This window comes from Castanea sativa, chromosome 9, assembly GCF_040712315.1.
Source record: "Castanea sativa cultivar Marrone di Chiusa Pesio chromosome 9, ASM4071231v1".
Lineage (NCBI taxonomy): Eukaryota > Viridiplantae > Streptophyta > Magnoliopsida > Fagales > Fagaceae > Castanea > Castanea sativa.
The window spans coordinates 36,373,218-36,444,058 of NC_134021.1; the positions used below are offsets into that span (position 1 = coordinate 36,373,218).

Sequence of the window (70,841 nt, forward strand, 5' to 3'; positions counted from 1 at the left end):
TTGAAGAGTTAGGTTCCTGTTTCACTAAATTATAGGAATTTAGTGTTTAGAGTCGTTGAATTCGAGTTGGAGTGTGTTAGGTTTTTGTTGTTATAGTTTTTTAGGGTTTGGGTTTAATGCTTGTACAAGCTTGTCTTAATTTTTAGACTAGGCAGAATTTTTAATTTTTGTATTTTATTCGAATTGAGCTTTTTGAATTTGAAATGATTTTGTTATATATATATCAGTTTGAAACTTGAAATGAATGTACTTATATTATTTTGTTATATCCTCATGCCCAGGAGGCTTTGTTATATTCTTTTGTCTTTTTTTTTTTCTTGCAAGATTTGGACAATATGTACTAAGCCTTAAGCCACTGATTACAATCATCAAGCCAAGTCTGGGTGGTGAATACTCATTCATAGTCATAAGCTAAGAAAAGGACATCTAGAAACTCATTTATAATATGTATGCTTCACGATCACCCTAGGACACTTCACATGCTTGGCACAGTAGTTACTCATGTTTCCACTCTAACTCAAATTTAAAAAGTTAAATGTACTACCTGTGCAAATGGTAATATATTAATGGATAGTTGTTTCGTGTTATTGTTTTGATAGTTGATCGAGTCTAAGAAACTCGAAATGTTAGTTTGCTAATTACTTTGAAAATGATGTTAACTAACGAATATGTTTGAAAATGGGTGTCTTATGCCAATTTCTCCTTTTGGTTCTGTTTTTGTTTAAGAGAAATCGAGTGTTAAAGAGTCAAGTTCACGTGGAACTCAAGTTTCTGATACTTAAGTTGCAACAGTGAAATCGAGTTTAAGAAACTTGAGATGTTAGTTTCATAATTAGTTTGAAAACGATGTTAGGGAACAAATATGTTTGAAAATTATCTTTATATGTGTGCATAGTGGTATTTGGAGAATTGTGCAATAAATTAGGCTATACATTGAGATTCTTGCCAATTTATCTTGAACATGGGCTTATATTACTCTTGACTCCCTAAAATTTGTGTAGTATGGCTGCCGTTGCTGAGGTGGTTAATGAGTTCGGTCCTGGTCCCAGGGTTCCTTCGGTGTTAAGGTTTCTAACAGAACATCGATCGTCTGCTGTTTGGGAAGGCAAGGTAAAATTAAAATCGATGACCTGCTGAATTTCTATATTATTTTCTTATCCTTTTACATTATGTTGATTTTTTTTTTCATTTCTAAAATCCTTAGTTTGTCAATGGCATCAGTAGCTTTGAATGCATAGTCATGCCCATTAGTTGGATTGAGTTAGATTGCTTATGCTCTTGCAAAATGGTCGCTTAATAATTATCTACCTCTATCATTTTCGTTTTAGGCTATAATCCTGATTTTGTTGATGTAATTCTTCTTGAGCATAACCTTAATCTTGATATATAGCTTTTGTATTTTTGGTTTTTGTATAAAAAAAAAAGGAGACTACAAACGCTTCGTTAAATAAGTTGGCATATTGCATCTCATCACCATGGTTCTATCATGTGCAGGATCCGGGGGTATTGAAATGTCGTGGTCGTAATGAGGAGTTTCGAAAACGAAGCCCGATGGTGGATGATCGCGTCCTCGACATTGTCAAGAGAATTGGATTAGAGGGGCTATATAGGACCCCATTTAGAGAGCTTGACCATAATTTGATAACGGCCTTTGTTGAGCGATGGCGGCCTGAAACCCACACCTTCCACCTTCCACATGGTGAGATGACGATCACATTACAAGACGTGGAGGTTCTGTTGGGGATTCCAATCGATGGTGAGGCAATTGTTGGAACTTGTGCCTTGAAGTGGGCTGTTGAATGTCAAGAAATGCTTGGAATTGTTACTAATTCTGTGGTGCTTAAAGGACAGAGGATCCAAATCAAGAAGCTACTTGAAAAAATTGACCAAGGGTTGCCCGATGGTGCAGAAGAGGTTGTTGTGCATCAGTATGCACGGTGTTATATTCTAGCACTCCTAGGGGACACAATTTTCACTGACAAGTCTGGCGATAGGGTGCATACGATGTGGTTGCAGATGTTGAGGGACCTTCACAATCCACCTCGGTACAGTTGGGGGAGCGCTTGCCTTGCATGGTTGTATAGAGAGTTATGCAGGGCAACCGACAAAAACGCTAGTCAGATTGGTGGGGCCTTAATACTCATTCAATATTGGGCATGGTCCAGATTCCCTTTTTTGTGCCCAAGGATGGACCTCCCACCAGATGGTGCATATGGCCCACCATTACCATCTTCGCCATTGTCTATTAAGTAAGTCTCTTCCTTGACCGATTCTCTCTATTTTTTTTGGATCCATCATTTTAAACGATATGACACATTGAACTTTACACCATACAACATACATATCCTTTTTATTTTTTATTACATTGCATATTTGGTAGATATTGATTTCCTCTTTCTTCATTGTAGGTTGGTTTGGATCGTGAGCACGAAGAATAGCCCCGCCGAAATCTGTTTGGTTCGGTACCGTCAACTTCTAGATTCTATGTATCCCAACCAGGTATCCAAATTGTGTTTCTTGTAATGTTATCTTAGTGTATACTGTTATAACTGTAAAATATGTCAATTCAAAATAATTGAACATTGCATAATGTGTTGCACTTTTTTTTTACTACAACAGGTGGTGTGGCAACCATATGAAGCCGAATTAGGCCACCTGCCTGCGTTCTGTGTAGCGGGACGGGACATGTAAACGGCGAGGGTGCCGCTTGTATATTTCTGGCTAGTAGAGAAACATACACCGGATCGTGTTCTTCGTCAGTTTGGGATGGTGCAAGAAATTCCCGAAGATGTTGATACTGACGATGCCCTTCATAAGATAGACTTGAGGGGGAAGATTGAAGTGGATTGGAGGGTCAGACATTTTAGCCACATCCAAGTATGGAATACGAGAGCACAGAAACTATGTCATGGAGCACGACTAGAGGGTGCTATGTCGAGTGTTCATCCATACTTCGGCTGGTATGGTAAAGTCACATGAAGGTTTGTCGACCACACTAGCGCCTCTCTTCTTATTACGGTAATCGCTTTGACCTTTCTTTCCAAATTTTGTTGCGTATTACCATTTTTGCGTTACGTGTACTAATTGTATTACAACATTTGCAGGTCGTCATGCACAAGCAAATGTTGATGCTTTATGTAGTAAACAGTCCTGAGCACAAGCTGATTACAGCTACGGTAAAGGAAATGGATCGCCTTCACCGTCTAGCTGCCCATCTTCCCTTGGAAGATGCGGATACAGCAAATCCAGAACTGCCAGAACATAATGCACGACCAAGCACGAGCTCAACTCTTGCCAGCCATAGCCATGGCCAGTGTGTTGCACCCCATCAAGGCCAAAATCAACCCCCTCCACCCACACATGCTTATCCTGCCCCAGAGTTCCCTCCACCCCCACATGCATCACCTGCCCCAGAGTTCCCTCCACCCCTACATGCATCTCCTTCCCTAGAGATCCCTCCTCGTACTACTCCCGCATTTCCTGACCTACAAATCCCTGTACCCACTGCACATGCATCTTCTTACCCCGAGATCCCTTCACCCACCCTATGTACATTTTCTGACCCCGCTTATCCATCCCTTACTCCACCATCCTTTGATCTCGGCATTGATTTCAATGACACCCCTCAGGTCATGCACACTCAATCTCCCTCGTACAACATTGGTCATATACACCATGTACCACCCCATAGTGACTCCATGTCATTCATGCCCACTCCTGGACTGCATACAGCTCCTATGACTATGATCCTCAGTCACATTTCGTCCACTACACCATCCTCCCCCGCAGTTGTAGTATCTTCAGTTGTTGGGAGTCAAGCAAATCAACCAGCTGTGCATGTCGAGAATGAGCAAGTTGATGATCTACAGTCTCCCCCACAAGGTCGGCCTAAACGCACAAGAAAAGCACCTCCTTGTGGGACAGGTGGTCACAAAGCAGGACACAAGGCTGGCCCCACGGTATGCATTGGTCATTTACTAGCTTTGAATACTTCTGTGTCTGCTGTTATAGTTGGTATTAAAATTCATTTGATCCATTGTTTCTTTGTAACTTCGTCTTTGCAGCAAGGCAAGGAGCCTGACCAAGGAGATGCGGTACCCCCTCCCCCACATACCAGACATTATACAAGACAGCGTAAGCATCAAGTGCCATAGGGTGAGCACCCCATCTGCCTACAAATGGTGTTCAATTCAGCATGTATAATTTGCCCAACTCAGCACCCTTTGCAAGATTTGTAAGGCTTATCAATATGCTTGAGGGTTTATGTTATCTCTTTTTATATGTTTATGCTACACTAGTCCTGAATATTTTTGATTGAGGTTCTTGAGGACTAACAGACCAAGGGACTTAATGAAAACAAAACCTAGGAAATTATGAAGCTTGGAAAAGTTCTCATTTAGTTAGTGCTATCCCAAGGATTTAGGTAATCACCAATCATGAAATAGTCCGTCGCCTCTTTAACTTTGACCAGTAGTCCGCCACTTGTTAGTTCAATTGGAACTTCTGTTAGGTCATAATTCTCATTATTTCTTGATTTTTGCCATTGGGTTTTATGATTTTTTTATTTATGGAAAACCACGTTTATTGAGGCTGTTATGTCCCTGTAACCTCGCTTTTTTGCTGTCAAACTTTTTATTTGTCCCTGTAATCAGCTGCTTTCCAATATTTGCATGACTAGCTATGGTGCCATGTCATTTAGGTGCTTTCTAGTGGAATATTAATCTCAGAAGGTCTAGTCAGCTCACTGCTCGCCCTCTCTTTTCTTCTCTTTGTGTTTTGTATTTTGACCACATTCTTACAGTTTACCTTAACCCCTTTTACCACTTTAAGGTTTTCTCTTCAAGGATTTTGCCATTTATATTCTCTTCTCTGCCTCTGCTTAGACACCCAAAACCAAAAGAAAAGCCTCTTTCCATTGTCACTGTTCCAAAAGCATATAGTTTCTTATTCTTTCCCAGAGCAAAAGCTACCTCCTTCAAATTATTAAGCATCAAATTCCAAGAACACCCATAAAGGTAAAAATCTCTTTATACCCCACTTATTTATAATTATTACATATATGCATGTGTGAGAGCTTATTCTCTTATTTTAAAACTCTCTTGCATTTTTTTACCCCTGACAGAAAATGAGCACTGCAAGCTTCACTTCGAACTTCTTTGGTACTGGGTGCTTTTGGAAGGTTTGTATTTGTATAGCTTTCTGTATGTTTCTTGAGAAAATGTAGTAAAAGAAACAAATATAAATTTCTGAGTTTTGAACATTGAAGTACAATGAAAACAGCCTGATACAAGTATGTGGCTTAACTGAGTTGATTTTTATTTCCAGAGCCCAGTAAGGAGAAAAAGAAACTGGAATTTTTGTTCTTTTTTTTTTTTGTCAATTTTCTTAGCCACCAAATTGGGAGGGAAAACAAAACGTAGTTTTGTTTTTTACTTTCTGGGTTTTAGCTTTTTTTGCATGGTATTTGGGAAGTTCATATATGTGACCAAGTGTGGAGTTTGAAAGTTGGGAATTAGTGGGGGTTTTGACTCTGCTTGAATTTGTGGTATTTGAAAGTTATGTAACTAAAATGCAGGACGAGTCAAGGATTTCAACGGTTAAGAAGCAAAATGAAGGCAAGGTGTTTGTTAAATGTGTTGTGAATACCAAAACCCAGAAGACAGAAAAGGCAGTTAGGATTGGTGTTCTTGGAGCTAGTGGTTACACTGGTTCTGAGGTATAGTTCCTCACTTACAACTTCTTTCTAAACAAATATAGGCTGTTTATTTTGGTCTGTTTCGGGTGTATGTATGTGTGTGGGTTGGCAGGTAGAAGCTATTTGAAGCTAAAACAGTCAGCTTTGAAATTTTGCTATGGAGTAGGAGAGAAAATCACCTGAGAATGTTTTTTACTAATGTATGCTAAGCAAGTAGCTCTAGGAAGAAGACGTTCATTTATGTCGAAATAAATTAATAAACCACAATCTTTTGTGCTAACTCAAAAAGTTGCCATGAATGCACTTTTGAGTTTTTTAATAAAGATCTTACATAAGTTTGAGAGGATTTTTTTTTTCCCCCGAAGTTCTCAACTTCATCCAATCATTTGGATGTCTTTAATACTGTAAATTTAGCCAACTCCTTTATTTTGTTTTCTGATAAGTTACTGTAAATTTATCCATATTCAAGTTTTATTTATTTATTTATTTTTATTATTATTATTTTTTCACTTGACAAAAGTATTGGATGATCTTTTTTGGCAGATTGTTCGGTTACTGGCATGCCATCCCCACTTTGGCATTACTCTAATGACTGCTGATAGAAAAGCTGGCCAATCAATTGGATCAGTGTTTCCTCATTTGGTCACTCAAGTATGATAAATTTCACTTAAATATCTCCTATGGTATCATTGCACTTGGTAGTTTTGAAGGTCTCGATTTAATAATAGAGGTTCAACATAATTTGATGATAGTGTGTGCTTTTATAGCATGGTTTTCAATACTTTGTTACGAAAGTATAATGCTTGACTTCCTCTATATATGCAGGATTTGCCAGATATGGTTGCAATCAAGGATGCAAACTTTTCTGATGTGGATGTTGTATTTTGTTGTTTGCCACATGGAACCACTCAGGTTTTTATTATTCCCTTCTCCATAGGTTGATCTGTGACCTGCATTTTCAAGGCCTAGTGAATGTTTTTTGTATTGAAATGCAATTTTAGTTCCTCTCTCTTTTTACTAATAACTTGTAGGATTATCTGTTAAATCACAGGAAATCATCAAAGCCCTTCCCAGAAGTTTGAAGATTGTTGATCTTTTTTAGTAAGCTTTTGCATAAGCACTATTTTGTTCAGTGTTTGTTTGTTATGGTTGTGTTTAGATGCATCTTGTGGTAATTTCAAAACTTTCTATTTTGCTTATGTCAAAGTTTTATGTTATGTTGCCACAGGATTTCCGGCTGCGAGATATATCTGAATATGAAGAATGGTATGGTCAGGCACACAGAGCGCCAGATTTGCAGGTAGGTAACAGTGGTCTTCTGGGTACTTAAACCTGTCTCTCACATCAAGTGTTGAGATTTTTCGTATCCCAAGATATATTTCCTTCTCATTGAATGGGGTGCATATGAAGCTATTTGGTAATGGGATAATGTGAATTTGTTCTGTCTTTATCTCTGTCTCTGTCTCTCTCAGTTCTCTCACTATCTATCTTCAATTGTACATGGAAGCCCAAATCTTAGGTGTCAAAATTAAACTCGTGACCATATGAAAGTTTTTTTCTTAAATTCAGAGGTACTTGCCTGTGAGTTTCTTGTTTTTATTTTTGATATTGAATTTTGGTCAAAAAGTTTGGCAGGTGGTTCAGATCCTCAAGCTTTATATAAATTGCATTACAGCCACTAGGGTTTCAATCTCTGTTTTTGCGTATGGAGTTAATTCTAAGGTAATCCCCACTTTCAAAAAGGACATATTCATGGAAAGAATTTTTTGATTACCCTCAATTGGAACTGCTTTCTTGAGACGAAGTTTGCACTTCCTTGTCCTCAATCGACGCAAAATCTGGTGTGAGTGGTGCAGGTTAGGATTTTCTCACCTCCTTTTAAAAATATATATATATATATTCTTTGCTCAATATTCTTGGTGCATTGTTTCATGGCTTTTGCTTCCTGGTTCACCATGCAGGGCGTGGTGCCAAAGAGGCAAATTTGTATACTGAAATAGTTGAAGGAATTTATTCTTATGGAATTACCAGGCATCGCCATGGTAAGATTTTATTCTTTATAAAACTTGAAACATGTGTTGATGCTTCATGGAAGGACTAGCCACGGATTGTAAATAATAATGTTATTAATAAGCGCAGTGAAATATGTTAAACACATGTAGCTAAAAAATAATTATTGAAAGAAATGTTACCTAGGCAATGACAAAAGACATCCCTGATGGAGAAAATGGCCAGCCTTTTGACCATTATGCTCAAGTATGAGCTGACGATTAGGGGCAGTATGTTAAATGACTAGGAAAATGCCCCTCATGGATCTATGCAGTCTGCAGTGTGAAAGAACTATCCACTGGTAATTTGCACTGATTTATGTTTCGGTCATGAATACCAGCTCTTTTGCAGAGTTGAATACTGCATGATCTTCCCTTATTGCAGGGGAGTCTTAATTTGAGGTTAACTTTTGTATCATGTCTTCTTGTTTCTGGAGCAAGTTTATGTTGCTTGAATAAAACAAATCCTCATGTATGACTGGGTTTAGGTGGCCAAACATAATAGGTGGAATTTGCTGATCAATTTCAGTCTTCAGTTGGGTGCTTTATGGTTTTGAATTGGCTGTCTTGGTCTTCCCTTTTTATTTCTTTTGTCTAATTTAGAACTATTTAATTGTTCAATAGTTTTTGTGCTTATTTGAGGAGGTAATTTGTGACTTTGAGCACTATATTTGTATTCATTAGATGACATGAAACACTAAACTTGGTTATGTGTTAAATGCAGTTCCAGAAATTGAGCAGGGACTCTCTGATGCTGCAAATTCAAAAATAACTGTCAGTTTTACTCCACACCTAATGCCAATGGTAATGATTAATATCCTGTTAAATTTTTATGTTTCTCTATCTTCACTAACTCTTTCAAAGTACTAAAGTATTTTATTCCTTTTCTGTCTTCTAAATCCGTGGTATGCAATCAACGATATATTTGGAAATGGCTCCAGGTGTAACAATTGAGGACTTATATCAACAATTGAAGATCTCTTATGAGGTATACCATTTCATTGTAGTTCAGTGGGTGAGCTACTTGTCAGGTCCATCATTGATCATCATAAGGAGTTAAAGTGATTGAATTGAGCATAAAATAGAATGATTGTGGTGTATGCACACAACAGGCACACATAAATTTTAAGACATCAATTATAGATAACTTGCATCTCCTTGGGCATACTTTTGGTCTCAGTTTCAACCGTCACCTGATAATAGGCTTCGTGTAATTGCTTATATAACTTGGATTGACCTAGTACACGCAATCCATTACCAATTTTCTGGGTATCAAGAGTTTCTTGTCAGCTTAGTTTTTCATATTTTTAGTTTGGTGTACATTCTCATCTGCTGAAGGCCCGAATGCATTCTTGAGTTCTTAGCATGGATTTATTGATTTCTACCTTTTGGGATCTTTTAAACACAAGCATTTGACTGTTTGTGTTGTGTATTTATTTGTATCTTGTGATAAATTGTTTGCTATCATTTTTATTTTGTTATATATGTGGGAACAGCACTAGGTAATGACTATGCACACAGCTGAAGAGAGCATTTTATAATTTTGAGTATTTTTCTTATTTTGGATTTTGTTGCTCTTTTTTTTTTTTTTTTTTTTTAAATCTAGGGAAATCAGGAATCCATGGATTTGGCATCTTTGCAAAGCATCCACATAGAGCAGGAGATATGGTATAGTAATTTGCTTAGATTATAATGATGATCCATTTTAAAAGCAAGAAGCATTTGAAGTAAAGGATACAATTTACTGTCTGTAGGTGATTGAATACTCTGGTGAACTTGTTAGACCTCCTATAGCTGACAGGAGAGAACGCTTTATATACAACTCCTTGGTGGTAAGTGTTTTTTTGATATAATAATTGGTCTGATTATTGATATGTGTGCATTATTGTTTCCCTACTGAGTTAATTGAGTATGAGAGGATTAAGCCCTTACTATTTTAATCCTAGAAGTCCCCTTACAATTTTACACCTTAGTTTTAGATACCATATTGTTATCTTAGCTTGCCAGTATTATGAAGGTTTGCTGAATTGGAAACTGGATAATTCTTTAATTTTGATTATGCTACTATAGTTTAATTACTTCTAGTAGTGGTATAGTATTGGTTTTCCAGTAGTATATGCTTTTATTAATATAATATATTTTTTACTTTGAATAAGTTGTCCTTTCTGTTATACATGAAGAAAGCATCAAGTTCCTTTTCGAGATAATTGACTAATTAATGTTGCAAGTAACATTAATCGTAGTGTTCAATTGCATTGTCTAAAGTGGATGGGAAATGTCATGTTGCACTTACTCTTTAAAGAAAATCATTGAAATCAATCCTTACATGCTTGGCACTATGGCTGGAGGAGCTGCTGACTGTCAGTTTTGGCACAGAAATCTGGGCATTAAGGTAATGTATTAAAATGATTATGCTGTTTTCCCCAGATTCAGAACATATTTTTTCAGGCATGTTGGCTCCAAATCATTTGAGTAAGTGAGTGTATAACGATTATTATAACTTAGTATCGTTAGCTTTATGCTGTCTGCTTTGTAGTGTTGATGTTATCAGGAAAAGTCCAATTTGTTAAGCCAACCTTTTTAGTATAGTGAAGTCTTATTGCTTTGTATATACATTAGGCAGCTAGAAATTGGTGTAGTGGTGAGGGTTTCTACATACTGGATTATCTTGACTAACAAAAAAAGAACATTTATTTTCATCATAACACTGATTCCTTAGTTCTTTTCGAAGATGGATAATGGAAATGGTAGAAATAATAATAATAATCCCTCCCAAAAAGGAAATATAATTTGATTTGTTAAATAGTCACTTCTAATTTTAGAGCTTATGCAAAGTCAGTTAGGCATTTTGCTTGAATATTTAAGTGGTGGCTGATCCAATGCCCACTGAAGAGACCATAGCCTAGCCATAGAAAATAGCCTGGCATGCCCTGGTGTGAATATGTCATCACAAGCAGTGCCCATTTTTTAAGTAGCTTTAAAACCCAATATTATGTGTTTTTCTTCTTTTGTCACTTCCTAATTGACACTTTTCTTGGCATTATTTAGTGTCGATTGCACGAATTGGCAAACAAGCGGGATCATTTCAGTTACAGGAGCATCAAAGCTGTTGGCAAACATTCTGTACTCTTACCGTGGAATGGGTCTGTCTGTTGGGACCATGATTGCTGGATGGGATGAGACGGTAAAGACATATGACTGTATCATGTTATGTTTTCACAGTATCTTTTAATCAGACTCTTGATATTTGTATTTTCTATATGGTTGTAGGGTCCTGGACTATATTATGTGGACAGTGAAGGAGGAAGGCTCACCCTATGCTTATGGTGTCCTGGACAATGGGTGTGTGCTCTTTCCCCAGTATTTTACATTGCCTAATGTCTTCTTGAAATTTGTTGAAGGAAACAATGATTTTTGCATTTTTGACCTTATTTCGCATGAGATTGATTGGAAGTAGGCAGTATTACTTCCTTGAAATACCAGATATTAGAGCAAAAAATTAAAACATATATTATTAAGGAAAGAAAATATAAAATAAAAGGACTGGGAAAATCCTTTCCTTTTGGACTTGAATTTTCCACCCATACGTGCTCGCTTCCTCCCAACTCCTCCCTGCTTTTTGCTTAGGTTTATGGATGTATGGGAGGACTGAATTGTGGGCTAAGTATTGAAATTTGAAAGAGTCCCTAGAATTTTGTAATTGCGGGCAAGAATGTAGGCACTTTGTTTTTACATATTCTGCACTTGATCAATTTATATAGCATACGATGTACAGGATGCTTGAGAATTGTGGTGTAAATGGGGGATGCCACTATTTAGGAACTTGGCTGAACAGGCCAGCTTCACTCATTTTGTTTATGCAAGTTTGGCAATTTGTACTTGTATGACTTCCATAATCATAGGTGTATGCTGCCTTATCCTATTTTTCCATATTCTGTGTGCTTTTCCATAAAAAATTGAGCCCTGCCTTTTTCTTTCCCCCCTCTCCCCGCTCCCCTTCTTTTTCCATTAGCTTGCAGTTTATGGCAGATTTATTTCTGAGTCAAATGTATACTTGAAATTTCTGTTTTCTATGGCACTACTTACACCAGTTACCGGTATGATATGTCAATTGAAGAAGCTGCAGAGTTGGCTAGAAGGTCTATTTATCATGCAACATTCCGTGATGGTGCCAGTGGTGGAGTTGCTAGCGGTACTCTCTTTGTGGTCTCTCTCTCTCTCTCTCTCTCTCTCTCTCTCTCTCTCTCTCTCTCTCTCTCTCTCTCTCTCTAAACACCACACATCCATGATCACAGTATAATTTGAACTTGTTCTTTTTATCAGTTTATTATGTGGGACCTGATGGATGGAAAAAGCTCTCTGGTGATGATGTTGGAGAGCTTCATTACCACTACTATCCAGTTATGCCGAGCACAGTGGAACAGGAAATGGTTGAAGTAACTGGGGCATAAAGCTCTTGCTGAACTTGGACTCTGTTATAGATGTTTTCTCCGTAGGAGATGGGGGCCTAAAATCCTTTAAGCACATGCATTTCCAGTTGGTCTTTCAAACAATTTATAGATAGACTTGTCTCTAAGGTTATATCACTTATCAGAGCCCTATGATTAATGGCTGTGTAGTGTTGTTGGACAGACTATTGTTGCTGATTGTTCAAAAGTTTTAATTAAATTCTATTTGGTTTTACCATTTTTTAGTCTCTATGTGTGTGCGTGCTTTCATGGCAAATACCTAAGCAAAATCTTGCTTTAGCTGCTGCTCTTGTGGGCAATGGAAGACCTCATTTGGTTTGAGAGGTTCTAGTAACAAGAGACTTTATTTGGTTCAGTAACAGTGATATTGTAGGGTTTTACCCAATGTTTATGCTAGTATCTTTTTGGGAAGGAAGGATTGAGTATATAGGAAAGGTATTTGAAATGACTCGGTTGTTATTCTTGATATTTTCGTAGTATAAACATTATCATTCAAATTATAATAAAAAAAACATTATTATGTAATGAGTAATGACCAAAGAGTGGGATGCTAAATTATTTTTTAGTTATTATATTTATTTTATGAGGCATATTTAGTTACTATTGTAGTTATTTTAGTTTTATTCACACAATTTTATTTAAAACTTTGACATTTTTACAACACTTTTTAAATAGTATGCCAATTGCCAAATGCTATAAATATATTCAAAATTTTTGGCATAATATTTTTTTTTTTTATTTAAACATGCTCATAATATTAACTAGTCATAAACTCACAATAACTCTATTACAAAATAGTTAGACTCTTATCAAAAAATAAAAATTATTTTCACTTACAACTTTTTAGGAGAAAAACTCCCCATCTAAAACTTTACACCATACAAACTCCCCAAATTCGACTTTCCAGGCAGAGAGCTCAGCCAGAGAGTTGGGACAAACTCGATCCCTATGAAGTCGATTTTTATTAGTTTTTTTCTGAATTTTTTTTCCTTACTTTTTTTCGTGTGCTTTTTTTTTCTTACTTTTTTTTCCTTAACTTTTATTTTTTTCCTTTCTTTTGCTTACTTTTTTTTATTGGTAGAATTTTTTTTCCCATTTTCTTTCTTACCTTTTTTTTTCCTACTTTTTTCCATTTTTTTTCTTACTTTTTTTTTTTCCTTTCTTTTGCTTACTTTTTATTCTTACATTTTTTTTCTTACCTTTTTTTTTCCATTTTTTTTCTTACTTTTTTTTTCCGGTTTTTTGCTTACTTTTTTTTTCCGGTTTTTTTTCTTATTTTTTTTCCTTATTTTTCTTATAGTCTCAACAAGAAGCACCAACATAGATGAGTATAACAGCTAATAGAAATAATTAACAACTAATTAAAAGATAAAATTAACCATTCATAATATCACAATATAGAAACAGGTACATTGGATACAGAATACTTCGATTACAAGTGCATTCAGTGATAAAAGAAAATAATAATTGTGCCGATACAACCCAGTAGTAAGTTCAAATACACAATAAGGAGAATCACAATTTACATCTAGAATGGCATTCCAAAATCGAGTATCTGCATACCTAAGAAAAATTGAAATATTGTCGTTAGGTACCAACAGCCAAAACAACGGTACTAATCTATGTAACTTGGATAATTGATACAATCATGAATAATTATATAAAAGCATCACTTACCTAGGTTGGGTCAGTATTGCTTGTCGAAGCCCCACGGGAAAGCGGACATTTTCTACGGTTATGCCCATGTTGATGACACAGTCCACAGCTCTGCTTTTGTTGAATCTCCCTCAAGTCAGAATCTGGCCTTCGGCTTCCCGGTTTTCGCCGGACCCCATCCATCTCATTCCGTATCCTAGACTTCACAGGTCGGCCTTTGGCCCGCAACAGGTCTGGGTCAGGCACCCACTTTGGACCTTCCACATCCCTCCACAATGATTCTGACTTTGGCACCACAAATTGGTATGAGTACGTGCGAATGGCGTTCTCCAAACTATAGCATGAGTCAATATATGCACTAGCATCTTGCCCCAAGTACTAAAGAACTGTAATCGCATGTGAACAAGGGATCTTTCGATTTTGCCACTTTCCACAACCACATGTTCTGGCCAATATGTTTATTTCATGACTATGTTGTGCCCCTCCAGAGCTATGGATGTTGTACGCAATCATTACTTGATATATACCATGGACATTATTAAATGGCCTTACTTGGTGTGTTTTAGATTTTTTCAAATTTGCATCAAAGATTTCTAAGGCATATTTACTCCACACCTTGCCCTCCAAGAGATCATGAGTAATTTTTTTGTGTCGATCATGGAAATACGCGACAAGTTTGCTCCAAGTGAATTCAACCAGTGCAGCAATAGGCAGGCCACGGGCACCTTTGAGTACTCCATTGAAGCACTCCGAGACATTGGTTGTCATAGCCCCATAACGGTATCCACCATCACGTAGCTGGGTCCACTTCTCTATATCCTCTTTCATTAGATATGTGTATGGCATGATGGATGGGTCAGGTTCACTTACCTCTTGTTCAGTGGCTGATTTCTTCCTAAGGGCCTCGATCTCGGCTTCCTTGATAGGTTGCATGTACAACTCAAATTTAGCTTCCTGAGTAGCATACCCCGCTTTCAAGGCCAATGACTTTAAAGTGGCGTCCTAAAAATGCGTGTTGAAGTTGCTAGCAACATGTCGAAGGCAATATCTGTGGTATACTCGTACTCGTCCATGATCATCTCTAGGCCAGTTTGCAATTGCGCTTCGAATACCCTTATGTCGGTCAGAAATTATGCATATGTCCTTATTTGCTATCACATCCCCCAGTGCAAACCTGACGCAATCAAAAAACCACCTCCAACTAGGCCCTGACTCTTTGTCCACAACAAAGAAAGGCGAGAGGCAAAACCTTGTTGTTGGCATCGGTGGCCATTGCAATCATCAACACCCCTCGATATTTACCATACAAATGGGTCCCATCAATACCGATTACCGGCTTACAATGTCCGAATCCTTCAATGCAAGGAGCGAAAGCCCAAAATACATATCGCAATATTGTAACACCTTCCTCCCTCGGTTCGGTGAGATACCGCACGGTGCCGCCTTCTTGATCCAAATATGCCAACAACAACTTTTTCAGCCTTTCGTAAGACTCTTCCCAATCGCCGAATATCTTTGCAATAGCCCTTTGTTTCGCATCCCATATCTTATAGTAAGAAAGCTTATGTTCATAATACTTCCCTTTGATGTAATCTCTAAGGTGTTGAATTGTTGCCGTGTGATTTTCTCGCAACGTTGGAACAAATTCTGCTGCAAGAAAATTACAATCCATCATTCTACCATCAAGAGCCATGCCAAGGGTCATACAACTGTGAGGACCCCCATAAGATGTGACCATCCATGTTCCCTGTTTAGGCTTCATGACTACTCCAACGTACCACTTGCATGACCCATCCATGCATTTCACATACAGTCTACTTTTGGTCGACCTACTAGTCAGAAAGTTTCTGTTATGCTTTGCGGCATAAATTGTTAATGCACGTTTCACCGCTTCTTTATTCGCGAAAATCAACCCCGTACAAAAGTTCATGTCCGCATTCCAAGAAGAAGCAAATGCTTGCTCACCAACTTCAGGATCAACCATATTTTCCTAAGTATTTTCATAAAATGATAAAGCGGGAGGTTCATAAACGGGGGTTGCATTTGTAACATGCTGAACTCTAACAGTAGGGTTTGCATCATCTTCATCACATTCCTCCATATCATCAACATTAGGATTGAGAGTAATTTCATGGTCATCAACACCCCTATCAAAGTCACCTCGCTCAATCCTCTCTTCGTACTCATCTCTATCGTCAAGATCTTCCCCAACACAGTGTTCGTCTTCATCTTCAACTACTGGAATTGTAGAGGATTCACCTCGATGTGTACAAAATTGATCTTCATATCTATTGCCAGGTTCGCTCTCAACTGTTCTTGGTGTCTCTTGAAAAGGGGGTGTATAGCCTCCCAACGTGGTGCATTGATCATCTAGGACTGCAAACTGTAGAGATGTAGTTGTTTGTACAATATCCTCTATACCGACTTCTGCACGCGGCTCCAAAGTGACGTACAACTCAAAATTTGCTACTTGTTCCCATTGACGCATCTTGTGAAACATGAACTTCACATGTTTGTCTTCTGTTATCGCCATATATCTGTAATTAATGCATTGATTGAGGATTTCATGTGGAGAACGGAAAGTAATATGTATGTCATGCAAAGCAGGGTTCAGTTGCATCTCTTCCATAATTTTTATCTTCAAATCACTCAAGGTCTTTAACTTATGGCGTATCATTATATAACAGTACTGGATACCCGGACCTTGAAATGGAAATCCGTCATAAGGGTTGGCATTGCTAAGGGATCCACCGTAGTATAGAGTTATATAGATCATTATCAACCTATAGATCATCAAGTGCAATTGTGTTAGTGACAAATTTATAACTCTCAATCAACATCAATCACAAAACTTTGGGTATGACATGCCAACAATACTAACCTCAACCAAATTTGCATATACTCACATCCAAATCATTCTAGAGGCATGACTTTCAAAACCCATTCAAATAAGATATGATGAACAAAAATATTATAGCAACTAGTTACCCATTGAAATTTTTGTTACAAATTTTTGTTACAAATTTTTAGTATTTCCCCAATACTAAATATTCCCAATAATTAATCACAATATTAATTTTTTTTAAAAACCTAGAAAATAATTTAATCACAATATTTACACTAACAAAAAATAAGCAAATATTCCCAATATGTTGTAATAACATATAATTAATCACAATATTTGGTACTAAAAATTCCCAATTTACAATCACAATATTAATTTCCTAAAAAAAACTTAGCAAATAATTTAATCACAATATTTACACTAACAAAAAAAAAAAATTCCCAAATATGTTGTAATAACATTAATCACAATATTTCCAATAATTAAAAAAAAACTAACAAATAATCACAATATACTAACAAACTACCCACAAACAAACAAACAAACTAATCACAATATTTACACTAACAAACAAAAAAACAAAAATTTTCCTAATATGTTCTAATTGTTTCTTAAAAAAAATAACCATTATACTAACAAAAAATATCATCAATATTGTAAAAAACATTACCTGAGAGTTGATGAAAGTTGAGTGTAATTGTTGTGTGAGTGATGAGGGTTGTGTGAGTGATGTTGCTGTGAAAGCAGAACAGAAATGAGAGCATAAGAGATGTGAGCCGGGTAAGGGGGAAAAAGGTCCCAGTTGGGACCCACATGACACGTGGATGGGTTGAGGACCATTCACAGAAATCGAGTTCAGGAGACTCGATTTTTAGAAGCAAATAAATCGAGCCTCCTTTACTCGAGTTACGTCCACGTGCCCAAAAATTATGGTGACCAAAAATCGATTTACTTTAAGTTATCACGTGCTGTGTGCAAAATAGAAATCGAGTTCATTGAACTCGATTTTTATGGCCAAAAATCGAGTTCAATGAACTTGATTTTTGTGCCTACTTGGACTGCTAGTCCAGCTCAGCTAGGGGCATGATGGAGAAAAATAAGCCAAAAATCGAGTCCAATAAACTCGATTTGTTAGAAACCAAATTTGTTTCAAACCTTCGCTTACTAATGATATAGTTTGAGTTTTGTAGTTAAATCTGAAAAAACGCCATGAATCAGATAAACATAAAAATATGGACACATTCTGCAGAAAATAACATAAGCAAAAAAAATTGAACAGGACTATTCGATTAGGATATGAAAGCTCAGGAATATGGACAGATTTTCATCTAGCGTTGAGATGGGGCAGAAAACAGTTCATTCAAACTATTCGTTATTCACAATTTAAATCGGGGTGAAGAATCTGATGGCTTTAAAACTTGGATTTTTTAGATCAGTGGGGACCATAGAGGAACAATTACAATGAATAAACTCTAGAAACTTGAAAGTCATAAAACGAATGAAATCTTTCTTGGGACCTCTTTACAATATCCAAGAATCCAATACAATTTTGCAAGCTGAATGGTGAGACATCTCACATAAAGCAATGTGATTGATGAAACAATGTTCTGTTTACAGCAAAAGAGCAGCAGGTGGAAGCAACGAAACAGCTCCTCTTTCCGGATTTGAGTACTTCCTATACACAGCCTGAAGCTTGCTTTTCACAGCCATTGCATGGAAGCTCACTAGTTGTTTAGCACAATCCCTGGTTTTTAGAAACAAAATGGAAAACCATGAGCACACAAACTAGAAGGAAAAAGGCAAAAATAAATAAGGCAAAGGCAAATTTAACTTACATCAATTGTGGTTCAGAGAAGCCAGTGTAACGTTTAAGGGTCTCGTTCCAAGTAGGAGTCTTCTTTAGAGTGCAACGAGCCGCATAGACTGCTGAGGCAGCAATCATTGAGGGGCAATACTTTATGGTATAATGCATGATACCCAACTCAGCAAGAAAATAGACCATGCTTTCCAACTATACAGACAATTGAAACATTTTTTAGCAAAATATAAGAAAACAAAGAAACAAACTTTTTAGGTTCACACAAAATTCAGAAGTATATACTAGAATTGGAAAAGAGTACTAACTTCTTTATCAGGAATAGATGCCTTGATGAAACGGGCAAGGAAAACATATGGTGTAGGCACAGTCAAGGTCCATTCTAGCTTGCCAAGAATAGTTTTCTCCATAGTCAGTACCTGTTCATGAGTGTAAGCTCTATCTGAAAGGTGTACAAAGTCATTGACCTGCACAAAACATTAGTCTTAGTATCAATCTACAGCCAAGCTTGACAATTTATATGCACATCTTATGAGTAATGAAACATTATTACCTCAGGGGGCCAGATTTCTTCATACTTAGAGGCCATGAGCATGGCACTGATGCCCACCAACTGCAATTCCCTCCTTGACACAATCTTAATTGCGAGGAACCGATCAACTATATTGATGGTCAGATAAAGAGTTTCTGGCGAAAGTTCAAACTTTCTATGCACATCTATCAGCCAATCCACCAATATTGCTCTCATACTTTCATTAATCTCAGGCTGCGAGTCGATATAGTCATGAGGGCGACTCTCATTCTGCATTACATACATTACCAGAGGCTTAAGTACAATCAAACCAAATTGAGAGACATAGAATGAATTTAATTAAATGGGAAAATATGTATATAATTTTTATATACCTCAACTAGTTTATAGAACTTGTAAATGTCCTCAATGTATTCCACAGCAGCTAAGTCATTACCAACATCTGCTGCATCAATATCAATAATCTGCTCCTTCGGTTTGTTAGTCAGACCACAAGCAGCCTAACAAAATAGGATCAGATTTTTTAGTGCCCCAAATTTGAAGAACAATCAAACAACAAAATAGAAGGAGGAATTGAAATTTCACCTTACTGCGGGCAGTAAGGACTGAAGAAAAAGCATGCGCTTTCTTTCCAGATCTTGCTTCTCCATCCTTTTTCTTGATGATAGGAATATTCTCTTGCTTAGGCTTGGCATCATCCTCCTGTGTATCCGGGCTTATATCAATCACTTCCACGGGCTTTGGTTTAACGGTGGCTTTCTTTTGAGGCGGCTTAGGTGCCCCACCGGCTTTTTTACCCGCATCCACATTCACACAAACTTGTTTCTGCAAATTCAGACAAACACAGTATTCAAAATCAGATATTCTCTCAATTTCCAAAAAAGAAAACGAAGAAAGAAACGATGAATGGGAATGGGACCTTGTTGTTTTCAGCAGCTGCTGCAGCTTGTGCATTTGCCAGTAATTGAGCACAGAAACTCCTGAAAAGGGCAACAGAAAAATTCAACAAGAAGAAAAGAAAAACAACAGCAATCTTAAATTAAGAGAGATGAAGAGCGAGAGAAACCTTGTGATTGGACGATTAGGCTTGCCTTCAATTCCTCTAACTGTTGCCACATTCCCAATATCTCCAAGTGCTCTGCGGTTTCTTGCATCGCCTGCAACATTCTTCTTCGGTTGTTGCTTAGCCCCTCCAACTCCTGCCTCTCCTATAAAAATTGAAAGGAAATTTCAATAAGAAAGAACATAACTTTCAACCTGAAAAGCAATCGATTGGCTATATCAGATAGCAAAAGATTGGTGATAGGAGTAGAGGAAGGAGACCCCATCAGTCTGTTAATTTGTTTCTAAGTTTTTTTTTTTGGTCAGTTTTCTCAGCAGCCAAACAAAAATTTTAACAAAAAAACCATTAACAAAGGAAAAACGTTCCCTTTGGATCAAGATCAACAATTGGGAATAAAAATTCAGTGAACCCAGATAGATAAATCTGAATAAAAAGGCGAAAGAAAAACAAAGAAAGATGAATAAATATGTAAAAATCAAATCAAAGATTAGCCAACTCCCCCCCCCCCCCCCCAAAAAAAACGGATATATAAAGAAAATAATTTTAGATAGAAAGAAACCCACCGAGAATAATCAAATCCGTACTATTTTCCCCATAAGAGTTCGGATTAACAAATGGGTATCAAACAAAAATGAACCATACTAATCAAATTAAAGATAAACCTTTTATCGAAAACCCAAAAAGGGTCTCATATTCACATAAGAAATAAAAATCATTACTAATCTTCAAGAAAAAGAGAAAGAGAGCAAAGGAATACCTCTGGGTTGTGGTGGAACAATGGGTCTTGAAGCCATTTCAAAGTGCTTGAGAAAAAATGTCTCTCTATCTCTCCGATCTTCTTTCACTTTTCTCTCTCTGACGAGCACAGAATGAGAAGAACCTCGAATGAATGAAACGGTTGCCTTTTTGTATTGTAAAGTGGGGGAGAGCTATGCACAACGGTCGAATTTATTTTTGAATTATGACCGTTCGATCTGTTTTTAATCCAACGGGCTGTAGATGGGGGTATGGAATTTCTAGCCGTTGGAGGCTCTTCACTTTTCTTTATTTTACCGTTGGCGTGTTAGGGTTAAAATATGGCGTGCGCCTTTGGGAGACGGGGTGGTATCAAAACTTCTGTGCAATTAGTGTCAGATGGAGACACGTGGATTGGTGGAGCGCTATTTAATCTTGTAGGGTTATGTGGCAGGTTTGGAAAAGGTTAGCATAGTGTTGTTATAACATTTTGACAGGGTTGGTGGGGTGAGCTTCGCTGTCATTGCCAATTCAATGTGAATATTTTTGCTATTAATAGAAACTAGGCATGTGAAATTGGTCTATTCATGCTTAGCCAAATAGGCAAAATACTATTTTATTCAAGAGGATTGGTGAGTCAAAACTTAGGATGGGTTTGAAAAGGGATTGAGTCATTAAAAGGGTTGTTTGGTATGTCATTTTAAGTAACAATTTTTAATATTTAAACAATATTACACATATTTTCACACACTTTTTCAACCACCCGTATTTTTAAAAAATACAAATAATATTACTAGAACAACGTTACCAAACAGTATTTTAATAAAAAACCAGACCATTTAATTAGTAGAAAAATTGTTGGCCAATGGTATAAATAAGTTTAGTGCATTTAAAAAAAATTAGTGCATTGTCATTATGGTCTATTGATAAGTTTATTTATTTTTCCAACTTATTTATATACAACTTTTAGAAAAGAAAAAAAAATCTCAAAAAAAAAAACTTTCTAAAAAAAAAACTTATAGAAAAAAAAGAAGAAGAAGAAGTATAATGTTCAAAACCCCAATTATTAAAATAAATTGAACTTTAAAAAAGAAGATACTTCATAAGCATTTACAAATGAGCATATAATAAAATTTATTATCATCACGTAAAAAATTTAAGATCAAATCTTACTTATACTAAAAATGTGAGAGTTTAAGAGAATAAACATCAACTCCCCTTCTCCCAATTGTTCTAATAATTAAATTATTATAAAATAAAATAAAAAACATATTTGACATCAAAACAACCCTAACAAAAATTATAACAATGTTATATATACACAACAATTTTCACAACTTGTGAAGGTGACAAATTTTGATTAATGTACCACTTTCATATAAGAACATTATCGACATCACTTTTATTGTCGAACAATAACAAAATGGGCCTATCAAAAAAAAATAACAAAATGGGAAAAATAGTATAAAAAATTATGTATCTAAACTTATTTAAAAGATTAATAATAACAACAACAAAATTTCATTCAAGTTTTAGGATGACTTCTTATTCATTATAGCACAAGAAGAATGTAAGCAAGCTTTAACCTACCAGGTATTTTTGTGAGTCCTCAAAAATGGGATGATATTGGAAAGAATTTTTATACAAACAATATTAAACACATCAGAAGATTAGATCTTCTAGAGTTTTTAGAGTAACTCCACTATGAAATCTCTAAACTCTTATCCATCCCTTTCTAAATAAGTGGATTAGATTAAATAAATACCAAAATGGTGATCGTCGATATTTGTGTAAATATTGATAAAGTGTCAAAATCAAATCCACTTATTTTGATATGAATGAATAAAATTATAAAAACTCCACGATAAAATTATTCTAAAAAAATTTTAAAAATTTAATCTCATAAGAGAAATCCCAGGGCCCACAAGGCTATCAATTGGGTGTCTAATATATATATACTCTAATTAGGTGTCTAATAATTTAATTTGTGTTCCTTATATGTTTTTCTAGAAAAAGCATCTAGGTGTTGGAAATTTAGACAATTGGCAGCTAGATATTACTGCATGTGCTAGATGGACTTTGCAGTGAACACATACCAATTTCAACTTTGTATTATGCAAATTTTAGCAATAAAACTTCAACCCTTAGTGCTACCAAAGTGATCCAATGATATTCCACTTGATTCGGTAATTATGTTAAAATCAACCGCATGCAAAAGGCTATAAATAAGAAGATTGTTGTAAAGGAGAGATATAACCTTCAAGAGAACAACTACTCATTGTAGTTTCAACAATAAAAAAGGAAAGTGGATGACTACTTAAATACAAAAATCCTGTTACTCCTTAGTTTTATTTCTTGCAACTACTACCTCCCTTTTATTTTATAACACTAGGTTCCATTTCTCTTTTTGAGACTTCCCTTACGATTTAGAATACCCTCCAAAAACCCAATATTTTCCGGCCAATTACAAGGGTTGAAAATCATCTGAATGGGAGCATATCATATGCAATCTCTTGATGTGAAAATCCTAAAATTATGTATAAGTTGGTTCACAAGGATATGTCAATTAAAATGCCAACTAAATAATTAAAAGTCGATTCAACAATGATTTTAATTTATTTTTTATTTTAGTAGAAAGAGGGAGTTTTATTTATGTAAAGAGATTTGTACATCAATTTTGTCCAAAGACCACCCTAATCACCGCAGTTAACAACAATAATGACCATTCCCTTAGCGCCACAGCCGTTCAATGCTTTAGGACCCCCTCTTAAGAAGGGAACTAAGATTTGAACTTGAAAGTATGAACCGAAAAAATTGAGACTAATGTCTTGACACCTCCTAAACTTTCAACTACTAATCAAGACACCCCTCCTGAACTTTATATTGGCCAATTTACTCCATAAACTATTCACAGTTACCAAATCAATACATTAGTTAGTCTCCCATTAGAATACTAATAGAATAATCAGTGAGACTCACGTTCACTTCAAAAAACCAAATCTAATCTATGAATCCAATGGTTGAGGAGAGAGAAACCTTGGGGTCAAGTTTAGAGAGAGAGAGACCAGTCATTTGTTGTCTCACTAGAGTCGGAGCCCATTGAACCAAACTAAATTTTAGTACGCTCAACTCAAATCACCTCAAATACCAACCTTGTCTAGTTGTTTTTATGAAAGACGAGTTCAATTAAAGAAGGGTTTGATAATATAAGTCATCCAAAAAAGATCTAATTATTTTCCTAATAATGGGTTGGATGGACAGTAGGGAAGAAGGGTTTGATAATACACGGGTGGGCACCATAGTTGTTGATACTGAGTCATCCATCAACAGGTGGATTTTTATCTCATTGTGGTTTGAACTTTACTGTAGAGGCAATTGTGTGTCGGTCCCACACTTGGCATGGCCCATTAGGGGTGACCAATGATGCCATGTTGGTGGTGAATCATCTAAAGGTGGGGGGCCATGGTCTTAGAGAAGTACCCAGTTGATATGGTAAACAAGGATGAGATCAGAAGGCAATCTGTGATACTTGGTGCCAAGTTTGTGCAGGGCTTTCCAGCATTGTCCCCCTTCGATGCTTTTAGTGATTCTAGCATTTTCAATTGAGCTTCTTTTTTTTCTTTTTTTTTTGGTGGCAAGACTTGGGTTTAATTGGTTGTAAGCTCTAAAGGAGACATTCATGTAGATGAGGTATTTGATGAGATTTGGTGTTTAAATTTGTATTTTATTTGGAATTTCAAGTATTACGTTAGATCTATGTTTGCTTCAATCATAAGCTCGATTATGGCTCTCTTTCCTTTTAATTTTTTTTCACCTTTTATTAGGTTTCTACTATTTAGTTAATGTTGATTTGATTATGCATATGGGTGTGTTTTGTGTTGATATTGATTTGATTTTGCATTTTGCGTTGTGTGAGTTTTCTACTCTAGCCTAGCTGACTTGCATAGGAGTTGGACGGCAGTGGGACACAAACTCCGGTAAGACAAATGGCTAGTCCGGTTTGATGGGCTCTCTCTCTCTCTCTCTCTCATCGGGTTCATAGATTAGATTTGGTTTTTTGAAGTCTACGTGTCTGTTCTATTAGTTTTTAACGGGAGACTAACATATTGATTTGGCAATTGTGAATAGTTTATAGAGTAAATTGGCCAATATAAAAGTTCAAGAGGTGTCTTGACAAGTAGTTGAAAGTTCAGGGAGTATGAAAACATTTTTTCTGAAAAAATTCATTGATTTATCACATTGATTAATATGGTAATCCCATATTTGTGGATGGGATTCTGGATCACACTTCACGTACTAATATCAAGTTCATTAATTTTAATTAAAAAATAATTTGTTTTGAGAATTTTTCAAATTTGGGATATCAACATCAGGAGTTCGCAATGCAGCAACATCAGCATTGGCTTCTGAATTATTTGCATTTTTTTTTTTGAAAAATCAAATAATGTAGTTGACTTTCTATAATCTACAAATCAAATAAAGTCATTTTAATTATCTCAATATATGTCCAATATTCGTCTAATTAAAAAATTAATTACTGTTGCCAAATAAAAACAAGAAGGTAAAAAATAAAAAATAAATAAATAAACGAATTGATTAGGTGCTGTCAGACACCTAAACAGTTATTCTTCAAAAGAAATTGCCATCTCATGGTGCAAATGTGCCAAGATATACACAACTGCCAATATATGCAAATCAGCCACAAAGCAAAATGAAACCATTAATATTGAAATGGTAAATTTGTTACAACAAATGATTAGGCAAACAAAAAACCATGCCTAAAATGATTCAACCCTATTAGTGCAAGCCCAATTACTATAACAAAGATGGATCTTCTGACAAGACAAATTCACACATCTTACTCTCACACAGTGAAAAACTGATTGTACTTGCATATTAAAAAAACTCAGTCAGTAATGTTAACTTCTATACTTGATCATCCGGTCCAGCAAGCATGACCTGTCATCATTTAAAGGTTTTCCCATTTCAAACTCCATATGAAGTGAAAAATTAAAGAAGAAAAAAACATAGCAGGACACTGGCAAATAATTTCCACAAAAACAGCCCACTGATCCCTTTTTTGAATTTGGTGATGCATACAGAAACGAAAAATATATAGAGGGCTAAGCACTTGATTGATCATGATGATTGAAATCTGTAAAAAATCACAAGATATGATAACCTAAGCTAGAAGCACATCTTTTGGGTAGAACTTTTGGGGTGAAAGGGGATGGGGCATAAACTTTAGCCAATCTTTCTGTGGGCTCTCAGTGGGGGCTTAAATTTCCCATGTCCTACTAAGTTTCACTTTCACATGTAAGAAATAGTTGACAACACCAATAATGAAAGTAGACATTAGTAAAACACAAAAAGGAAAAAGATACATACATTGCAATCAAAAGCATATTTCCTGGCAAGCATAACAGCTGCATTTCTGTCTCGCTCTGATTCAAATGTTAATACATACGAGAGGCCCTTCCTTGCTTGCCAAAACAATGCCTTGGCTGAATTATTAATATCACCTCTACCTCCACATAGCTAGAGGTCAGGAAAGAATTAGTTTAAGATATTCCTCTATGTGAGAATACTTCATACAAATTACAATGGAAAGAAATAATGGTAAAAGGTTTCAATTATAATGGAAAGAAATAATGGTAAAAAGTTTCAATGAAAAATCTCAGTCTCAAAAGAAAGGCCGTTAATAGTAGATCATTTCTCCAGCCAGCTAAAAAGACTAGAAAATCCAGTGAACACAAAAATAATTACCAGCTATAAATATTACCTGCATTGACGAGGAATAATTTTCTCTAGCCTTTGTAATCCATCCTCTACTGAGCTTTATTCTCATCTTTCCCACATGAAATACATGAACAGAGTGTGATGCATGATCTTGTCCATTCATCTGGGAAATAACTACCTATAAAACAACAAATGTCAAAACTTGATAAGAACTAGATTGCGCAGACCAGTCCTAGTTGCGATACCATGGTTCTCTTTGTCCACATTTTCATGAATCAATTAGAACTAAAACAATGTACTCTGAAGAATTCATGGACAAATTTCTGTACAGTTTATGTTCAAGTTTTGATCATCCAAAAGGTGTTACAGAACCGCATAATTCCAAGCAAATAACAATATAGACGTCACATTATATATGGGACAGTCTTTAAGCCTAGATCTACTTTGCATCAGTTTGGTCCTGGAGCAGAACTCAGCATTCTAAATGACTTAACTACACAGAGAATAATTTCCCCTTGCCAATTAATATCACAAATGGGAATAGAGTATCCCTAATCAAATATGATTTTGTATATCAATGTGGAGATAACCCTCCAAATAAGGGAGTGAAAACCACCTGTTGGGACCATGATTGGCCCCAAAATATGTAGTGCTGTCAAAGAAACTCCCCTTTCTTTTGGAGCAATTTCTGATGGGGAAAAAGAGAGAGAGAGAGAGAAAGAGAGAGAGTCTTCAATTCTCCATCTTAAAAAACTGTCTTTAAAGAAATGAACACACATGCAAGACATGAAACATAGAGATCAGAATATTACCATTGGCTCAATCACTAGCATACAAATCATAAGCATAAAAGGATTAAAGGTGTGTGGTGGACAAATCAATTAGAAAGTAATTGAACAAGACACCATTGTTTAGATTTTTTGTCATATTTTGTTTTTGTAGTTTACAGTAAATACTCATTATTAGCTCAATAAGAATCATCACATATAAGGCACTGGAAGTAACTAAAAAGAGTAGGACAACATACATTAAATTCAGTATTAGATTTTCGTAAAAGCGTCTCCACATAGCTTCCAAGTCCTGCAGCTGTTAAAGGAAATTTCAGTTAGCCTCATTTTTCTCAACATCTCCAAGCATCAAATAGGATGTACCAAGCCAAATCCTATAAGAGCCCCTAATCAGGCAATTTGATCCAGGTTACAAAATTAATACCAGAAATAAGTAAAAAATTTGCAGAAATTACATGAAGATTTATGATCAAAACCAACCTGGATCAATGGGACCAGAAGTTGTGACTGTCAATTTTTGGCCATTTGAAACAATTTCGGCTTGTAAGATTCGTCCAACATCAAAGGGTTCTGGAGCATAAATGGATTTGTTGGCACCTGATGAAGTGGAAAGATGAACCACTTAAGACAAAGTAATATGTAAACCAACAAATATATGATCTATAGAACAAATCAAATTTGTGGAACCCAATTAACTGAAAATAAACTTTATCAGTTAGAAGTTGCAACTAGCATGCTGTGTCATTTGGTTTTTGCACTTTATTTTGTTAGTTTCTTTACCTCATGATCAATTAAGTGAATTTTAACTTTTACCCCTATTACTGGTAATTTCTTTAATTCTACATTTGCATGGCCCATTAAATAGTTCAGGGTTATTTGGTGGGTTTGCACATGAGAAGCAGTGTTAGTGTATGCTTGTTATACATTTTTGGCTCACTTATTAATAATCTATGTATTTGGGGAAAATGTTCCACCAATGGAGACATTTGATAAACATTTTATCATAAAATTCACCTTTAACTCATATAATTGGCCCATTATGCCATGGTATCATATTGAGATTGATTATTTCACAAGATTTGGTTCACTAGAAAAAGTTCCACTATTTCATTTAAATGGTTACAGGTAATTAAGGGGGATGAGCTCATATCTTAAAATATTGTGTTCTTTTATGGCAAACAGTCAATTTTATGAGTTATGAATAAACATTAGAATCACATCTATGAAATAATAAATGGTGGTATGATCTCCAATAGATATTTAGAAAATTAGTAGCATAACTTACTAGCTGGATGCTAGAAACATTGGTGTGATATTATAATACGATACATATATAGCCTAGTTTGAGTTTTCAAATGAGAAGAATTGGATAAGACATTCCATAATAGATGGCTTTTGATTATAGGATCGTATTAGCAGCAGTGCAAATGAAATCTTCCACCTTAAAGGGACAAGGAAATCCTAGATCTGTTAACACTTTGGATTTTTTTTTTTAATGCTGAAAATGGTACTGGGGTACTACCAGTGAAAGATTTTTTTTTCTTTCTTTCATTCATTTTATAACAAGGGTGAGAAGGTCCAAACCCACAATTTTAGACAAAATCGTTTTTTTCATTAAACCTTAACTCAAGTCACTATAAAGTGAATGTCAAAAGGAACAACATGCAGTACATTATAATCATACAGATAACTAAAGCAGGAATAATATACAGACAGGTAAGGATATACCACAATGCTAAATATGTCAAATTTTTAATAATATGAACTGATTCTACAGAGAAAGATTCACATTGAGCACACAAGGTCAATCACAAGTTGGAGAAAAATTATTGCATAAATACCTGAAATGACTTCCTTCCAGCTGCCTTCAGATGACAGGCGGTACCACTGAATTGAACAATTTGGAAGTTGTGGAGCCTTCTCTGAGCAAGGCTTTAGTTGTAGATATGAACCTAAATTTTCAGAACCTTCTAAGATATATAAACGGAATTTGTTCTCCTCATCCCTCTTGCGTATTGCCAGCTGGAAATGGAAAGGATATGAGGTCTTTCATAAAACTATCTTGAACAAATTTTCTTGCATTCCTAATTATTAAATAATATATTATGATTAAAAAATTGAAAAAAGAGATCAGATGTCAAATTTATTCATAATTGCACTCAGATTGACAAAATTAATCAGATGTTAGAACATAGTCTGACACTACACGGCTAGAAAAATATACAGATAGCATAATTTTCCTTCCCAATAATTAAGAAAAGAAAGTTTTATATACATAATGACAGAGGTCTCGCTCATATACTCCAACTCAATAATACCAAAAATATATAATTGGCCAACATGTAATTAAACTTAGGGTGAGAAAAGCTGGTATGGAGGACCTGAACCCATTAGTTATATGTCAGTATTTGATGTATGTAATGTTAGCACTAAGCTAGGTAACACTCTTTTGTAAATTTTATTATCATTTTCTCCTTTGGTGTACAGTTTCCCAAAACAAAAAATTTTTAGTCATTATCAGACCAAGTTCAATGTAACCAGCTGAAGTTGGGTCCATTAATCTTGTTGATAATAAGTTTGTTAGAACAATTAGACAAGACATTAGCAAAGCAGTACAGAAACATGTCCTGAACTGAAGGTTTAGGAATTTACTTTTGAAAAACAAATTCAGATAAATCTGAAAATAACTCAATTTGAACAAATACTATTCACCTTCATTTCAGCTTCAAGAAGCAAAAGAGGTGTTTGGATATATTAACCAAGTCAGTGATATAGCCAAACATAAACTCTCTTAGTTAAGGCTAGGAAAAATATCAAAAAAAATTTGTGAAAAGTAAAAACAAGATAGTTAACAAACCTCTTTTTTAAGCTTAACTGAAAATACAGATTTCTCCCAAATTTGAGCCCTTAGTGCACGAAGCTCATATTCCATGTCAATCACCTGCAAACATAATGCATCTCTTCATAATTTGAAAAGGAAAATCTATCTCAAACTACGTAAGTGAACCACAGATGAGTAACTAAAAAATTTCAGAAATTATGCAGAGCAAGGCATGTCCTTATTATGTCAACAATAATGAAATATGAATAGAATGAAATTGTTGCTAAAGAATGTGTAAAAAAAATTCAGTTAACAGCATACATTGTTATTACCTATTTGGCGTAAAATCGTAATAAATGGTAGATATTGAGGGAAGCAAAATGCAGAAAATAAAATTTTAAAAATAAATAAATAAGCATTTGCACAAGCACTGACATTAGCCTGGACGTAGCCACAATTTTTTGAAGCAAACCTACAAACTCTTTTGATAAGTCAAACCTACAAACTCTGGAAGGAAAAGAGTAGGTTTTCTTGATAGGGAAGAAAAAAAGTAGGTTTATACTATTAATATAAAGTAACTAAGTTATAATACAATTATGATAGTGAAATATATAACCTATCAAATACGCATAACTTTTATCAAATATATTAATGAATGAAAAATTCACTAATTTCAGTGTTTGTGCAAATGTTTTCATCCAATTGTGCGTTACTATGACAAATTCTGATTGTGAGCATCAGCTAAAACCAAATCCAGTGTCTCTTAATTATTAGGAGAGAGAGAGAGAGAGAGAGAGAGGGGTCTGTAGACTAGTACATAATTGAGAAGAGCGTGCAAGAGTTTTACTTCATAACAAAACCATATCTTGTGAAGAACATTGCACATACTCTTGAAAAGTTTATCGTTTCACTCCTTAATTAGACTAGCTATCAACTAAATGTATAAATTAAGAAGTTGAACCATGATATTTGACTATATGTGTGTGTGTGCAGAAAAACATAGCTTAGTAGAAAAAGTATTGCACCTTGCTTGGCTGATGCAACAATTTTATTCTCCTTGCCTCTTGAACCTCCTCTATTAGTTCCTCCACATCCTAATGGTATGGAAAATCAAATACAAAACAAAATTATCCTCATCAAATCTAAACAACACGTTGTTGATTTGTCACTAATGTCCCTTTCATTATTAGAAATTTGGAATACATAAAAGGTAAGCAAAATTGAAGATACATATAAGTTTAAAACAACCCATTCAAACCTGCTTTTTAGAAGCCTGGGAATTTTGCTCTTGTTCTTCAAGGGCCTCTCCAATTCTCTGCACTACAGCCCTAGCACTCTCAATTTCAGCACAAGCAAAAGATTTCTCTTGATTAACTAACTTTTTCGCATCTTCAGAAGCCTGTAGACAAAGGAATGAACTGAATTCAAGGATAAATATAAAATATCATATACATAAAAGAAAATAAAAAAGAATAAGAAAAGCTATATTAGAAGTGTGCATCTGTGAAAAACTGTTCCATGAATAACAGTTATAATAACTTAGTAAAGTAAAAGGATGATGAATATAAGACAAGTCTGAGTGTAATATCAAATGAATATAAGACACTAACCAATGAGTAATTATTATCCCTATAGGCTCTAAAATCAATAAGATGAATCGCAGTAGAAACATAGGTTATGAAAAAGGATGGAGCTGTAATAACTATTGTTTTATATGCATATATGGAACATCATTAAAGAACCTGTTTGAGGTAGCTAGCTAGCTTTTTCACTTCAAACTTCTCTTGAATCAATTCTCCTTCTTTCTGAGTCAACTTAACTGCTAAAGCTTCCACCTGCACAATGAGACTACAGTTGAAGACAATAACAGATTGTAATTATAGCATACACAATAATCAAGGATTACGTCCTCATGTGGAGCATGTCATTAGAAGAGGGGGGGGGGGGGGGAGAGAGAGAAGAAAAGAGTTTTTTTTTTGGGTTGGGAGGTGTGACATAGGACAGATACAGGGAATCTACATACGCTTGTGGTGGCTTTAAGATAGGAAAAGTTATGATTATGAGGTTTGTCATGGTGAGGAAAAGACTAATAGACTGTAGGGTTTGTAAATTAAATTAGTATTGCAAAAGGACACAATTTTGCGACTGTTTAGGGGTTGTGTGAACAATTACAAAACAGTACCAGGGGCAACAAAGCAGAAAAGAAAAAGAAATGGAGAGAAAACATTATAGGCATCAAAGCCTTTAAAAACACAAAACACCAAAGCCATTATCAACATTCCTATTATATGAGTACGTTGATCACACACACACACACACATATATAAGAACTATGTTTCTTTTACAAGGATTAGAAATTCTAATTTGACTGCTAAGCCAAAATTAATAAAATCCAGATGAAAACAAACTTGCACTTGAAGAAAATAAACCCAAGACACTTAGAAACTCCTACAATGTTCTAGGCTCAACTCAATTACCAAAATAACATTTTCCTCACATGACTCATTTCAATAGAAGTATTTAAAAAGGTTTGTATTTCAATTCTTATTTTAAATGACATGAATAAAGTACAAAAAAATAATTTTTTTACTTTTGATGAAATTTATATAAGGATTTGAGCTTTCTTAATATGAGAATTTGAAATGATTAGATGTGAAATATCATGTCAAATTCATAACATCACTAGTTTTTATTATTAAAGTCAAATTACCAAAGCTCAAATAATCTTTTGTTGTTAAATTTATATCACGCAATATATACTAGCAATAGTTCTTTAATTCCCTTGGTTTTAAATCCTTATATTATGCAGTCATATTGAAAATTGTTTGAATCCTAGACTCCTAATGTCTTACTTTCAATAAGAATCGACCTAATATGATGTAGCATGTGAGCCACAAAATAAATCTTGGAATCTATAAGGTGCAAAGTAATAGCAAATGAATTTTCCATGGCTGCATCAAGGAGTCTGGCTATTTGAGCACCACACTGACCCTCAAATAAACACAATATTGTCATTTCACACTCATTAGTTAAAGCGACCAAATAAGTACTTGTTCCACTTGAACTGTCATGTGTCAGTAAGAATGACTGAAAAAGCACGAATATAATGTATAATTTAGAAATTAAGAAACACACACTTTTAGTCTACTTAAACAACGTTTTTGTGAATATGCATAGAGCAAGCACAAGTGCATACTATATGGTTGAGATTTGAAGAATTCTATGACAAATTTACTCTAGGAACTCTAGGGGATCTCAATCCCATAGGTTTGAGCCTTTAGAGAAGTCCCTTTACATTAAAATGTCAAAGGTCCAAAAAGTATCTAGCTCAACCCTTCCAAATGGAACCACCACTATGTATTGCTTACTAGAATTTCAATAATGAAGAGACAATTATTATATCAATCAAACAAAATGGAAGGGCAAGTCCCATATATATCTACCATATGCATCATAAAAAACACAAAAACAGGTTGAACCAGAAAAATTTATCAATTAAATTCAAGTTGAACCTCCAGGACAAATCACACAAAGCACCAATCTGAATAATAAAAAGTTCTTTTTTTTAATAAGTAAAACAAACAGATAAGGAAAAAGTATGAACTAACCATAGAGATAGCTTTCTCCACATCCTCCTTGTTTCGTCCTGCCAAACGGCCTCTTAGAGACTCTAATGCATCTCTAAGCTTCTTCAAAAGAACATGTCCCTCCAAAGAAGCCACCTCCCTAAGCTTTGCCTGAATTTCATTAAAACCCATTGCAATTCATTTAGTATTATCAGAAGTTCATACTCTTCCACACCAGGGGAAAAGAGAACAAAATGGACAAAGATATAAACTAGGCTTGAGTTGTGAGACTGAGGAAAAAAAACAACACGCACGCACAAAGCAAAACAAAATACAGCTCAAGAATATAATTTCAATTGATTATTCATCTTGCATTATCAGAAGTTGATATTCCACACAAGAAATAGAAAGCTAAATGAACAAATACACAAATTAGAACGGAGGTGTGATAGTTTAACACACTGACAAAAAAAAAATGGGAAGAAAGAAAGAAAGCCGGCCTTTGCCTTAACTCAGGAAAGGTCCAAGATGGAGCTGAATGGGGCAAATTGAGTAGTTAATCACAAGAAGTTGGAAACAAGCTATGTTGAATGTCGACTGATTATTATCTAATGTGCATATGTGTGTGGAAAGAAGCTTAAGATTACAATTAAACCCATAGTCAAGTGGCAAAGTTTGGGAACCTCATCAGACAACTTAGCAGCAGCAGACAAGTTTTTGTCAAATTTACTCGCAAGGTCACGAACTGAGAGACGCTTATGCTGCTCTGACAGAGTGACAGTTTCCTGTTCAACAACCTCCTTCAAGGATGGACCATGGTTGTCCTCTTTTGGCTCTTCCAAAATTTGATTGTCAGCTCCTAATTTATACTTGGGAAAATGATTAGAAGCAAAGCTCACATCAACTGAAACCTGAAGGACTTCTTCTGTCGGCATCTCCACTTCAAACTCAGGACTGATCTTCGTCATTGTTTCAGTTTAGAATCTCTGTTCATCAGAAGCAAAATAAACAACAATATCATATGTCAGACTGTCAATTAAATATGGAAACATCAAATGCTCTTAATCTAAAGTAAGAGCTCATTCACACACATACATGTTAAATTGTGAATGACAACATTACATTCTCTGCACCAAAATTTAACCACAAAAGTTATGCAAATTGCCCATTTTTTCTAAACATGAAAATTTGAATCAGTCATTAATTCATCACACATGGTCTTCTTTTTTTCTTTTTTCTTTTTTTGAATGAGTCATGATTGGTTGATTTTGAATGACCAATGCTTACATACTAGTAACAGACCAATGCATGCATAATTCAAGAGATTTGGTCTTACTACAAAGGAATGATTCAAATGGCAGCAATACTTTCCGTCCAAGTGAAAGTCAGAATCATGATTTAAGGGATTTAACTTCACAAATAAGGAATGACTCTAGCAATAATACTTTCCATTCAAGTGAAGGTCAAATTCAAGATTTAAGCCCTTTCCATTCTTATAATTATTATAACTTTCCTTTTCTACCCTTTATGTGTTGCATCAGCAGTTTGTATAAGACCCATTATTGTAATTATGTACATCATAGCGAGAATGGCAGACCAAACCGTACGGTTACTGGTGCTGGTGCATCTATTTCGTTTGCATACAAAACAAGAAAGAATATCACATCATACTGATATGGAAAAGAACAAAGGCTATAAGAAACCAAGGGATTGAACAGAAAGAGTACTAGATAACTAAGAAGGACATTTTGATAATTGAAAAAGGAAGCTCACTCAACTTGGAGATAAATTGGTGAAACAGAACATCGTGATGCAGTGAACTAACTGGAATTCATGATGGGGGTTGGAACCAAATGGAATTTCAATTAAACTGTTGCCAATTTTTTTTTTTTTTTTTGGAAATTACAAAACTTTAAATCACTATATATATATATATATATATATATATATATATATATATATACATATATATATATATATATATTACTTTTAAAACTAGAGTGTTCGTTAGTTTAGAAAATTCATCAGAAAAATCACCCGTTCAAAACTTCAAAATCACTAATAATCTTAAAATTTATTTAAAAAAGTGTTTTTTTTTTTTTAAGAAGAAAATGAAAAGAAAAACACTGATCTTGGAGCTTCTTGGTAACAAGAAAATCCTAGAGCTCAAAATCACATCCTAACATAAACAAAGGAACCCCAAATATACACCAAAAAAAAAAAAGGTTATAATTACTCCCCAATTAAAATTTATAAGAAATTAAATTAAAACCATTAGATGTACACCCAATAAAAAGAAATAACAAAACAATAGTAAAAGCATTAATTGAAGTGATATCAGTATGAATGTGAAATACTAACAAGAAAGAGAATTTGGTTCCCCCCAACAAATTCTTACTTCTTACTCATACATGCAACTATCAAATTTCATTTTCTCAACTACATTTAACCAAAATTACAAGTTTCTCCACACAACAAATTTTTAATCCATCTACAAAAATTTCATTAGTAGGAAAAAAAAAAAAGGAGGAGGAGCAGGAGAAACCAGAATTGTCATCCTGATTCTTTGATAAAGCATAACATAAATTTATTCAAAAGAACAACAACCCAGCACTAAAAAGTGGAAAAAAAAAAAAAAAAAAAAAAAAAAAAAAAAAAAAAAACTACAACAACAACCACAACAAACAAGAATAAACAGAGAAACATAAAAAGAAGTTAACCACAGTTTCAAAAACCCCACTTTGACACCCCAAATGTTTCAAAGTTTTATGTACTAAACAAATGCTGAAAACCCATATGAACAAAGGAAAACATAAACACAATGCAATCAAAGAAAAAGAAAAAACGCTTACCAAGATTACAAATAAAACAATGTGTCACCAGAACATAGAAATATACGTTAATGCTGGTCCATTGCTAACAAAGATTCTCAAAGCAGTCTGATAAGTAAGTATATATGAGAGAGGGAGAGAGAGTAAAGAGATAATAAGGTTGTTGTAGGAGTAGTAGTAGGACAAGTTGAAGAAGCAGCAGAAGAATCTAAAAGGGTTGTTTCTTAACTTTGCTTTTTCAAAAGGAAAAGCAAAGCAAAGCAAAGGCCTTCTCTTCTCTGTTTCTGACCTCTCTGTCTCCTCCTCCAACAACTTGAGTACAATGTCTCTCTTTTTTTTCTTGCTTTTTTTCTTTTATGGGTTTTACCTCATCATGCTCACTCTGTAAAAAGTTACTGGTAAACAGTAAAAAGCAAAAGCCTGTCATGTCCACGCGCTGTCCCCACCTCCCTCGTTTGATTTTTTTTTTTATCTTTTTTCTTTTTTAATGGGAATTCTATGGTTTAATTGGTTTATAGTAATACCCAATATTTTTTGGTAACAAATTTTGTAAGGATGGGATGATAGGTTGAAATTGAAGTTCAGATCTTTTATTTAATTATTAAAATTTTACTAATTAAGTTAATTGAAATCTACTAATTCTTATCTAAACTCACGGAATAACATGACTTTATTATTAACAATTATTAACTTGCCACCTTAACTCTTATGAAAAAATTATGGCAAATAATTCTTTTCTAAACCTACCATCAGTAAAAGTCATTTGACTTTTGATTAATCTTATAATATTTTGAGGCCTCCTAGATATTAGATTTTCTAATGTTGAATTTAAATTTTATTCTATATTAAACCTCTATTAGAATCTTAAATTCTTAATGCATCATATTTTCTAGAAATAATAGACTATATAGTTCCATATACTAGCAAGTCCAAGTCCAACACAATTATAATAAATGTATAATAATAAAATATAAACTTCTTTTTTCTTAGAGAGTTTCAACTTATGGCGTCCGTTCCTGATAATAACTCTTTATCATTAGACCAAGACACTAACTGTTTTTTAGTGTAAGCGAAGATTAAACCTCAGATCTCTTATTCAACTATTAAAAACTTTACAAGTTGAACTAACTAGTAATTATAAAAAAAAAATTCTATAAAAATAGTAATTATCAATTTTTTTTATTTAGAAAAAAGTTTTAAAAAATCATATTATGCTGAACTTTTCCTACTTTGTATGGATTTCTGACTAAATAGCACAATCATAATAAATACTTAATACAAAAGAATTTAACTCCATATATAAGTATAATCATAATAAATTTTTATTAACAATCATCATAATTATTGATTTCATATTAAAAAAATAAATATTATATAATATTTAATTTTCATGTGCATGCATGGGGTATCAATTAGTTATAAATAAATATATATATATATATAGTCTCCTTGACAAGCACTTAAGGCATTTTTTAATGGATTATTTTGAAAAAAAATTGATACCACTTTTATGATAATATAAAAAGTGAGTCTTTTGGCTGAATATTGTAAAAAAAATGAAGTTTATTTGTGGCAATAATATTGTCGAAAATTTTAAAAAAAAAATTGAATTGTGGCAATTGAATTGCCGAAATTGGAGGATTAAAAAAAAAATTGAACTGTGGCAAGAGTAATGTTACGACCACGCGCTATTTTACCATATTTTTTACAAACTGTTGTTATGACCAATTTTTTACTGGTTCTCATTAGTGCCTACCAACAACATCATTTTTTATTTACTAATAATCACTCACAATATCAACCGTTTATGAAAGTTTTTGTAAAAAAATTTGTAACTCTAGCATTTCGCCAAAAGTGGATGATTTAAAAAAAAAAAAAAAAAAACCTTGATTGTGGTAAGATACAGCCACACTTTTGGGTGACTAAAAGTGTGTGTCTCTATAATTTTACTCCAAAAAGTGTGGCTATAGCATTAATCAAGGGTTTTTTTGTTTTACTCCTTCAATTTCGGCAATTCAATTGCCACAATTGAGTTTTTTTTTTTTTAAGTCATCCACTTTTGGCAAAATGCTAGAGATACAAATTTTTTTACAAAAATTTTCGTAAACTGTTGATGTAGTGAGTAATTACTGATAAATAAAAAAGTGATGTTATTGGTAGGCACTAATGAGAATCAGTAAAAAATTGGCCATAACAACAGTTTATAAAAAAATATGGTAAAATAGCGTGTGGGTGTAGCATTACTCTTGCCACAATTCAATTTTTTTTTTTTTAAATCTTCCAATTTCGTCAATTCAATTGCCACAATTCAAAATTTTTTTTTTTTGGCAATGTCATTGCCGAAATTCCTTTTTCTCTCTCCCATCCGTCACATTATTTTTCTCTCCTCTCTCCTACTTTTTCTCAGAATTTCAGCATTGGTATTGCCGAAATTCACTTCTCTCCTCATTTCTCCAAATAAGTTTGAACAATACTCATATCACAAATAAACTTTATTTTTTATAATATTCAGCTAAAAGACTCTATAAAAAGTTGTAAAAAAATTATTTTTTTTTTATGAAAAGTATTTAAAAATATTTTTTAAAGTAATATATTGGTTAACTTTTTCAAATAAAAATAAAAAATGAGTTACTATAGTATGGTATATATTGGTTGTCTTTGAGAGTGGGCGCGTGCGGTAGTGCGCGTGGGTCTAGTAATTGGAAGGGTTTGGCGGGGCGTGCTCATGGTTAAAGTGCGCTGTTTTATGTTACAACCCATAGTTACGTGGGAATTTACGAAAACAACATTTTGCATTGAATTGGATAGTCATAGAGTGGTATCATATTGTTTGTTGTGTAGTCAGGTTATAAAAGAGATTTGGTTGGACCGGAAAGAAAGAAAGAGAAACATAGGAATTTTACATGTTACCTAACACTAACAGCTATTAAACTATACGATGGGTCCAAGGTAACATGCTCATAAGGTTCAGAAATTGCATGGAAATTTGTGGCATGTGCATATAGAGTATATAAGAGAGTATTAAGTATTAACACAGCCTGTCTCTCTCAATCGGTGTGATTGGTCAATTCTTACAAAGTTTATTCTTTTTACTTTCTTGGAGAACATTAAAATGAGCTGTAATAGTTATACATTGTATATACAAAATATCTACTTGAAATTATGTTTTGAAAACACGATTATTAGTAAAAACTGTGAAATTGTGTTTAGTGTATATAGCTGTGTATAACTTATCACGTGCAACAAATATTAATGTATTAGAATTGATTGTGACATCACCAAGATTTATTGTTGTTTGAGATTATACATATGATGACAAATGACATACTCTGCTAAGGAATTGAAGGAAAAAAAATATGGTTATAGATTGAATAATGTGACAAAATAATTAGTTTACATGTCGGAGCTAGAGCATTAGTATTGGTGGAGGCAAATTGTTAAAATACTAAATTTACCAACCAAATATAACAAAATGCTCTTGCATCAATGGAGAAAAAGTCCAAAATTTTTTTTTTTATTGAGCTAGAGTGCATAGCCATCTTTGCATGTGCATTGTAGCTCAAATGCTAAACAAAAAAACAATATTATATTAGGTTCTTCACTGTGCACAATCATCTTTGTGTTGTTTATATTATTTTATTGTATTGTTTATATAATTTTATTAAGTTGAATACTAAAATAAAACCACTGATATTAGGTGTTTTGTAAAATAAAGTGCTAAAATAGATAAAGTAACATTTTGTAATGCTAAATTTTTGCCACCAGCAATGCCGATTCTCTAAGTGGTTGTTGGATTTTGGTGCTTCCTAACCTATTTCCTATCCAATAAAATGCTTTTGGCAAATATGAAAGGATGAAATATGCTTTCTTTGCCAACTTGCATCTACATATAGTCGTATACCTTATATTATGAGGAACCAATATGGTTTCCATGACTTTATTAGGAAAACGTTCCTGTCGGTGTGGAAAATGTTGAGTAGAGAAACTTTGTAAATGTGAAGCACCATGCATGAGGACAGTGGTAAGAACACCAACTTTGGAAATTAGAAAGTTTTCCAATTCTCAAATCAAGCAACCCTATACTTTAGAAAAGATAAAAGGATGGCTACCTAAAAAATCTTCGAGGTGAATGAACTTAGAACTTTCATATAAAATTATATATGTTTACATTCATCAAGATTTGTTTTGACGTTAACATTTTTTTAAAAATAAATTATTTTTCAAAAAGTATTTTTTAGAAAATTATGTCATTTTCTTATGTTTAGTAATGACCTTAAAATAAGTTGAAAAAAACTGTCTCTTATCTTCTATTATTTAACTTTATGTGAAATATAGTTTTCTTTATTTAAAAATTTTAGTTCAAAACAATTCTATCTTCTACCAAGCTAAATAAGAGAAGTTAAAAAATAGTTTTCTTTTAACTTTTTTTTTTATACTTCCAAACGCAGAAAAATGTGAAAAATTATCTATACATAAAGTTTTTCATTGAAACAAACACATCGCAAGTCATATTGTTAATGAATAGGCACTAGTCAAAGTTGATACCCTCTTTAAAGCCTTCATACACCTTACAAGAGTTACCGGCTTTTGTAAGGGGTAAATTGTGTGATATTATGCCTTTGTCTTCATTTCCTATATGTGTGTGTTGTTCTGTTTACTTTCCTTCTCAAAAAAAAAAAAATAAAGGTAAGCGAAGCAAAGCGTTTTTTCTTATACATAACCTCTTCTAGAATCCAAATCTGACCAAATAAATACGTGTGACCTTACCATATCATGATTAAAAAAAAAAAAGATACATCGAAAGGATTAGCAAAGATCAAAGAATATTAGAAGAACAAAAAAAAAAAAAAAAAATATATATATATATATATATATATATATATATATATATATATATATATAAAGGAGCTTTTGAAACAAGTTAACATAATATAATAATACAAGAGGGCTGTAAAGTTTTTTTTTTTTTCTTTGATACTTCCATATACGTAGTTGATCATAAAATACGAAGAGAATTTGCATGAAGCAGCAATTGGCTAGATTCCATTTTGCCAATTATGATTTTTACAATTGGTTCTTTGTCCTTTTTTTTTTTTTTTTTATAGCTATTCTTGTTACTAATAAGAAACTTGTAACTGAACTGAAACTTTTTAATATTTCAACAGAGATGTCCAAATTTAAAACTATCCAATTATGGAAAAAATAATTAAAAAAAATATACACACGTTGTGATATTTTGACTAGTAAGTCAAGTCAAAATTGGAAATGAAAAAAAAAAAAAAGTAATCATATTGAGGATAGATTCCTCAATAAAACTTGGACATTTTTCTTGCAAAAGTAAGAAAAAATTAGGTACATAATCACCAATTATTAGAATAAGCAACTTAAGCCATAAACTTCCATAAATCAAAAAAAGTTGGCTTCAAGATTAAAAGATGATCATCAATGTTTGTAGAAAAAATTAGGTACATAATCATCAAGAAAACTTGGCATCTTCTTGTCAATTTCTTAGCTTAATTAACTTGGGTCCGAAATTTAATAAATAAATAAAAGCACGAAAAGGACTTTTCATAGATTCCAGCTGTTCCATTTTCTTTCTTCTTTTTTCTTTCTAATACCTTTTTGCAGGCTCCGGAATACATGAAGACACAGCCAATAATACACTATAAACTGGGTTCAAAAGGCAGTGTGTTTTTGTAATTATGCGAATCAAGTAATCTTCATAGTACATATATATTAATTGGAGAACAACCACCTAATTACATTCAATTGAGTATATACCCACTAATACGAAAAAACATGGTGGTGGTAATGAAAATTCTAATACTTTGTGACCGCGTGATATATACCCTCCAATCATATGATAACAGGTGACTCAGCTTTGTTATTTTGGGATAACAAGTCGGCTTATGGTAAAACCTTTTTCTTGTGCATTCTATAGTCCAATATATGACTGGCTCCACGATTAAAGGTATTTACCTGTTTAATTAGTGCATAAAGTCCTTTTCCTTAATTTTTATTTATTTTTGGGTACAATCCAAGTTATTCTCCAACTTAATCAATAGAATGGGTCTCTCCTTAAGATTACTTTTTCAAATCATTCTTAACACCATCAATTATGGGATAACAAAAATGTCTCATCCGCCTAACCTGCTTCGTTCTATGCGAGTTTTTCCTTGCTTTAAAGATATGTTGCCATGAGAACCAATTTTACTTGTTTTATTTTGTCTAGTCACACACCATCCCAAGTGTGTGTATATATTTTTAATTAATAAGTTTAGTTCTTTTATATAATTTTTTTTCTAACTTATTCCTCTCTCTTTCACAGTTGTTCATCTCTTTTCTCTCACATCTCAATCTCATTAATACTAGAGCCACCTTCTAAGAGATAGCAAAACATCTCCAACCCACCCCCCCCCCCTAATGACCTATATCACTCTCACTCCAAAAAGGTGACAGGCCCATGATGATGCATCCATGATCCAATTCCATCTTACTGCTTCACTCCATTGCCATCACTATCAATACCTTATAATATATTTTTTCTGCATACAATAAGTGGGATATGAAGTTTGAATTTATGTTATTTTCATTAAAAGAATTAAATAATATCCACAACAAGATTCTTAGCCATAATCTTTTGTTTGAAAAAATATGGAAGCTGTCAATTAATTCGTAGGCCATGCATACATAAATGTAGATGAAAGTATAATACTCTATTTTTTAAAAACCTTATCATCATATGTATTATATTTATTATGGATTATGGACAATCTCAACCATTCATAATATCCCATCCCCTCTCCTATGTGTGCTTATTTTTCAACAAAATTATTTTTAAAAAAGCTATTAATATATCTCAAGCCCACGTTGATAATTTTAGAGGGCGCGTGACCTTAAGGAAGTAAGGTATCTAATTGAAATGATTGTTGTAATAGATAAAATGATGGCAAAAGTGACATAGATAGATAGATGCTTTAGGGTTAAGGATAAAAGATTGTTTAATTAAAAGTCCTCAATATTTATTATAATGAGAGTTGTGGTGGGGGGAACATTTGGTAGGTGATAAATATAGAAATAAATTAACTTATTGTTCCTAATCATTAGTATCTAACAGTAGGGGGTTTGCATCCATAATTAGCGCTAACAATAGTGGGTCCCATCAGGAATCCCAGGTTCATACCCAAATGCCCCTAAACCCGCCAAAATTTGTTGCGGCGGGCCACCCTGCTTCTCACGTTTTATCAACCCCGTGTGCCCTCTATTGTTTTGTATCTATGCTGCTACCTTTTTGTTAATCTTGGATTTTTAGGCCTGCATATTTTTCACTGATTTTTTGTCTTTGTCCTAAATAAGTTGATCCAAATCATGGGGTTTATATAATAGTTGTTAAGGCCTCATGAGATCTATGAGTTCTCATGTTTGAAATCTCTTAGTCTGTATTTTGAGGTTATTTCTAAGAAATTATTTCCTATAATTAGTTGGTGTATGTAATATAAGAGACAACAAATATACATACCCAGAAAAATAATAAGATACTTGAAGAGTTTTGGAAACTATTTTTAGAAAAAAAAAAAGTTGTTTTATGGATTTTTTTTATGAATATTATTATTATTATTTAATAGTTAGAGAATGAGAATTTATATCAATCGGTTTCCATTAAAAACATTATGAAATATTAGTTGAATTATAAGTCTCTCGACGTATGAAACCATATATTAAGTCAATGTCAATTTGAATTTCAAATTCTTAACCAAATTTCAATTTTGTTCATTTTTTTCAAACGAGTGTTTATGGTTATTGACTTATGATAAGTTGATAACATATTGATTACCCTAACTTCTAAAAAATATGACTTTTCATTGAAATTTTCCATTGTTTTAAACAGATTTAAGTTGATGCTCCAATTTTTCTTCGTGTACTCTTTGTTCCCACTTTTTTGGATCCTCAAAGCATTTGTACTTTTGTAAGATAATTTTGACGAGTCTTGGGAATAATTATAGTATGGTACAATTACCTAATAGTATAGACTATAGACCATAGAATTGACAAATTGGATATGGCCTACGGACCTATAGATTAGGATTAAGGAATTCGGATTTAGAACTGACCAAAAATCCTCAAGCATGACCAAATGCCAGCTCAAAGTCTCTGGTAATCTAAAAGTCCCTATCTTGTTTCTTTTTTCTTGATATAACGTCCTAAAAGCAATTATGGGGTTTAGAGGTCAGTTGGGTCTATACACCTTTTTCTCCATAACGGGAATGCTTTATCTTATGGTAAAACGCATTAGGTGTTGGCAATGTTCAACACAAGCACATGGTAGGGTCCAATGACTCCAACCCCAGGCTGCAATCTTTTAGGTCCCAACCCATGAAAATGCAGGTCCCATCCCTATGGTGGTACCAAGTTGCCGGTCCATGATGTACGTCTGAAACCCGAGTTCAAGTGAAGTCTCTCGCAGTGTAGACACACAGGGACGAAGCGAGAACTTTGAGTTAAGGGGCGGTTTTACTGTTGGCTGTGTACAACAATCTCAACCTCTAATTCTGCTACTTAGCTGCTAAGATTTTTTTTTTTTTTCTTTTAAGAACAAAATTATTTTTGTTTAGAATTTTTTAAAGGGCAAGGTTATTTATTTTAGATAAAATTAATTTATTGAACTTAATTTTGTTTTTAGTTTTATTGGTTTTTTTTTTGGCTTGTATATTTTTTTTTAGATTTTAAATCTATCAATTTTTTTATGGTCACTAAAATGAGGAAAATGATAGAGCTACAAGCTTTTTTACTTATGGGATAAGTGGTTATTGGTAAGTAAAAATATGATGTGATTGGTGTGTCCATATGCAAACCAACAAGAATTTACTACTAAAACGATTTGTAAAAATGTTATAAAAAAATTTTGTGAGTATAGAATTACTTTTAAAATAATCAATGATATTATTAAAGGGAAATAAAATGTAATTTGATAGAACAAAATTCCTAAAATTGATACACATACAAAATATATATATATATATTTTTTTTTTTAAATTTAGGGGGGCCATTGCCTCCCTAATCCAAGGGTAGTTCCGCCCCTGTAGACACGTGATAAATTTAGACACGTATTTACATAGTATAATACTCAGTGCACTAGAGCACTGAACCTAATCAATTTCTTTTCATCATGTAATCGAGCAACCTAGTTCAAGGGAACAAGTCAAGTAATGTCACACTCGGCTAAAAAAGTCTGATAATGTCACATGCACATCTAAGCCTCTAAATACTTCCAATTGAAATATGTACGCAAAAGAAAATATGTATGTACCAATTAATATGTGGCCCCTGGCCGAATTTTTAGCCCACAATGCATTAAAAGAGAGAAATTGACAATTGTAGCTAATTTTACTTGTGTGTATAGCTTCGAGAAAATGGGCCCTGAAAGCTATGTTTGCTGGAAAAGGAAAGCAAATCACTCTCTTTCCCTCAAGGCGGTTAAATGCTTCGAAGGAGGACTATCTCCTTGAACCTTGTTTTATACTTTGATTTACTTTATACTCTTTGTTGTTTACTATTATTCAAGGTGCTTTAGCTTTGAGAAACTATAATGGGGTAACGCCAAATCAAAAGTAATGGGTTCAGAACTGTTGGTGCATCTTAATATTAATTTTTTTTTTTTTTTGACAGTGCATCTTAATATTAATTGATTACTAATTTGCTAAATTCCTTGTAATTATACTATTCATTTTGGATCAAAGTGGGTTAGTAAATGAAAAAGATGTGGGAGTTTTAATTTTTTATGTTAATGAAGAGTTTCCAATATTTAATTCTAGAAACTCTCACCATCATAGTCTTTATATAAATAAATGTGATATTATATAATATCTATTAATTTTGAGTAAGACCTATGAAGCCCGAACTCAAAAATAAGCCCAAATCATGTGGGCTCTTAAGAGGGACAAGGTCGAAACTAAGACATTTGCCAACAAGGCCTAAGTATCAAAAGGCGAACTATAAGCAGATACCCATGGTAGCCTAAGACTAAGAATCCAAAGCCGCAGGTCCAATAAAACTTGGGGACGCCCATCCTGGTCATGCCACCCAAAAAAAAAAAACTCATTGGGAGGTCTAATTTGCAGCCCAAGTTTGCAAAGGGACCTAAACATTGAATCACAGTTTGGCAGTGAAGGGAGGAGAAATTTGAAGAAGTGGTATTCTGCCACACCTTTCGAGTGTTGTGTTTGCATGCACACCAAAAGTACTATGCATTCAATGGTGAAGTGTTTCACTTTGAAATAATCGCAAAGTAACTCGCATTCAACGGTGAAGTGATTGTGAAATAACCTATATTCAGCTTTTAAAACAATTGCAAATTCGAAAGTAGTGAACAAATAACTTATCATGAATCTAGTATTAAATGATATGGTTAGGGATTTTTTTTATTATGTGATTGATTATATGTTTATAACATATTTTAGGGTAAAACCATAAAATTTGAAAAATTAATGACAAAAAATAATTGACTTTATCTAAGGACTGAGATTTGTAATAACTGTGATGATAACTTGCAACCATTCAACTAGGGTTTGGTAATTAGTTAGTATTAGCTTCTATGTGATTTCTTAACCTGGTCTCTTAACAAATTCAAATATTTTTCAGAAAAAAATTCATACTCTATTTAAAAAAATTCATATAAGTAATGTTATTTTCATTTAGGCCTTTAATTTCTAGTATTAGGTTCTTGACATTGGGTAACGTAAGATAATGGCAAAAGTGAAATAAAAATCGATTCTCATGCATTATAAATATGTCATATATACGATGTAGAATACGATCATGTATTCATCTCACATAAAATGATGAAAGTCAGTAATCATGAAACAAAATCAGTACATGTGCAACATGGGTGACATGAAATAATTGTTTTAAAAGGTTTTAACATGTTTTTTCTATTTTATATATAATAATTTATATTTAAAACCGCCATGTACCATATAGAATTAACATTTAGGCTTGCATTTTGGTGTTTTTACATAATCAGCATTATGACTATGCTCGTACCCTTTATGTTTAGATAGTTTGTTTACTAAAATTATGGTTAGCTTACTATTTGTTTCTACAATGGTTGTGAATTTCGCTATATTTTACTTTAGGATTATAATAATAATTATTATTTTTAATTATAATTTTACACCATATTTTGAGTGGCAAATGTTAATATAGCCTATTCATTTATGTTTTCTCCTCTATGGGTGCATGTAAATTAATTGAATAAAATTGTTTGGATTGACCGTTGTAGCCTTTGAAAGATATAGATTAGGTGACATATCCATGTAACCATTCCTTTGTAATTTTATTTAGTTAGATTGTAACTAGGATCATAGCAATTTAATTTATATTTCTTTCGATATAATGCCACATGTTTTCATTTTTGGACCAATATAGTTTATTTTTAATTTAATTAATCTCATATTTTCTTATGAAAAATTAAGTGATACCTTCTTGCAAGTCCCTTAATTGATATTCCATGAGATTTGTTACCAAGAAGAAGAAACCCGAATAATTTTGGTTTGCTTAGGATGCAATTCTCACAGGAGTAGGTCTTGAAGTCTAAAAATCCCTAATCATCAATCAAATATCAAATTTCCAATAAATTCAAGCACATCTTGCCTATCACCATCCCTCCTAAACCTCATCATCACCCCTCACCTCACCATTCAGTGGCATTCTTCTCAATATCTCTATTAGATTTAGTGGAGATCTGATTTTCTTGTGAAAAATTAAAAGACAAGTTTGGAATAGGTAGAAATTGTGAATTGCATTTATGTGTTCCGCCTGGTGCCAAGGAACTTAACATATCACTTGTCCAATTTTGTTAATAAAAATTTGTTTCAACTTCCAAGGATTTTCATGAGCCAATGATTTCCATCTCAATTGACCAATGAAATTGTGCCAACCTGATTTTTTTTTTTTTTTTTGGTGGGGGGCCAGATCTAGGTTGTGTTTGGAAGGGGATGGTATCTCTCGCTCCTGGCATATGGAGGAAAAGAAAACCAGAAATGGTAGAGCAGTGAAGGAAGAGAAGCAAAATTCACAAAGCAATGAAGTTGATCAGCTTCAAAGCAAGTGAATACAAGATCCATACTTAGGGGAAAAAACAATAAACGCAATAAGCAAAAACCACACAAAATAAAACTCCTCGACTGCCCTGCAAAAGGGAGAGTATAACTAGTTCTCAAGACAATTAAAAACACAATGAAATTGACAACCTAGAGCTAGATTGATACCCTAAAGGAGCCGCAATATGGTACATGACGCAGTTTTATGGCACCGTACTAATTCAAGCTTGCTGCACACTCTATATGGCATCGATAATATGTCCTCTCCACTACTCATCAGTCACACATCCCATTGAAGCCGGCTGTACATTCTTGATGTACTGGAAAGAAACAATATGTCATTTCTTTAAATATGCACCAACAAGTCACAAAAATATGGACGTCAATGCAGAAATCTCTTATACCTTGTAGAGAACTCCACTCTTAGCCTTGTAAGCAGGTGGAGTCCATTGCTTTCTTCGCGTCTCCATCTCCTCATCTGTTATCTGAACATCTATTCTCCTATTCTGAACATCAACGTTGATGATGTCTCCATTTTCAATTAAACCAATTGGACCACCTTCCTGTAAACAATTCGCAATGAATTCTAGTATTGTGGGTCATCTTTTTTTTTTTTTTTTTAAGAAGAAAAATTGTTGGCTTTTATTTCATCAAAAAGGAAAAAAATAATAATAATTTGAACACTGTTATTTATTTTCTATTGTTATCTTTCTAGTATGAATAAAAAGATAGTGCACCTGTGCTTCAGGGCATATGTGGCCAACAACAAATCCATGTGAACCTCCTGAAAACCTACCATCCGTCAACAAAGCAACATCCTGTAGCATTCAACAGCAGAATCCAAAGAAACATCATTCTCTGGAAACAATACTTATCTCAAGGTGCATTATTTATAAAAAGATCATAACAACAGATGAGAGAGAAGGTTATAGTTATATCTAAAAGTAACCAATTCATAGGGATTGAATCAGATTCAGGACCTTGAAGTCACTTTATTGATTAAGATCACTATAATTCAAACATAACAAAATAATGTTTATTTTAAAAAGTCTCATGATCTGGAAAACTTTAGGCTAACGATTTGACACAATTTATGACAAGAACTGAAGAACAGAATAAGCCAGGGACAGTTTTCCCCCAAATGATGATCATCCAAGTGCATTTTTATCGCATGGCCTATTAAGTCATTCGAACAAGGCACATGACTATTAAGTAAGTGATATGATTAAAAAAGCATACACGAATTGTTAATTGAGTTGCTATGTATTAGTTTGGAGGAATGCTCCTCCTAACTGAGTGGAGGAAAATTATGTCCATAAGGCAAAACTGAGATTTAATAAAACCATACCTTCCCAAGACCTGCTCCCATTATTGCACTAGTTGGTGTTAGCATTTCAAGCATGCCCGGTCCCCCCTTAGGTCCCTCTCCTCTAATAACAATTACCTTTCCCTGGAATATGAAAAACATAAACAATAAATTAGGTATCCCATCATGACATCTGAGTTCCAACTTCCATGGTAACATCTTGTTACTGCACAAATGAAAAACCAGAAAAGATAATCCTAGAGTCCATGAAGAATGCGGCTAACTTACATTTGGATGTAATGGAGAATCGCCAATAAGTTAATTGCAGGATAAATAATAGTATCACAGGAAAAGGTATCACACATGGTGCAATTAAATAATTTTCAAAATTTGCTGAATGTAGATGAGCAAAACCTAGGACTCAAAAAAATGCAGACAATATGAATTTTTTATAGTGGGTCTTGAACCCATGACCTCACCCTTCATCCCATTATTATGGGAGGAGGAACTAGGAAGCGCCAGTTGAGCTATAGCTCATTGGCAGCAATATGATATTTATTAATGTAAGAAATCAAGAATTTATATGTGGAAGCTCCTTAAACAAGACCACCGAAACTACAGATCACAAGTTTTTTGCAGAGAAAGGATATTATACTGGTCTGCATGTAACATATAAGCATAACTGAGGCACGTAGATTTTAGAGAAGACCTAAAGGTAAACACTCAGCACCTCGAAACAGAGTTGGGAAATTTGTTTTCTGTTACAAAATCCATATACTTTTTTTCAACTGAGTGAACAAAATAATACAAGAAAAAAATCAGTGCAGTATGTAAATGAACAAGCAGAAAGAAGATCACATAGAAGAGATCATCTGGTAAGTTTCAGAGATCTCTTTGGGGGAAAAAAAAAAGAATAATAAAATTCAATTATAAAAAATGATTAAATGAATAATAATTAGTCCTTTGGGCCTAATAAGCCTTAGCAGATGTCTAAAATTCAGAAAATTCAAGAATAATATACTTATCACTTTAATGGATCTCCTTATGCAAAAGATCAGTTGGGAGAATCATATTTCTGGGAGAACAGTGCTCAGCTATGATGCTTTTTTTTTCACTAAGAAACAAGCCTAATAATCTAAGTCTTTCCTTTGTATTTTTAATTAAGTCATGTCATTGAAAAAATACAATAGGGGGTGCAACTCATGTATACAAGAAGGGTTTTTTCCCCCCTCTTTCCTTTCACTTTTGATAAAAGGGGCAAAAATTTTCGTAACCAAGTTAACTATGAAGCACATGAGCTGCATTTTGGGCAACAGTCCTTTCTGCGAGTATAAGCAACAAAGCATTAGGTATAACAGAGACCCAGTTTTCTCCAAACCTTTGCAATCAATCGAGCAACTATGGGTTCTGACCTTTTTTATTGGCAAATTATGTGTACCCCGTGGACCTTAAAGCCACGATCTTACCCTCCACCTTGCTCTTGCAAGGGACTCAGGTGCCATTTGAGCATTATACAACAATATTGACTAGAACACATACCTTAAAACTCAAAGGATCCTTTGAGATAGCTGCGATCATAGATTCCTCTCCTTCAAAGATAAGCGCAGGGCCTGGAGAGCATTTTTGTGATAAATATTTTTGCACCAAACATTAAATTTGAATTATATAACATACAACTTCAAGAATAACAGACCAAAAGTAGAACATAAAATAATACCAGAGAAATATAGCCCCTCTTTTCCTGTGATTTTTGCTACGGAACCATTTGGTGCAAGATTTCCATATAATATTTGGATATGGCCTGTTTTCTTTATGGGGTTTTCCACAGGTCTTATTATATCCTGCATAAAAATAAAAATAAAAAATAAAAAAAGAAAAGCAAAGGAATAACTGCATAAAATGTTTTTCTCCAAAATTCAAATACATTTCATTTATCAATAGTAAAAGCAACAAGACATTGCAATCATTAGCTCTCATAAATAAATAAAATATCAAAGCCATCAAACCTGTCCTGTGGCCAAGGGAGGGAAACTTGCTGCATTTTCAGCCAGAGTCTTCCCGGTAACTAGAAAAAGAAAATAACTATATGTTAATAATAAGATCACTACAACGAAGTACATATTCTCATGACTGCAAAAACCCAAATATCTGTACCAGTCAGACAATCCCCATCTAAAAATCCAAGCTCCAAAAGGTAGCGAATGACTCCAGGTGTTCCTCCAATCTATCAATACAATCATTAAACCAAACATAGATGAACTAATTAAACTAAACCGTACATTAAAAAAAATCATCCACACAAAAAACCAAAAAAGAAGAAGTGTCTTCTGCCATCTTAATAGAAGCAGTGAATTAAGAGCACAAGACAAGATATTTTTTGAAAAGCCGACCTTGTGTACATCCTCCATGACATATTTTCCACTAGGCTTAAGATCTGCAAGAAATGGAACCTCATCGCTGACCTTCTGAAAATCATCAAGAGTTAAGTCCAGACCAACAGACCTGCCAAGAATATTTCCATGAGAAACTTCAATGTCATGCAATAATAGTATGCACTGGAAAGTTGGTACCAAAGACTCTCCTCACCTTGCAATAGCAATCAAGTGTAAAACAGCATTTGTAGAGCCACCTAGTGCCATGACAATAACCATTGCATTACGTAAGGATTTTGGAGTGATAATATCTCGTGGTTTCAAGTCCATTTTTAGTAATTCCAAAAGGTATTTTCCAGCTAAACGGCACTCATCCAACTTCAATGGATCTTCAGCAGGTGTCGAAGAGCTTTCAGGGAAAAATAAATAAATAAGAAGATAAGAACAACTATGCTAACTGATGCCAGTTCAAGTGATCAGGCAGAGACAAATTTCCACCTGTAAGGAATAGACATCCCCATAGCTTCAATAGCAGAGGCCATGGTATTGGCTGTATACATACCACCGCAAGCACCTGCCCCAGGGCAGGAGTTACGGATTACATTCTTCCTCTGCTCTTCGGTTATGGATCCACTTACATATTCTCCATAGGACTACAGAAATTAAGATGAGAAATGAACAAGTTGCATTATTTGGATAACAGAAGAACGAGTTACAGCCTTTACATATCACATGTTATTTTTATTTTTCATAAGCAATGGCTATACATATCCGCACAATCACAGAGTACAAATTAATTAAATAACCTCAAAACATGATCAAATAATGCATAAAGCTACTTAAGCCATCAATATTTAATTATTAAGTTGTAGATTTCCAAAGAAGCTTTTGATAATGGAACAGCATATGTAATGCATTACAAAGGCACCTTTCTAAGCATGGACATGTATATCACACACATACACCCAGTCAACCACAGCAACATGAGTTATGGTCCCTCCCTCCTAATGCAATAACAGTCAGTGATTTGTATCTCTTATAAGATTTTGCATCGAGTTTAGAACTGAAGGTACAAAAAATATGATTCCAAGTTCCCAGCATACCACATTCACATTGCTAAAGTCAAACATTATATCTCCTTTCAACTATTTCACAACCCATATGTTGTCATACCATAACCTATGAAGTGTAAATGCAAAAGCAAGCAGTTTCCATAAACTGCATTATTTTTATTTATTCTAATTATTCATTTTTTTTAAAAAAATTAGACTAAGTTTCCATATAACCTATCATGCAAGAAGCCACTCCTATATCTAATGTAATGAAACATAAAAAGTAAAATGGGAAAGACACATCAAGCTAAATGCCCAGCCCTATTTTCCATGTCTATTTCTTTCTATTATACATCTGCATAGCCTGAATATACGCAATCTTAATATATTATCTTTAGATGTTGAAGACGTGCTTACAACACAATTCAGTACTAGTTTTAACAGGTGCAATGCCTTTTTCACAAAACAAAACGAAAAAGGACTATTACACTTCGGTGCATTTCTCCGACTCACTTTAACTAGTAGTGGAGACAGGATTGTGACTCACAGAATCCTACAGAATGAAGCATAAAAGTAGCATTTCCTCTACTGAAGTTTTGCGAACTTAATTGCCCTAAGCTGGGTTGACAAACCTGTCCCTTCATATGGCTAAAGTTATAAAACCCAGATTAATCAACACAAAAAAATAAATTACATTCATGTTTCAAAATACTGTGCAGGCAAAATAATAAAACATTCCGGTTATCTATTGGACCTAAAGAGAAAATTTTAACATTCTTAGTTGCTTCTACTCGAGACAAAAAAGGCTTCACAAGAGGCAGAATAAGAAGAATAAATAACAGTAAAAAAAAAATTGATGTCTGTGTTATACACGTCATTGAACCATTTATAACCTGAACCCAGAAATTATCAACCTGAAAATTAGCGTGCTTACCTGAAATGCAGACACTATATCATAAGTATTGCCTTGAAAATGACCAGGCTGCAATAGAAACAATCAAAGGAAGATACTTTATTAGCACCTTAAAATCCATCTACTCTCCAACCAGCTACAATTTGAATAAGGAAAAATGAACAAAAAGGTAAAACATTTCTAGTAAATAGTTAACAATATCAGAAACTACGAGATCAAGTATACAGTATATGATCATCATATCTCATTCATTAAAACACTATACAGAAACAGACGAATCTTAAACATTTCCCATCAAGTGTATTCTTTTCTATGTTTTATTAGTAGAATTCCCATTTATGTTCAAAAATAATTGATACTTCTACTTGATTATTAAGTAGTCAAAAGTGAACCCCAAGGGGTTGGTCTAATGGTTCCCAAGGCCTCATGACATCTATGAGGTCTTGCTTTCAAAATTCCTAACCAGCATATTGGGGCCACCCCCAATCAATTCTTCCCTGTAATTAACTGGTACAAATTCGGGAGAATAGTCATTTGCTCCCAAAAAAAAAAACTGCACACCAATGTTAGCAAAATCCAAAAAAATTGTGAAAAGTGAAGTCCCAAACCTTGATAGTTCCACCATAAATCATGATACTTGGTCGATTAAGCCGACCCATTGCCATAATTGTACCAGGCATCTGCAAAAAAAAAAAATATATATATATATATTACATTAAAAATGTAAAATGGGACAAGAAACAACTAATCCAGTCCATGCCCAACAAGCCTTCAATTTAATCCCTTGACAATTTAGTTTCTCACTTCATCAAATCAAGTCAATTTGATCATTTTGTCCAAATATATTAGCAAATGAATCCAGTTAAATCTTTTTTCTTTCAGAATAATAATCATCAAACAAAAAGATATATTAAATGACACGTCTCATGAACGTTTCAGTCAAAATATTAATTTATAAAAAAAAAATGTATAAACCGCATTATTTGCTAACAGACAGAAAAAAAACTGAACTAAATTTGACAATTGAAATAAAAGTTAAAGGACAAAATTGAATTTTAACTTAATAATGCAATAATGTTAGAAGACATGTGATTACTGAAGTGTGAAACTCACATTTTTGTCACAACCAGGAATGGAGATATTGGCATCGTACCACTGTGCACTCATCACAGTCTCAATACTATCAGCAATGAGGTCTCTGGATTGAAGGCTAAACGACATGCCTCTGGTCCCCATGGAGATACCATCACTAACACCAATGGTGTTGAACCTGAAAGGAACCAACCCAGCTTGTCGTACACCTTCTTTGACAGCTTCGGAGAGTTTAAGGAGATGCATGTTACAGGTGTTACCCTCGTACCACACGGAGGAGATACCCACTTGAGGTTTGGACAGGTCGTCTTCGGAGAGACCCACACCTAGGAGCATGGCTTGGGAGCCACCTTGGGACTTGGGCTCTGTGATGCGACCACTGTACTTGTTGAGCTTGATAGTCTTCTTCAACTCCTGATCCAGCTGCTGCTGCTGCTGCTGCTGCTGCTGCTGTTGGGTTAACGTGGCTCGGACGGTGAAGAGTCTTCTATGGTGGTGGTTGTGAGGGACATTTTTGGTGGTGGGTCTGGGGATGAGGAAGGTGGCGCGTGGGGTTTGGGGTTTGAGTGTGGCCTGCATTGTGGAGGCGCGTGGAGTTGAGGGTTTAGGAAGGGGATTAGGGTGTTTGAAGAGGCGTGGGGGTTTTTGATTTGTTTTGTTTTGTTTGTTTGACTATGTTTTTATAGGTGAGAGGGAAATGGAACTGTTGAAGAACGCTGGTTTTAACATCACTAAGTACCCGTTTGGGTACCAAAAGAGCCGTAAATAAACCGAGTTGATCATGGGTAATTTGGGTTTGACTCAATAAAAAATTTGTTCATATTTATTTGTTTATAAATAAACCAAGTTTGAGCTTTAGTTTTAGGCTTTTTTAGTAAATAAGCCGAGCCCAAGCAAAAAAATTTGTTCACGAACAAGCTCGTGAGCTATTAGGCTTGATATACAACAATTCAAGCATAAACTCATTTGTAAGTTTTATATGTGTTAGCTAAATATACTCATTACACATATCTTAATAATGACATTACTAACATGAACCCACAACCTATATTACCTAATTTTTTTCCTTCCTTTAAACTGATCAAGAACCACTTTAGACTATGGTTAAAAATAAATAAATAATTAATTAAGTCATATATGAACCTTCGTTATCAATCATCTAAAATAAAGTTATGAAACATGTTAGTATTTTCTCATTCATAATAGTTACAAACATGTATTTTTCTAGTCCTTTACCATCTAACATGAATGTAAAAATTGTATTTTGAACAATTACCGAAGCTATAAACAATGAATGATGAATGGATGAATTCAATTATGTAAATTATTAATTTGAATAATGGTTAATCATAAGTAGGACTAGATAAATGATAAAATGAGTATATATATTTTCCTTTTTCTTCTTAATTTTAGAGATTTAAGCATTTAATAATGTAATTTTTTCATATCTCAAGCTCAAAAACTTGACTTGAGCTCGAATTTGAGCTTGATATTAAGCTTTAGTTTGGCTTGATTAATTAATCAAGTCATATTCAAACTTTTAGGCTTTGCAATGAGCTCAAGCTCAAACACTATTTTTAGATTTGTCACAAGCTCAAGCCAAGCTCAAACTTTTCTTTTTTTTTTCTGGCGAGCCAAGCTTGAACATGCACTGCTTGACAAAGTTCGGCTTGTTTACAACCCTAGGTAGCGATTAAAATTGTTGCGTCTGTGTCTATTTTTTTTTTAATTGAAAAGCACGTGAACTTGGGACACAGATCTGCCAGTGGCTACCTCTTATCACGTCCAAATTTTGTATTGAAATGTGTCACACCAGTGGATCTCATACATTATTCACGAAATTCACAAACTTTTTTTTCAGCAGTTTTTTTTATTAAAAATGGGTCTCATGGTAGTATTCAAGCATTTAAAATTTATTTTGTTACAATGTTTTCAGTTTTTAGCAAAATAAGTGGTATCCAAACGGACCTAAAAAGTCATTTTATCTATTTTACAACCCTAGGTACAACCCTAGGTACCGATTAAAATTGTTGCGTCTGTGTCTTTTTTTTTTTTTTTTAAATTGAAAAGCACGTGAACTTGGGACACAGACCTGCCAATGGCTACCTCTTATCACGTCCAAATTTTGCATTGAAATGTGTCACACCAGTGGGTCTCGTACATTATTCACGAAATTCACAAACTTTTTTTTCAGCAATTTTTTTATTAAAAATGGGTCTCATGGTAGTATTCAAGCATTTAAAATTTATTTTGTTACAGTGTTTTCAGTTTTTAGCAAAATAAGTGGTATCCAAACGGACTTAAAAAGTCACTTTATCTATTTTACCTTCTCACATCCAACAATAGTGGTTTTATTTTAACTTTTAATATAATAAAATAATATAAACACTACAATAAAATAATATTTCATTCAACCACCAAAACACAATCACAAACAAAAGTAGTGTGAACGCATGGTAGACATTGGGAGAGACAGGGAGAGGTAGTGAGCAGGGAGACAAAAGCAGTGCAAACACAAAAATAAATAAATAAATAACTACCTTTTAGATACAATGCACAACCAAAAGTAATTGTGCACTATAGCTGTGGAGCCAAAAAATATAGTTTTGGCTCCACTATCATAGGCTACATTTTGATGGCGGAAGATCCATTAAAAAAAATTCTTATTGATTTCTCATATTAAAAATTTTATGATTTCTAAAATGTTAGATGGATTTGGTCACCTTCATTTGTTAATCACCAAAAATCATTGCATGCATTATATTGATCTTTTTTTTTTTTTTTAGAAACACACACACACACATATATAGGAGAAAGGATATGAGATAAGAGAATACAATCACACTTATATTGATCGATTATCAATACTGGTATGTGATTATACCAAGATATATGTTAATTTTTTTTTATTGTTGGATAATATTAATTCTTAAAATATAATATTCTCTCTATTTTATATTTTTTCTAAATAAATAATTATAATTATGACACTATCAGTGGACATCTATTATCTATTATAATTGTGTTCGTAAACAGAATTATTTATTCTACTATTTAAAGAAAATGTATTTTGTAATATTTTTGTAAGTGCATAATTGTACCCGGTCCAATCGCTAGATGGACTCAGGCCCAAAGGGTCTTATACAATAAAAATTTGTAGAGTTTGGGCTTGAAACCTAGACTGTGGATGTTGGAAAAGGGAATCTAGCCGTTATCCACGTGTTTAATAGCTGAGAATAGCAAAGAATCTCTCCTCGAGTATAAGCCGAGGACAACTTGTGTTGTCTTTCTTTCTTTTAAGAACAATATTACAAATACAATTCCAATATTTGATCCCCTCTTCCTTCTGCCCTCCTACCTCTTTTATATCTCTCTTCTTCTCTTGTATCCATCTTCTTCTTCCTTCTTTCTTCCACGTGTATTACCAATCTCTTCCCCAAATACTTGTCTCATCCAGCACATTCTTTAAACCTCCAAATACCAGCTAGAAAGCTGAACCTCACTGCTCAGAGGTCATTTTCCCATTAATGCGGCCAAGGAGGTAGGTGCAGGGTCTTTAATGTGGTGGTAGCAGCTTTTTCTCCTCTAATATTTCTCACACGTTCTTCCTTCCAACCACTGCGTAGATCACGCCTTTACCCAATAGATCTTCTGGAATTCCGTTTCTAAACCCCTTGGTATGTCTCATGACCTTTACTGGGCCCATCCGAAGAGGTACTCTTCCTCGGACGACTCCTTCACCTCTCATAGTGTGCATTGACTTGTAGGTTTCAAAAACTCTGCTCGGACAGACTTACACCACCAAATCAGGCCCAAGGCCCAAATAAATATTTTATCTACTTTACCCCCACAATTTTAATAGAGGATGTAAATATATAAAGTTTTATACAAAAATTTACACTTAATTAAAAAAATATATATATATTAGAATGATGTCTTGAAAAATTATGCACTTCTAAAAGATTATGTGTCAACATCAGAGACGTTAACAAAAAGTCAATGGCAATTTTACAATTATTATCGATGATAGGAAGTTAGTATTTATCATTTACCTAATTAATAAAGTTTATCTTGTATAAATCCATATTTTGGAAATAAATAAAATAAATCATGCTTTTTTTAGTTACAAATTGTTAGCTAGTGGAGATCTAAACTCTCTCAAATTAGTCCATTCAAATTTAGAGGTATTTGTTCTCTTGAAGCACATAACACAAAAAAAAATCTATTCTAGTTGGACACTTACCCGTCAATATATATACCTTGAATTGGGTTGTTAAATTTCAACAAGAAGAAGAGATATGCATTCTGCATTTTAAGGGCTCGTTTAGTAAGAGATTTTTAGTAACATTGATTGTATTTTTTAGAAATATTTGTAGGTAAAAAAATGTGTAAAAAAATAAATAATATTATTTAAACACAAAAAATTATTGTTCAAACCACAATAATAAACGTCCCCTAAATTTATAATGATGTGTGTGTATATAACAACCTAAGACTATATTTAGTAGAAGGTATCTCCTACGTCCGCCATATGCAGCATCACTAACGCGGACAACAAAATATAATAGTTTTGTGTGAGACTTTCTGAAAATAGGCAGCACGTGTGCCACGAGCTTCAAGTTCAACTGCTTCCCAACAACCAAGGACCAGTCCACTACACACACACACAGTTTACATATTGTACTTTGGAAACGCAGATAGATAGAGAGACTCTCACTCCAATATTTCATCTCTATTTGAAAGCCCATTTTCAGTTTAAAAAAAAAAAAAATCATGGACTCGAAGTTTAGAGTGATCATAGCAGCAACACTAGCAGTGCTTTCCATCATCTTGGGTCTGTTAAACCCAGCCAATAAAACTCTCGGTCTCTTTGCACCATCAACAATTCCTGGGTCCCATGACCAGCTTCACGAAGCAGAGGTTATACAAGTAAATGGAGGTTTGGGACCAGAGAGCCTAGCTTTTGATCCCAATGGAGAAGGGCCGTACACTGGTGTGGCTGATGGTCGGATTCTCAAATGGCAAGGTCCTGCCCTTGGTTGGACTGATTTTGCTTTCACCACTTCTAATAGGTACTAGTAACAATTAATCACTACCTAGTTTTTTATTGTAAAGTTTGTTGCTTTAAAGACTTAATTGGTTTGATTGCAATTTTTATTTATTACCTTTGTTAGACGATTTGATAATATATATTGAAAATGGATTTCTAAGAATTTCATTATGGATATGCATAATAATACAAAAATTGTATTATATTTGGTAAGAGATAATAAGTTCTGTATATATGTATAGGTGTTGTGTGCGTGCAGACTGGGGGTTTGTCATGACAAATTTATCAGTACCATAACTCGGTCCTCAAACAAAAATTCCTGACTCTGCAGTATTTCTTATGCTTCACATAGGATATGATAAACCCAATAATTAGACCAAGCCTCTGTGAAATTAGTCTATGATGGTTTCGGTGCACTTAATTCAAAGAATTAATCATGTCTTTCAATTCATGTATTAATCACTTTCTAATGTATACATTTTTTTAACTGGGGAGGATTTCTGCAGAGAAGGGCAATTGTAACCAGGGTGACTCTTAACACAAGCTTTTTCTTCTTAAATGTGAGTTAGACACAATAAAACACAACAAATGCATTCCAGTTTACAAACTTTTATTTTATAAGGAAATGATATAGATTAGGATCATATATGATTTTCACATTTGACTGAATATGGTTGGGCTGTTGGGGTATCTTGTTATCTGTTGGTTCCATACTGAAATCCGTATACATTTTTCTTAGGATTATGTATATGAAAATATCACACAGGTTGTTTTAGGTCTTTCCATACTTTTGGTGAGTATCTTTATCATATGAATTAGATTTTAGAATGTCTTATTTGTGTTATTAGGAATTGTCTAATCAGATTTTCTATTTAGGTTTTAGATTTGATATGCAAAACATGATTTTGTATGAGCTTAATTAAAATCAGACCACACAACTAGAAGAGCCAATTCAACGTGTGCCATTTGACAGTATCATGTTAGATTACGATTCTCCTTTTGATCAAATAGAAACAGTAGAATACATGGCAAGATAGCATTTCACAGAACCCCAAAACATCCCACACATTGAATGCATTTTCCCACAATACGGCTAAACAAATAACAGAAATTGCTTTTCTCTAGTTGGGAGCCCTATGCACTTATGTTGCCACTGGTCATGCTTATTCTAATAATTTCACATCCTTGAGAGTAATGGCATCAACTATGCCTTGTTGTAGATTGATAATTACTGTTGTAAAATAACTGAATCAAGGAGTAGCTATAAGGCTTGGCTTCTATCTACTACGCAGCTTACTTCACAAGCCTTTACTACAGAGGGTCACTGTCTAGAGGAACATGTCAAACTTAGCACATGGGCATAAATTTTAGTCTGGAAAACATACTCCAACAAAAAAAAATTTCTATAGCATCACCATAAAAAATGATTTCATAGAACATACTGGACAATTCCAAAAAGATTTCACTCACTGCAGTGTATAGTTAATGTTCAGCTGTATATGATGAAGATGGGGTGTCAAACCAAAAAGAAAAAGAAAGACTACCCAAACCTTTCTAGGCTCTTTTTACTTTTAATTTTTTTTTTAAATTTAATAAGTCTTTTATCTTTTAAATAGTAAGTTTTAAAAAATATGGGGAGTGCTTCTTGCCTGATCAGATTATTACACATGCTTGATTAATCAGGTTGTGTCTTATTGAGTTGAAATTGTCACATGAAATTATTCTTTCCATCTCTATTTAATCTAGAAATGTATTTGGAATTAGATTTTAAATAAGGTAAGGAATGATGTAAGAATAAGAATGTGGAATTTAGTTGAAATGGGATAATGATGTCATGTCTCACAGCTGTGTGTTGTGTAAGCTCAAAACAATGTAGGCACACTCCCATTCCGTTATAGTTAAACTAATGAATAAATTTCCCTTGTTCTGTTTACAACAATACGTGTAATTTTGCTAATTATGATTAATTAAAATCTGTACTTTTACAAGGAAGGAGTGTCTTCGTCCATTTGCACCAGAAATGGAGCACGTATGTGGGAGGCCTTTGGGACTACGATTTGAAAAGAAAACTGGAAATCTCTATATTGCTGATGCCTACTTTGGTCTCCAAGTAGTAGGGCCTGCTGGTGGTTTGGCTACTCAAGTGGTCACTGAAGTTGAAGGCCAGCCCTTACGCTTCACCAATGATATGGATATTGATGAGCATGAAGATGTGATTTATTTCACAGATACAAGCAGAAGTTTCCAAAGAAGGTAACTTACTATTTTAATCACAAAGACATAGTTGCATTCTGTCCTGCTATAGAGGTTCCAGAAGCGATTTGAAAGAGAATTATCCATATATAGCATGGGGGGTAAAGGAGAAGGAGGAGGTTCAACAATAGGACATGTCCCCATGAATTAAAGCCTTATACAATAGTGATCCCTCTCCCTCCACCCCCAAACCCCCCCCCCCAAAAAAAAAGAAAGAAGAAAAAGAGAAAAAGATATGAATCCAAGAAACAAACAAATCTGCCATTGAAGAGTTTAAAGGAAATTTGGTGTAAATAGATTGTGCCGTGTAAACTCATTGGACTTCAACATTTCAAGTGACCTGTAATCTGGAATCACTGCAAATGCTTGAACTTGTTGCAGCTTCTGATTTAAAATAAATAAATAAGAAGAAGAAAGAAATAGACACCCAACAATAGAAAGTCTCTTTATCCCAAAATCCCAATGACTAAACATGTCAGTTCTGCTATTAAGTTTTGGCCCAAATAGTACTTCCACCTCCCACAAGATTTTTTTTTTTTTTTTGTTGGGGGGGGGGGGGGTAGTGGGGTTCTTGTGGGTTCAAAACACACTAGGAGTACTTGTGCTGCAGCTTATTAATCCATTTAATAACGTATCGGTAAAATTTCAATGAGTAGGAATTTAAGCTAACTTCTCATGTAACTTTTAATAAGAGGTTTTTAAATCTTAAAACTTTTGGTTATTTTGGTTTGCAGGCAATTCATGTCATCAATCCTAAATTTAGACAAGACAGGCAGGTTACTTAAATACAATAAATCAAACAAAGAAGTAACAGTCTTACTAGACGACCTTGCTTTTGCTAATGGCGTAGCATTGAGCAATGACCGCTCATTTGTACTTGTAGCTGAAACCACTACTTGTCGAATCCTTAGGCTCTGGCTACATGGTCCTAATGCTGGAAAGTTTGATATTTTTGCTGAGCTTCCAGGATTTCCAGACAATGTAAGAAGAAATTCAAAAGGGGAGTTTTGGGTTGCCTTACATGCGAAAAAAGGACTTTTCGCAAGATGGATTCTGTCTAACTCATGGCTTGGAAACACACTGTTAAGACTTCCACTTAGCTTCAAACAGCTGCACTCACTATTAATAGGAGGAAAGGCCCATGCCACTGCTATAAAATTAAGTGAGGAAGGAAAAGTTTTGGAAGTTTTAGAAGATAGTGAAGGAAAGACCATAAGGATTATCAGTGAAGTGGAAGAGAAGGATGGGAAGTTGTGGATTGGATCAGTATTGATGCCTTTTGTTGGCATTTATAATGTGCATTAAATATTAATTACTTCATATTGAAATTTGAAATTTTCTGGAATCAACCTCTCCAAAACAAAAAATAGTGCAAGGCTACTTACTAATCACCTCTTCTAAACCCCACAAGAGTGGAGGCTTTGTGTTTGGGTAAGACTTTTTTTGTTTTTTTTTGTTTTTGTTTTGGTTGTTGTTATTTTAACTTCAGTCTGTAAAGGCAGTTGGAGAGGATTGTCTTATATTTCCTGCTTGACTTTTTCCTTTTCAGGTCCTAACTCCAAACTTGTTTAGATTGTCTAAATGATTGCAGAATCTTGGTCCATATTCTATGAATATATATTTAAGACTTTTTTTTTTGGTTTTTTGAGATAGTTACAACATGTTACTAACCTTGCAGCTCATACCTTTTCTCCACTAGACCTCTAAGCGCTTTATGCATGAAGAGGTGTTAGTTAAACTACAAAGCTTTGGGCATGTTTAAGACATGTAACTGCATAGTTTTATGCTATAATTTAACATTACATTTGCGTTGCAATTTATTGGGAAATGATAGGAAGAGAAATAGTGGAGCCTATAGCTTCTTCTCTTTTTTTTTTTAATTACCTTTTATAACCTGTGATTTCAAGTAAAATGACTCTTTAGAGATGACCTACTTTGAGAGTAATATGATCTACACTGAAACATTTTGGGCCTAAGGTTTCAACCTTCAACCCTAGATTCATAAACTTTCTTTTTAAAATCCTTTATAATCAACTGTGAGTGCCATTAGTATCAATATTCTTAAAATTTTTGAAATGGTTATATTTTAACAATGTTGTTCTGAAGTTTTTATTTATTCATTTGTTTTATTTATATTTTTTAGATATAATAAAATTTTAACTTATAGTGTCTCATAATGATTCATCTAGCCAAAACTCCAATTGATTTTTGGTGTAAGCAAGGTTTGAACCCAAGATCTCTTATTCAAGAACAAAAAAAATTTGTTAGTTGAGTTAATTGAAACTCACAATATTGTTTTAAAGTTAATTTTAATATTTTTACAATAACATAACGCACTGTTTCATCTTTATATATGAAAAGAATTTATAAAGTTAATTATACTCTTTTTGACTTCCAAAAATATCTCTAATTTAATTACCTAATTTTTATTCCTAAAACATGAAAAATGAGGTTAAAATCGTAAATCAACAAAAATTAAAAACAAATAAAACCTACCCATATTCTATAAAACTACCGCATGTTGTGGGTTCCAGTTACTGATAAATTCCCTGATGGTTGAATAAAAAATTTGGAGTTCAATTTTCGTTTACACTAAAAACTGATTGGTATCTTGGTTTGATGATAAAAAACTATTATCAAGAGAGAGTGGATGTCATAAGTTGATACTCTCTTTAAAAAAAAAAATACATGTTCTATAAAACTTCTCACTACCCCATGTTCCTATATATATATATATATATATAAAAGAAAAAAAATACCTAACCCAAAAAAAAGAGCCTGCAAAAAAAAAAAAAAATAGCCTCATCACATGGCACAAAGTGCGTGTAATGAGGTTAGTATAATTTTAAAGTGAACAAAGTGTCAAATTCTCCCCCTTGTGAGTTGTGAATAAGGCCCTGACTAAGCGAAGATATTAAAGCTCCAAAAGCAAAACAACGAAAACAAAAGGGGAAAAGAAACTTCTTTCTTCCGATATAAAAAAAAATTGTTTTTTTTTTTCTTTCTTTTTTGAGGAAAAAAAAACAATTTGAACGAGTTGAACAGCTGAATTAAAGGTGTAATTGGACCGTAGGCCCAACTAGGCAAGTTCTAAGTTTAAGCCATGTGCAATTGCACAGTAGGCCCAACTTGGTTTGGTGTAGCATGTGGAGGTCTGGATTTTTCTTTTTTTGTTGAATAAATTTTATATTAATAGAATTAGGCACGGCAAAAAAAAAAAAAAAAACTACCTGTCTGAATTATCTTACCACCTTATATATGGGTCCATCGCATTTACAATTTTGATTTTTCTTTTAATAATGGTAGGGGCGAGACTTGGATCCTAGGCCCAAAAATCAACAATACTAGGGCCCAAATAGCCAGGCACAATGAATTTGTAGAAAGTGTACTTGAAGGCTAGACTTTCGCGGAAGGATCAACGCACACAGCAGATCAAGGATAATAGAGAAATAAAGAAAATTAAACTATATGTGAGAAAAATCGCTCATCAGCAAAGTCCGAAAAAATAGTTCTTGAATATATTCATTTATACTTGGTTACAATTTTTGTTCTAAGTTGTTACAGTATCTTTTCCCACCATTTTTTCAGATCCCCCTCCTCTAGAGGGTCTCTCATATTATATAGCTCCCTTTGGATGATCTTGGCCCTCTAGTTGTTGGTCGCCCAGGCTACTACTTGAGTGATTGTCCTATCAGACACATTCTCAAACCCCTTATGAGTTGCGGCAATCAAGGAAGCACTGTTCAAGGGTCTTCTCTACATAAATGTGACTAGGAGGTTTGGTGGGAAGTATTAAATGGGATGACAACCTCCATTTCTTTAGTCAGGGCTGGTCCTTTCCCTGAAGTTCCTTTCCCTCAGTGTGACCTCTTCTGATAATGTGCCACTGAAGTGGCCTCACCGTCCGAGGACGTGATCTTCTCGGAGCTAGAGTGGCCTCCTCGGCCTTAGGTATGACACGTGGCATGTTCTTTTTATTGAATTTCTGTACCTCACAATAATCACTCATATATGAGGTTGTAGACTAATTTAAAAATACTATAAAATTGTTGTAATTTTTTATTATATCCGTGAGACTTTAACTTTGATGTCTTGCTTGCTCTACCCTCGGTTAAAAGACTTGAAAGAAGCAAAATCACTCAAAGTTAACTTAGGAATTTGTCCCAAACAAGAGAAACATGCAGAAAAATTTTGACCTTGCGTAATATAAATTCTCATAATTCAATACTAAACATTGGAACTCCTATAGATATGCGCACATCCAGTAAAATTGCCTAGAGGATTCTTTGTCCTAATTGAATAAGTGAAACGTAAGATTTACTTTTTTAAAATAACTAGAAGCATATAGAACTCATTCTTTCCTCCTTTTAAATTGTATCCTTGCACTTGATAATTTTGATTTGGTAGGACATTGGATTTCTATCACGACATTTACACACTAATTGGTGGACTTGGTGATGCTTTATAATGAAAAAATAAAGTTGCAAAATTTTTGTTTAGAAGATTTTTTTTATATACAAGATAGAATTTCTACTCTATCCTAATCTAAGTGTATGTATGTGTAAAGCTCCCTTCTGGAGACTTGAATCTTGGCTCTTGCCCTCCACATTCCACAAACATTTATACTTGTAGAGTGATTATTACATCAAGGGTGCACGGTGATTTTTTTTAGAAGATTAAATGCAATGGAAAAAGAAACATAATTTTTGTTTTTATTTTTATAATATACATGAAAACCTTTATATTTGGAGAGGGGAAAAACCACAGGTTCAAGCCTCGAAAAAATAGAGAAGGACAAGGTAGGAGGAGCTTCTACCTTAACAAGAGAGGGATAGCTAATTAATTTTTCTTCCTTGAGTCCTTTGTTCTTTAATAGTGTTGGAGGTAGGCACATGTCATTTTTCTATTGGGTAAAAGTGTTGTCTTTCCATTCAAAAAAAACAAGGTAGGGTCTTGACAAAATAATTGATAATATACATTTGGTGCTTTCTTTTTTTGGTAAACAAAAAAAGGGGCGTTTATGGTTGTATTAAACCCCCGGACAGGGCGCCGCGTCATATATATTCGTAAACGCGTGTGAGAGTCACCTCATTTCTGAGTACACCCCTCACTAAGGATGTCCACTAACAGAAGGCCGTTGGCAGGACTCGAACCCAAGCCTGACAAGCAGGGAAGCGAAGTCCTGACCAACTCAGCCAACCCCCCGTTGGCTACATTTGGTGCTTTCATGCATGCGGGCTTGTGCATGTACTACTACATGTAATGGTGCTGCTTTGACAGGCTGGTCTTTTACAGTAATAAGGCCAAAACTCGTAGCATATGGATGAAATTTGTTGCTGTAGTTATAATAGCCCTTGATTGAGTTTGGATTTATCTTAATCTTTCTTCTCTCATTATTTTGCTATATTTTGGACACATGGTGATGGCTAATTGGCGCATTATTTGACCAATCTAACACCATCCTTTTAAAATTTGATAAAGGCATGTAAATATACAGTTTCATGTCATCCAACATAAGTAAAGTATGAGAAGATTATTTTGTTCAGAATTATATATTGTGGTAAAAGAGTCAAAAGAAAATAAAGAATCATCATGTTCCTAAGCAAATGAACTTCCCTAAGTATTTTTTGGATAATGATGAAAGTTTATATTAACCAACCCAATATTTTTACAGTATTACATAGCCGAATATGATAACTTGTGTTCAAATATATCAGACAAATGTGTCCCTAAAACAAAGTGATTGACAAAAGTTCTTATACCATAACAAATTTAGAATACTTCCTTCCAAATATACTTCATCATAAAATCATTTTTATGAGCAATTATCATAGTCCTTGTACTTGCAATCTTTAATATATTCACCAATTTGTTTTTCTGTCTGTTTTCCATAGGACCCAAAGTAGTAGGTGCAGATGCAGATGCTTATGCCTTATTAAAAATGAAAAAGATGTAGATGCTTATTAAAGTCTTAAACCCCAATACAAGCAAGCATCACTGCCGGCTGTCCCAGAGATCTGGTCAGTTAGATCAACCACTAGTTTGGTTTGTTTAATCCTAAGTTCCTAACCAGAGTTTGAATGTTTTGGGTATTTTATTTTTACTTTTTTATTTCGAAAGCCAAAAAAAAAATGATAAAAAAATTTCACATCTGACGTGACAGATTGTTGGTGATAGATAAAAAAAAAATTAATAAAGAATGTAAAAGACAATCAGTAAGAACTTACTAACTCAATTTAAAAAAAAAATGCTATTAAATTTTGTGTACATGTAGAGCCCCGTTGGGCCGGATGAGTACAAGCTTCAACTTATATGAGTTTTTAACTTTTTTTTGGTATTATTTATGAGTTTTATTGCATTCTTTAGTATTATTTATGAGTTTCATTGTACTATTCAGTTAACTTTTAACTTTATTTTTTATTCTTTTAACAAAAAAATTTCAACAAACCTAAATTGTTACTGTTTTTTTATATTATTTTATTCTTGGTGATTCTTATTTTTTTAAATTTATGTTCATGGATATTTGGTGACAGAGTGGCGGTCACATGTCAACAAACCTTATCTCATGTGGCCTGCTGCAATTTCTTTAGGCCAGTTTTGTCCCTTTGCTAAGTTTGCTTGTACACACAAAATGAAATGCAGACTCACCACTCACACGCCTTCTAAAACAAAGTGGCATGTATGATTTAGTACAAAGCAAACATAAATAATTTTGCAAAGTCTGCAATCATTAAAAATCGATAAAATGTCCAATCTAATCCAATATGGTTCACAGTTTCAATAAAAATATATATATATGGTTCACAGTCTTTTTCCACGCGCTGCTGGAATAAGTTCTTTTTTCCTCTTCTCAAAAAAAAAAAAAAAAAAAATTCTTTTTTCAGAAATTTACTATATTGACCTTTTTATCCGAAATCTTTACTGGCCAAAGAGCCTATGTCTCAAGAGAATGACCTATATGCCCATAACAAAGAGAGCTTGTGCCGGTATCGATATTATTATTACTGGTCGCTAATCCATGCGATGCATGACATAGTTAAATAAAAATTAAAAATACTTATTTTACTCAAAGGTTTGACATAACTTTAAAAAATGTATAACTTGAAAATGAATGAAAATAAGTAATTTTTTGTTCAACATAATGATTTAGAAAAATTCTTTTTCTTTCATATCACTGGTTTCACATAACACATTCTGGCGTGGGCTATTCTATGCTGATGACTTCACATAATACTCAACTACAATTAAATCTATTATCCACTACTAATCTAATCTATGTTATCTTGATAGTAGATTTACAAATTGCATTCTTATATTTTTAGAGCTTGCCACGTCATTATTATTATGTATATATAATATAAAACCGAAATTTTTGACTTTTTGAGAGACTTACGTTAGAATTAGGATTAAAAAAAAAATTATAATTTTTTTTAATTAGACCTCATGTTAGAATTTTTTTTTTAAAAGGACTCACTTTAGGTTTAAAAAAAAAAAAATAAAGACTCACGTAAAAAAAAAAAAAAAACTTTAGGATTAAGGAAACGAGAGAGAGAGACTCTTATTAGGACTCTCTCACTATTTAGTTTAAAAAATTTATAAATTAAAATGGTGAGAAAAAAAGAAAGAGAGACTCCTATTAAGACTCACTATTTAGTTTAAAAAATAATTTTTTTTTATAAATTAAAATGATGATGTGGAAAATTGTAGGAGTTTCAGAAGTTTCGGTTATATATATATATATAGATTATTTTTAATCAAACTGCATTATTATTAATTTAATACTTATATATTGGGGTTCTTTTTTTGACAATCAAGGATATTCAAACATCTTCTAACATGTGACTATTTCCTTTGGAGTATGCAGTCCTCTTATCCTACACATATTAAATTATTACAATGAGAGATCCTTAGGGGTGGCCCAAAGATAAATGTAAGAGATTTCGAATTCAGGATCTCATAAATATCATAAGGCCTGAACACTCACAATAAATATGCTAAAATAACTCAAAAGTTATTTTAGCATCTCAACCACACAAAAAAGGCCCTACAACAAAGTTACTATAGCTAAAATATTTAGCTATATTTACCTTCATGCTACAAT

General features: G+C 33.8%; 7 protein-coding genes and 1 long non-coding RNA gene across 8 annotated transcripts; 3 read left to right on the forward strand and 5 right to left on the reverse strand.

Moving 5' to 3' along the window:
* The first annotated feature begins 3,187 nt into the window (after positions 1-3,187).
* Positions 3,188-12,203, forward strand: LOC142609137 (putative N-acetyl-gamma-glutamyl-phosphate reductase, chloroplastic). The gene is made up of 17 exons (XM_075780759.1): positions 3,188-3,959; positions 4,065-4,155; positions 5,123-5,179; positions 5,576-5,716; positions 6,239-6,346; positions 6,521-6,607; positions 6,747-6,796; positions 6,903-6,961; positions 7,495-7,551; positions 7,657-7,737; positions 8,468-8,547; positions 8,685-8,731; positions 9,350-9,411; positions 9,498-10,927; positions 11,014-11,085; positions 11,835-11,949; positions 12,067-12,203. The coding sequence occupies exons 1-12, from the start codon at positions 3,838-3,840 to the stop codon at positions 8,688-8,690; spliced, it is 939 nt and encodes a 312-aa protein (XP_075636874.1). The 5' UTR covers positions 3,188-3,837; the 3' UTR covers positions 8,691-8,731; positions 9,350-9,411; positions 9,498-10,927; positions 11,014-11,085; positions 11,835-11,949; positions 12,067-12,203.
* LOC142609138 (proteasome subunit beta type-5-like) lies at positions 10,082-12,194 on the forward strand. Its single transcript, XM_075780760.1, has 5 exons — positions 10,082-10,135; positions 10,792-10,886; positions 11,014-11,196; positions 11,835-11,935; positions 12,067-12,194. Exons 1-5 carry the CDS (start codon positions 10,082-10,084, stop codon positions 12,192-12,194), a joined length of 561 nt encoding a protein of 186 aa, XP_075636875.1.
* Positions 12,204-13,573: 1,370 nt separating the features above from the next.
* LOC142609853 (uncharacterized) lies at positions 13,574-14,296 on the reverse strand. The gene is made up of 2 exons (XR_012839700.1): positions 13,890-14,296; positions 13,574-13,775 (listed from the first exon to the last, which is right to left on the reverse strand). It is a non-coding gene; the product is annotated as an uncharacterized LOC142609853 (long non-coding RNA).
* Positions 14,297-15,353: 1,057 nt separating this feature from the next.
* On the reverse strand, positions 15,354-17,573 carry LOC142609373 (uncharacterized). Its single transcript, XM_075780942.1, has 2 exons — positions 17,384-17,573; positions 15,354-16,651 (listed from the first exon to the last, which is right to left on the reverse strand). The coding sequence occupies exons 1-2, from the start codon at positions 17,551-17,553 to the stop codon at positions 15,859-15,861; spliced, it is 963 nt and encodes a 320-aa protein (XP_075637057.1). The 5' UTR covers positions 17,554-17,573; the 3' UTR covers positions 15,354-15,858.
* A 546-nt stretch (positions 17,574-18,119) lies between these two features.
* LOC142609782 (G2/mitotic-specific cyclin S13-7-like) lies at positions 18,120-21,066 on the reverse strand. The gene is made up of 9 exons (XM_075781502.1): positions 20,882-21,066; positions 20,128-20,269; positions 19,981-20,041; positions 19,647-19,886; positions 19,436-19,561; positions 19,083-19,331; positions 18,838-18,996; positions 18,549-18,724; positions 18,120-18,457 (listed from the first exon to the last, which is right to left on the reverse strand). Exons 1-9 carry the CDS (start codon positions 20,916-20,918, stop codon positions 18,325-18,327), a joined length of 1,323 nt encoding a protein of 440 aa, XP_075637617.1. The 5' UTR covers positions 20,919-21,066; the 3' UTR covers positions 18,120-18,324.
* A 4,497-nt stretch (positions 21,067-25,563) lies between these two features.
* On the reverse strand, positions 25,564-36,933 carry LOC142610958 (stomatal closure-related actin-binding protein 3-like). Its single transcript, XM_075782949.1, has 13 exons — positions 36,626-36,933; positions 34,457-34,759; positions 33,816-33,944; positions 31,950-32,042; positions 31,466-31,606; positions 31,233-31,301; positions 30,244-30,327; positions 29,228-29,408; positions 27,867-27,983; positions 27,626-27,684; positions 26,642-26,776; positions 26,248-26,397; positions 25,564-25,818 (listed from the first exon to the last, which is right to left on the reverse strand). Exons 2-13 carry the CDS (start codon positions 34,739-34,741, stop codon positions 25,786-25,788), a joined length of 1,476 nt encoding a protein of 491 aa, XP_075639064.1. The 5' UTR covers positions 34,742-34,759; positions 36,626-36,933; the 3' UTR covers positions 25,564-25,785.
* An 11,820-nt stretch (positions 36,934-48,753) lies between these two features.
* Positions 48,754-56,101, reverse strand: LOC142610504 (dihydroxy-acid dehydratase, chloroplastic-like). Its single transcript, XM_075782316.1, has 14 exons — positions 55,459-56,101; positions 54,954-55,025; positions 54,367-54,414; positions 52,879-53,033; positions 52,595-52,789; positions 52,399-52,510; positions 52,163-52,232; positions 52,015-52,073; positions 51,726-51,849; positions 51,548-51,618; positions 50,051-50,152; positions 49,440-49,520; positions 49,107-49,265; positions 48,754-49,022 (listed from the first exon to the last, which is right to left on the reverse strand). Exons 1-14 carry the CDS (start codon positions 56,014-56,016, stop codon positions 48,972-48,974), a joined length of 1,857 nt encoding a protein of 618 aa, XP_075638431.1. The 5' UTR covers positions 56,017-56,101; the 3' UTR covers positions 48,754-48,971.
* Positions 56,102-60,094: 3,993 nt separating this feature from the next.
* On the forward strand, positions 60,095-64,377 carry LOC142609569 (protein STRICTOSIDINE SYNTHASE-LIKE 10-like). The gene is made up of 3 exons (XM_075781184.1): positions 60,095-60,509; positions 62,477-62,740; positions 63,475-64,377. Exons 1-3 carry the CDS (start codon positions 60,211-60,213, stop codon positions 64,043-64,045), a joined length of 1,134 nt encoding a protein of 377 aa, XP_075637299.1. The 5' UTR covers positions 60,095-60,210; the 3' UTR covers positions 64,046-64,377.
* Positions 64,378-70,841: the final 6,464 nt, after the last annotated feature.

Coding starts and splice junctions, on each gene's coding strand:
- LOC142609373 (XM_075780942.1), bottom strand. CDS start 17,553: ATGGTCCTCAACCCATCCACGTGTCATGTGGGTCCCAACTGGGACCTT. Junction 16,652..17,383: donor CAACTTTCATCAACTCTCAG/GTAATGTTTTTT, acceptor GATGATCTATAG/GTTGATAATGATCTATATAA.
- LOC142609137 (XM_075780759.1), top strand. CDS start 3,838: ATGTCGAGAATGAGCAAGTTGATGATCTACAGTCTCCCCCACAAGGTC. Junction 5,180..5,575: donor GTACTGGGTGCTTTTGGAAG/GTTTGTATTTGT, acceptor ACTAAAATGCAG/GACGAGTCAAGGATTTCAAC. Junction 6,962..7,494: donor ATATCTGAATATGAAGAATG/GTATGGTCAGGC, acceptor TGCTTTCTTGAG/ACGAAGTTTGCACTTCCTTG.
- LOC142610504 (XM_075782316.1), bottom strand. CDS start 56,016: ATGCAGGCCACACTCAAACCCCAAACCCCACGCGCCACCTTCCTCATC. Junction 54,415..54,953: donor TTTATGGTGGAACTATCAAG/GTTTGGGACTTC, acceptor TTTCTATTGCAG/CCTGGTCATTTTCAAGGCAA. Junction 49,266..49,439: donor ACATATGCCCTGAAGCACAG/GTGCACTATCTT, acceptor AATTGTTTACAG/GAAGGTGGTCCAATTGGTTT.
- LOC142610958 (XM_075782949.1), bottom strand. CDS start 34,741: ATGACGAAGATCAGTCCTGAGTTTGAAGTGGAGATGCCGACAGAAGAA. Junction 31,607..31,949: donor TAGCTAGCTACCTCAAACAG/GTTCTTTAATGA, acceptor CTTTGTCTACAG/GCTTCTGAAGATGCGAAAAA. Junction 27,685..27,866: donor TTCTGGTCCCATTGATCCAG/GTTGGTTTTGAT, acceptor TTCCTTTAACAG/CTGCAGGACTTGGAAGCTAT.
- LOC142609138 (XM_075780760.1), top strand. CDS start 10,082: ATGGCTGGAGGAGCTGCTGACTGTCAGTTTTGGCACAGAAATCTGGGC. Junction 10,887..11,013: donor GTACTCTTACCGTGGAATGG/GTCTGTCTGTTG, acceptor ATATGGTTGTAG/GGTCCTGGACTATATTATGT. Junction 11,197..11,834: donor TCGCATGAGATTGATTGGAA/GTAGGCAGTATT, acceptor TACTTACACCAG/TTACCGGTATGATATGTCAA.
- LOC142609569 (XM_075781184.1), top strand. CDS start 60,211: ATGGACTCGAAGTTTAGAGTGATCATAGCAGCAACACTAGCAGTGCTT. Junction 60,510..62,476: donor GCTTTCACCACTTCTAATAG/GTACTAGTAACA, acceptor TACTTTTACAAG/GAAGGAGTGTCTTCGTCCAT. Junction 62,741..63,474: donor AGCAGAAGTTTCCAAAGAAG/GTAACTTACTAT, acceptor TTTGGTTTGCAG/GCAATTCATGTCATCAATCC.
- LOC142609782 (XM_075781502.1), bottom strand. CDS start 20,918: ATGGCTTCAAGACCCATTGTTCCACCACAACCCAGAG. Junction 19,562..19,646: donor TCCTTACTGCCCGCAGTAAG/GTGAAATTTCAA, acceptor CTATTTTGTTAG/GCTGCTTGTGGTCTGACTAA. Junction 19,332..19,435: donor AGTTCTATAAACTAGTTGAG/GTATATAAAAAT, acceptor TATGTAATGCAG/AATGAGAGTCGCCCTCATGA.